The sequence below is a fragment of the Carcharodon carcharias genome, chromosome 25 (genome assembly GCF_017639515.1).
Source record: "Carcharodon carcharias isolate sCarCar2 chromosome 25, sCarCar2.pri, whole genome shotgun sequence".
Lineage (NCBI taxonomy): Eukaryota > Metazoa > Chordata > Chondrichthyes > Lamniformes > Lamnidae > Carcharodon > Carcharodon carcharias.
In genome coordinates this window covers 33,082,994-33,155,082 of record NC_054491.1, presented here as the reverse complement: position 1 = coordinate 33,155,082, position 72,089 = coordinate 33,082,994, and positions in this window count along the sequence as shown.

Genomic DNA, 72,089 nt, shown 5'->3' with positions numbered 1-72,089 from the left:
ACCATGCTAGTGCTGCAGCACAATAAAGGTCTCACAGGCATGAACAGTATCCTGCAAGCAATGCAGAATGCTTCCATTGTAAAAGGCCTGGACAATTTAGAAAGATGTGCAGACCAAAAACATCTAGATACACAGAGAATAATGAGAGGATCTTCACACACAAGGCCAAAGGCCATTAATGAAATTGAGGAATCTCAACATGAAAAGGAACAACAATGTTTCCTAGGCGAGATTAAAGATCTAAGATACACTTTCTTGGATGTCGGTTTTTGTGTTAATGGACATATCACCAATTTCAAATCGAATACAGGAGCAAGTGTAACAGTCTTATCCAACAAAAACTGTGGCTGATAACACAATGCCCGAAACCATCTACAACCCAGTTATATGGCCCAGGAGGGATCAAGCTGCAGGTCAAAGGTACGTTGCAAGCAATATGCCAATACAAGGACAAAGAGATATAGGAAACATTGTATGTACTTCACAATCAGGAATTCTCTCAAGTCAGAAAGTCAGTGTCGACATCAATCTCATTCAAAAGGTTGAGGACATCAACCAGCATGGATCTAGCTTTGACTTCAATGAAAAGTTTCCAAAACTATTCACTGGGCTGGGGTGACTGAAGACTGAATGTAGCATAATGCTGATGAAAGATGCTAAACCTTTTCACACCGAGCAAGATACCACATCTGTTCATGAAACAGGTCCAACTTCAACAGGACCAGGATGGGAGTCACCTCTCCTGTCACTAAGCTGATAGAATGGTGCTCCAGAATGGTTCCAGTTCTGAAGCCAAACAGGTCCCTTTGTATCTGTGTGAACCTGACTCAATTTCATTAATTAACAAGGCTGTGGCGAGGGAAATCCACCCGATGTCCACTGGACAACAGCTTGACCAATCTCTCCAAGAATACAGTATTCTTGAAACTCGATGCCAACAGTGGCTTTGGACAGGTACCACTAGATGAAAAATTTAAATTATTAACAATCTTTATTACCCCCTTTGGCAGATTTTGCTTTAATCATTTGCCGTTTAGCATTACCTTGGCACCCAAGATTTTTCTGTGAATGTCTACCATTTTGCAAGGCCTTAACGGCATAATATGCCACATGGATGACATCTTTTCCACTGAGCAACTGCCGAAGAGCACAGCCTGAGACTTAAAGCTGCCTTGAACTGTTTGCAGGAAGAAGGACTGACACTTAACCAGACTATTACGTGATTCGGATGTTATTTGACACAGAAATGAGGTATTGAATTATAGAGAAAGAGGCTCTCACAGTCAAGTGGGCTTGTGAGAAATTCTTTGACTATATCATTGGACTAAAAGTGGTTACTGAGATGAACCACAAACCATTAGTCTCATTATTGGATGAAAAGGAACTCAGCAGAATACCCCCGAGAATCCAGAGACTCTGCTTGCGACTATTACGCTTTACTTACAAGACAGCGTATGTCAAGGGCAAGCTACAAATGACTGCGGACAAATTGTTAAAGGCCACAGTCAATAAGCTGGTAACACAGGATATTAATCTAGTTAACGGAGTCGAGTCCCATTCCCAGTTCATGGCAACACAATTGCCAGCGAGCTCAAAAAAGCGGCAACAAATACACCAAGAGCTAATGCAGGACTGCATCAGCATTTGTCAATACTGCATTCAAAGTTGGACACAGCAGAATTCCGGTGGAATGGTAATGAAAATATACTCCAAACAACGGAGACACTTTACCATAATTGATGATCTGCTGGTGTACAATGAGCAGTTGGTAAGTCCCATCTCGCTCCAGAGATTCTGGAAAGAATCCACCAGGGTCACATGGGCATCTCAAAATGCAGAGCACGAGCCCAGTCTGCTGTGTGATGGCCCAGAATATCGAGATCGCTAGAAGAAATGATTTCTCAGTGCCAGATGTGTGTGGTGCACAAACAAGACCAAAGGGAAACCCTTATGCCTTTTCCCTACCAGACCATGGAAACGTTTGGAAGTGGATCTATTTATGTACAACAGAAAATCCTTCCTTATCATTGTCGGCTACTTCTCCAGGTGGAGCGAGACTGTCATTTGATCATTGAAAGAAGTCTTTGCAATAGATGGCATTCTGTGCCAGGTGGTGTCTGACAATGGCCCACATTTCGCCATCAACTACTTCACCCATTTTGCCGAGAATCACAGATTCCTTACCAGTTCCCCGAAGCATCTCCAATCCAATGGCAGAAAGGGGCATCTGCACTATTAAAGCCCTCTTAAAGAAGAATAAGGATTTTCCAATGGTGCTTTAACGATACAGGTCTACTCCATTGCAATTTGAATTGGTACTGTCTGAACCGCGGATGGGCAGAAATCTTTCAACACAGTTTCACACCCCACCCACGAAATTAATCCCAGGGTGAGCAGTCCGGAGTTATCAGAAAGTTCAGGGCAGAGAACAGTCCTACAGAAAGCAACTAGCTTCCAATTGCAATAGGAGGTACCATACCAGAAACCTGCCTAGGTTGAATAAAGGAGACAAGGTGTGGATCAGAGACCAAGGTGAGAGTTTTCTGTATGTCGGGCCGGCCAGTTAGGAGTGGGCATGGGTGGGCACAGAGCCGATCGTCGCCTGCACACTGCCATTTTATGTGGGTGGGCCAATTATGGCCCGCCTAGCGTGACGCACAGCCATTGGTGCTCAGCACCATCTATGCGGGTGAGGAGAGGAGGGAAAGTTGCATGCGCATGAAAGAGCGCAGAAATCTCCCTGAGGCACAGAGCTGTCTCAGGGAGATTAAGTACATGATAAAAGTTCAGAAATAATAAAGTTAAAAATTATTTAGACATGTCCCATCATGTGACAGTGTCAGATGAGCTGGGACATGTTTATGAATTGTGCAAAAAATATTTATTTATTTAATAAAACCTTCAGGAAACCTCATCCCTCCCGTGGATGAGGGTTCCTGTAAAAGGCCGCTTGTGCTCTTCACCTGCTCGCCAGCCTTAAGGTTGGACGGGCAGCATTGATAACTACTTTAATTGGGTTTTCAATGGCCTTAATAGGCCATTGACATTTCGGCAGGTGCGCAGCCGTCTCCAGCCTGCGCCCGCCGAATGTAATATCTAAATGATGCGCACTGATGTCAGGACGCATGCTCAACATCATCGCACATAATTTTACGCGTCGTCATGCCAGGCCCGCCCCTTTATTATATCGGAACTTATATCATCAAAATTCTGGCCCAAGGCACTTAAGGAGTCATTGTCCAAAGGGATGACAATCAACAACGATCCTATTTAATACATACCCCAGAAAGCACAATAAGAAAGAACGGGAGAAATCCTCATCCCTCAAAGAGAAACTTCCATTGTACATTTGGAAGAACCAGATGTGGAGAGTCAAAATGAAAAACCAGATACTGCAACTCTTACCGAAGACCAACTGAGTCAAGCCATAGAAGCCCAAAGGGAGACAACTGATTTTCCAAGTCTGACAAGAACAGGATTTGGAACAGTTGTAAAACCTCCAGACTGCTTGAATCTATGAAGTCAATGACTCGGGGGGAGATGGGGTAGCATGTAAATATAAATGTAAAAAGTATTCAGACAAAGATTTGGGGGGAAATGTAATATTAGGATGTTCAGGGTTAAAAGTGTTAATATGTGGGTTTGGGGAAACAGCACTGTCCACATTATGATGTAAGAGAGAGACACATAACTAAGATTCGAGAAGGAAAAAGCTCATGGCTTATAGTGAGTTATACCTGTAGTTTTGTATTTGTATAAAATTATGTTCATCCAATAAACCAATTACTGTTCAGACATATCTATGTCTCGTTCTTTAACCAGTCACAATCAACATATAACAAAGTCTCAGATTTAGGATCTTACCACGCACTAAGTGGTAGCATGATACAGAACATAGAGCAAAAAATATTCACCTCAGTAATCTATACATCCTCTGATATAGGTCATTTGCTTTCTACATCACGTCACCTCCACATCTGGTAGTCAATATGTGTTAGAAATATGCATTTGTAAATTGAGTATAGTGAACAGTGTAAAAAGCAATTCATTTGTCTATTTTATACTAAGCGACACCTGAAAATTACTATATACTTGAGATATATGTAGTAGTAAGGTCTGGTACATACAGTGTTAGTGTGGGACTGAGTACAGTACTGCCCACACAGTGATATAAGAAGGCACATGACACAGATCTAGGGTCAGTTTAGAGATGGACAGAGATGTGTAAAGACCTAGGATGGAGTCAGCTCCATATCTTACCCTCTACTGTATTTACGTATATAGTTGTGAGTTGTTAATAAAGACTTGCTGTTAATATACTCAACACTATGAAGCCTACTTCATGGTTTCTGAAGCAAGATTCTTCATGGTGGCCTTGTCCAGGTCAAAAGCCCTTATCCTCACAAGAATGCAGAAAAACTAAGAAAAAGGACATCTTCATTAGACTCTGAACTGAAACAAACTCTCAACTGAAGCTACAGACACAGAGAAAATTCACTGGAAAGAAACATCTCCAGAGAGAGGAGAGCCTAGAAACAAAGAGGTAGAAGTTTTAGCCCAACTTAAGATTCCATTAAATTTCCCTTGGAAGTCCAGCTTCAGCAAGCAGAGCTCACAGCCGGCAAGGGTGTGCTAATTTTAAAATTCTAGGCCAGCCAGTCCTGAGAATCCCCTTTTCATTCATTCAGTCAGAAACGCCATTTGAAAGAAACCATTTGCTAATCCCAATCCCCAACTCCGAGTCTCAACACCTGAATCCAGAGTTTGGCAAAAAAAATAATTAATTTTGTCTATTTCAAGTACCTTGTGACCATCTAATTTCCTAAATAGCAAGTCTGTGGCTCTTTTTTATGTATCCATACTCGTAATGCTATACCGCTAATTAAATTAAGTTAGCACCCACGCAGCCATTGCGGACTATTCTTCTTCAGTTAGAAACAGGCCGCCGCCATTTTGGAAAGCCCGCCAAAACCAGCAGGTGTGGTAAGACCCATCATTCGGCAGTGAATGGCAACACCATCTTGGAAGCTGGTAATCCACACTTTTGAAAATCTTCAAAATGGATCACAATTCCACACTTCCAGCTCTACTGGGATTCACTCATGGTCCAAACCAGTCACAGAATTGGAGTCTTTGAAGGAAAAGATTTTTAAGATACAGCATTGCCACAGGTCTCAATCAAAAAATCGGAAGCAGAACAAATATATACACTTCTTTACTCAATTGGGGCAATTGCAGAAGACATAATTGCAGGACAAGCTATCGATGAGTCATCTGTCAAATTTGATGATGTCTTAAAATCCTTCAGTGTTTATTTTAATGTGCGACCCAGTAAAATATTGGAGAGAGCCATATTTAATAAGAGAATCAAACTGCCCGGGAAGCCTGTCGATTCCTTCATAAACAATCTCTACAGGTTGGCAGAGAGGGTGGTGAATATGACGATTTAAAGTCTGAGGTTATTCGAGACAGAAGCGCAGTGGGTGTTGCAGGTGATACACTCTCTGACCTCCTACAAGCTTAAGGTGGTCTTACCCTAGACAAGGTATTCTAGTTGGTTAGACTGTCTGAACTACATGAACAATGCGAGACCATCCAAAGGGCTGAGAACACTACCTGGGGAAGAAATCAACCCTCAGTCCACCATATCAGGTCACAGAAACACAAGAACCATCCAAGTCAAGGAAAGTAATACCTGAACCGCCCAGCAGAGCGACCTTACCAGCGCTGCAGTGCGAAGCACCCTCACAGGGAAGGTCAGTGTCCCAGGAGTACAGCTCAATGCTTCCACTGCATCTGACAGGGACACTTTGGTAAACTGTGCAAATCAAAACCCCAGCACAAGAGAGAGAGCCCAAAGGTAATCCACAAGGTCGAGACCGAAAATCCTGAAGAAGTACAGCCAAGACTCTGGGGTGAATCAGAGAATGGGGCTCTTCATTTTGGAATACTGACATCCTGGTAAATGGTCAACCAACAAATTTTAAATTAGACTCAGGTGCCAGCATCACAGTCCTGTCAGATGAAGAACCATGGCTCCAAGGCCTTTGGATTCGAACGACAGGCACCTCATTTTACAGAGCAGGGGGAGTCCGACTCCTGGTCATCAGCATGACCCTTGAACCATTGAGGCATGGCAACAAATAGATCTTGAGCTGATTTATGTTGCCCGGATCAGCCTTTCTCTCTTCTGACCAGGTATACCTGCTTAGCCCTCGATCTCCTCCAGACGGCAGAAGATGTCTAGACTTCCACTATTGTTAACCAGCCAGAACAGTGCAGTCCTGAGTCCTCAAACACTAACAAATATTCAGAGTCTGATTTCACCTGCAATTTCTCTTGTCTTTTTGTGGAACAGGTTTGCCTATCATCATTCCAGGTCTGGTAAAGTCCCCAGTGGTCTGACCAACCGACCACACACACAAGATTATCATACCATCTTAGGAAGGAGTGGTACCAGAGAAGGATCAACAGTCTGAGCAGCCTCTACCTCCAACTATGATGATGGTATATTTGGTGGACACGCCAACCACTGTGTATACACGGCAACTTCCAACTAGAATGCCAGAACCACAAGGGATGCTGGAACCTTGTAGCAGTCTTGTACCATCAACAACGAAAAACAGAAGCGAGCATGCCACTCAATCAATCTTCTTGTCACAGGATCGCCCTTCCTCAGCCTTAGAGAGCTTCCCGATGGCCCAAATGGAAAAAGAAGAAAAGACACCGCCAAGCAGATGAATGCCATTTTCGCCCACCCGCCAAGAAACAATCAAGGGTAACAACAGCCATGCACCGCCAAACCAGCCAGACCAACCAAGCGTGGTTTACATCAAGCAATGGAAGAGACGGATGAAAGCATACCCAAACACCAGTCCAACCTCCAACCCAACAACAAGAACAAGACCGCCTGAACCTCTAACTTCAAGGACTTGAAGGGGAAAATTGGGTAGTGAGAATATTGTTAATGTTAATACTGTAATAGCAATAATGTTGGAATAGCATTAAAGTTGTAACAATAAGGTAAATGCATAAGACTTATGGTAATGTAAGACTTGAAGTAAACTAAAGTAACTACATCCATGGGACAAAGACTTGGGGGAGGTGTAGTAGTCGGATCTGGTACATACAGGGTTAATTTGGGACTGGGCACAGTACCACCCACACAGTGATGTAAGAAGGCACATGACCCAGAGCCAGTGTCAGTCTAGACATGGGCAGAGAGGTGCAAAGACCTAGGATGGAGTCAGCTCCATACCTGTACCCTCTACTGTATCTATGTAGATAGTAATGAGTTGTTAATAAAGACTTGCTGTTAATATACTCAAGACTACAAAGCAAGATTCTTCAACGTACATTTCATATCACTAAGGCAGAGAAGATGGAGAAGAGAGGAATACTGAAAGTTATTTCCTTACAAATAGCAGCAACTTCACAGTGACAGCCCAGAGTTCAACACAGTAAAACTCTACAGGGCAGCAGCATTACAGCCCTGACTACAACACTGTTAGAGCACAGTGTAAAGTAGCATTACGCTTTACAGTAAAATAGCAGTTTGCAATTCTAATTAAAGCAGAACCCTTGCAGCTCAGAATAAAATAGCACCATTAAAACTCGCATTATAGCAGAACCATTACAGCCTGGAGTACAATAGACAAATTTCAGCCAAAACTGCAGCAGTTCAGGAAGAAAGCCCGTCACAATCTTCTCCAGGCAATTAGAGATGGGCAATACCTTACCATGCTGCCCACAAGAACAAACAAAAACAGAGTACAACAGGATCATTGCAGAGTAGAACATCACACCTTTACAAAATACTCAGTTTTCAGTATTTGTGCTTTTTAATAAAAAGAGATGGATAAAGGCATTTCACCTATATAATGGGAAATAATCCATATGGTAATGCCAATACTTTATTGGAACCTTGCCATTAAGGGATTAATTTCTTGTATTTGCTGAACGATTTCTGTTCACATGAGAGCTGTAAAAGAGCAGGATTCATTGCTGACTTCTTGAAGAAAGCTGCAGTATTTATTCTGTCAATCTCCATCTGCTGATTTAAGTACAATACCATGAGTACTCATCAGCATGCAATGTGTAAGTGTTATGGAGTGTCGTGCCTCTGCTTTGCTGACTGACTCTTCAAGAGCAAGACTGTTTTTCCAAAGGTTTTATCAGCATTGGGTTGAGCCATCTTTGTTATAATGGTAAGTTAGGCTTTACTATTTCCAATAAAGAGTATGACTGACAGGGAAAGGGTGACCAGTTCATTTGTGAGAAGTGCTTATCTTAACTTTTGTTTGACAGATCTGCTAAGATAGCTCATCAAGGAAGTTCACCTGGCAAGTTTTTCTGATTCGTCTACTTCACGCACTAGTTCAAAACTGCCAATACATGGAATTCACAGCACAAAAAACAGGCCACTCAGTTTAACAAGCCCTTGTCAGTGTTCATGTCCCTCCTGAGCCTCCTCTTACCTTACTTCAACTAATCCCATCACCACAGCCTTCTATTCCTTTGTCCCTCATGTACTTACCATTGTTGAAAAGAAACACTTGCATTTATATTGCGACCACCAGATGTCTCAAAGTGCTTTACAGTCAAGTGAGGTGTGAACCAAAATCATGAAGGGTCTGGGCAGAGCAGGTAGGAAGGAATTATTCCCATTATTTGAAGGATCAAGAACCAAAGGACACTGATTTAAAGTGATTGGCAAAAGAAGCAATGGTGGCATAAAGACATTTTTTTTTTAACACATCAACTAGTTAGGATCTGGACTGAACTGCCTGAGTGTGTGGAGATTCAATCATGGCTTTCAAAAGAGAATTGGATCATAATCTGCAAAGGAAAGATTTGAAGGCGACAGAAAAAAGCAGCGGAGTGATACTAGGTGCATTGCAGACAGCCAGCACAGACACAATGGACCAAATGGCCTGCTTTTGTGCTGTAGCCATTCTAAGATTTTAAGTACTTTTGAAGTGTTGTCAATGTCGTAATTTAGAAATGTTTTCCCAAATGGGTCAGTCATTAGCAGGACTGATCCATTTGATATTTTTATCTGCTACAAAGGTATCCTGATGTGACAATTATTAAACATCTTCCAACGCAACATGGGTGTGCAGCAAGAATCTTCCATATAGTCCAGAGACAATAAACAGACATAATGTTCAGCCAGGAACACTACACCAATTATCCTGCAGTTGATAGGAAGTACAGGCTTCCCTGTGGAATGTTGAGCAGGAGAAAAGAATCACTGGAGAAGACTGAACTATAATAAGTACATTATGAGAAATATTGACTCTACAAATAACTCTTAAGTGACCAACACATGGGGACAACTGGTGCATCTGAGTAATCATTCATCATAGATTCAATACAGACTGTTATATATATATTGTGCCTTTACATCTTGACAAGGCAACCCAAGACAATTGTGTCAAGGTGCACCATTGAAGGACCAGAGCACATTACTACACCTGGTGAAAAGTAAAATTAGATTAGAGGTGAGGCAAACCTCTTCACATCAAGCCCTACTCCAGCACATGAAAACATCATCTAGTCAGATACACCTGTGGAGGACTGACACTGGCATTGCCAGAGGAGCTCATCCTTCCAATGACATGCTTAAACAAGGACCCCAATCACCCATCTTGGTGGTTCAGGTAGATAGAGATCCCACGGTGTTACCCTAAGGAGAACAGGGAAATACCCTGTTAACATTGCTGCCTCAACAACTACCACCATAATACAGATTAAATGGTCATTCACCTCACTCTTGTTTGTGGGATTTGCTGTGCACAAAGTGACTGTTAAGCTTGCCTACATAACAATAGTTGTTGCACTTCTAAGTAACTAATGTGCAGTGTTTTGAGACTTCTTGGAGAGATGCAATAAAGGAACTAACTTGTAGAGAATGATCAATGTACAGAACAATCTTTTGAGCAACATGATGGGGTAAAACTTTTGGGTTGTTCAAATGGCCTGATGGGGATTTAATGTACTCAAGGAACAAGCTTCAACAGTATCCTGTCTATATCCTAACTCATATCAAATCCTGTTCACCCATCACCCTGTGCTCACTGATCTCCATTGGCTCCCGATTCAGCAATGCCTCCATTTTTAAGCTCTCATCCTTATTTTCAAATCCATCCATGGCCTTGCTCCTCCCTATCACTACAATATCCTCGATCCCCACAACTCTTTGAGATGTATGTGGTCCTCCAATTCTGGCCTCTTGCCCATCCCTGACCTTAACCAATCTCCCATTGGTGGCCGTGCCTTCAGCTGCTGAGGTTCTAAGCTCAGGAATTCCTTCCTTCAACCTCCCTGCCTTTCCACTTCCCTTTCTTCCCTTAAGACGCTTCTTAAAACCAATCTCTTTGTCCAAGCTTCCAAGAAAGTGCCCCAATACCCCCTCATGTGGCTTTGTGCTAAATTTTGTTTGATAATAATCCTGGGAAGTGGAATGAGATGTTTTACTCTCTTAAAGGTTCTATATCAATGCAAATTGTTGTCTTTGTTATTTACACTTCTTACTGTATTTTAGGTTTTCAGACAGAGATTATATAATTTTTGAAGTGTTTGTAGGCTAAGAGAATCCAGGGAAATCTGAATTTGTGATGTATTTGGCATATTGTCAAACTAGCGGAATTATTTTTGATCTCTCCAGTGTAGGTCCCATGTGCGCATCAGAGAAAGTATTGCCGTGACAACACCTTAGACTGATTAAAATTGTGGGATTGAGGGCGAGATCGATTGCTACACTTCACTGGTCAACTGATTATGAATACAGCCCCCTCCAGTCAGTCAGTCAAATCAGACTAGCTCTCACTGTGGGACTGGCACAATCAAGCTTAAATTTGATTTCAGAGTTGGCTGGGTTTTGGTGGATAGCATAGTTACAGTCTCTAATAGATTTCACTGGTGTGTGCATTTGTAGAAAGCCCGAACTAAGGGGATATTCCAACAGTAATGACTGTGCCAGCCTCTCATTTGCAGGATAGAATTTAGTCTCCTGAGACCCGCAGGGTGGCACCTCTCCAAGTAGAACCATACATCTGATAAGTTCCAAAGCTTTGCTGATTTGTGAAGCAGCTGTCACCAGGCTCCGTCATTCTCTCATTAACAGCCCGTGGCTTTTCTTTAAAATTGCACAACACATACTCACACTCATTCAACTCCTGGGACTCTCTCAACTGACTAAAATCTCTCAAGACAGAGGGAAGAAAGCCTACCGGCTTATCACAGGCTCAGCCGGGCTCTCAAATACTTTACAGCCAATGAATTATTTATGAAGTGCCGTCACTGCTGTTGTGTCGGCAAACACAGTGGCAGTGGCCAACAGTGCACAGCAAGCAGACAAAACAGCTAACCTGTTATTATTCTCGTGGTGTTGTTTGAGAGAGTAATGTTGATAGTTGCACATCGAGAACTCCCTGTTCTTCAAGTGGGGCCAGAAGATCCTTTACATCCACCTGAGCATGCAGGCTGCTTAATGTCTCATCTGACGGACAATATCAATAGTGCTGCATTCTCGAATGTGTTGTTCCAACTGAAGTGTTAAACTGAGATTCTACTTGTTTAGGTGGATGCTAAAGATCCCAAGGCACTATTTGAAATGGGTCCAAGGTTTACGATTCAACACCACCAAAACAGACTAGCTTGTAATCTATCACATTGCCAATTGTGGGACATTACTGTGTATAAATTGGCTGTCATATTTGTTGACAAACAACCACAGCTACAACACTTAAAAAAAGTGATCGGTTGTTTGTTAAGCAGTTAGGGATATCCAACGGGGATGAAAAGCTCTATAGGAACTAGGAGCAGGAGTTGGCCATTCAGCCCTTTGAGCCTGCTCCACCAATCAAAGAGACCATGGCTGACTTCAACACCATTTTCCTGCACTATCCCAGTAGCCCTTGATGTTTTTAACACGTGGAAACCTTTCAATCTCCAATCTTGAACATACTCAATGACTGAGCCTCCACTGCTTTCTGGGGTTGAGAATTCCAAAGATTCACCACCCTCCGCATGAAGAAATTTCTCCTCACCCTCAGTCCTAAATGACCTGTCCCTTATTCTGAGACTGTGTCTCCTGGCTCTGGACACCCCAGCCAGGGGAAACTTACTTCCTGCATCTACTCTGTCAAGCCCTGTAAAAATGGTGTACGTTTGAATGAGATCATCTCTCATTCTATATAAATGCAAGTTCTTTCCATCCTCTTTGCTGAATCAGGAATTATTTGACTGCCTGCTGAAAGTTTTAGTCATAATTTTCCAATCTGGGTAATTGTCTTCTATAAGCTAAAGGTAAATGCAATGAGTTAGTGTCCCAGCACTAATGTCACCCCAGTAATGTTGCAAGTGCTGAAACTGGAAGGCTGCAAAGGAAGGGCTTAACCTGGAGGCTGATGAGCTGGAGTGCCAATGCAAGCTTGAGGCAGAGGAAAAGAAGAAATAAAGGATGCAAAATTTTGCAGGCCAGCCTGAATTCCCAGTGTGCACTTACACAGAAGAAAGTTCCATACCAGAGTGAAGCTTGGCTAGAGGCAAAACCAGATTGATCCAACCCTCCAAAGTGATACACCTCAACCCTAGTTGGATGTTAATACCTCATAGGGCTCCACATCAGGAGTTGAATCTCACAATTCTCGTTCTTGCAAAACTATCTGACAAGATAAGAAGTTGTGTTTGGTAACACAAATGTCTGTGATGATGATGGTGAAAAATTAGACCTCCTTTGGACCACATCCTCTTAACAATGGCTGGAGAAGTCCACCAATGGGCTATGGTTTTTAATTGAGGTTTGTTCGCTAGGCGTGGAGGTTTCCTATTCAAAGAAACATGATAGTACTGGTTTCAATTTGGGGCCTGAATTGGGGGTGTGGGAAGACAAAGCTGGAGGTGAACCATGTGTAACCAATATGGCAGCAGTACACTTCCAGCTAGAAATGTGTACGCGCTTCCTGTCCACCAGACTGTCCAAGCAACACCTGAACTATGGCATTGGGTGGACCTAATCACTTGCTGCTGCTCATAATCTATTTCTTTTTATTATCTTTCTCAAGCAGCTAATGCCCCTTTAAAATTTTCAGAAACTTAAATAAACAATTTCACCTTCTGACCAGTCTCCTTAGGAATAAATGTTTTTTCTAATTTCTTCCTACAATAAACAATAATCTTCATAATTTTGAAAACTTCTATTAGCTCACCTCACAGACATCTCTTTTCAATCAAGTGCCTCTCCCACTGGATGTCAGCCGTGCTGGTTGCACTTCGCATGAAGATTGTGACTCCAGGACTTGAGTACAAAAAAAAAAAATCAAAGCTGATCCTCCAGTACAGGAGTGTCGCTCTGTTGAAGGTGCCACCTTTTGTTTGGGGATGTTAAATCGAGACCCTGTCTGCCATGTTAGGTGGGCATAAAAGATGTCATGGAAGTCTTTTAATAAAGAGCAGAAGAGTCATCCCAAGTGTCCTGACTAATATTTATCCCTCAATAAACATCATTAAAAAAGGTTATTTGATCATGACCACTGTTGTTTATAGGAGTTTGCTGCGTGCAAATTGGGTGCTAAATTTCCTACATTACAACAGAGATTACAATTCAAAAATATTTAATTGACTGTAAAATGCTTTGGGATGTCTGTGGTTGTGAATGATGCCACATAAATGCAAGTCTCTTTCTCACCAAGAATACTTCCAACTGCTTTGACCTTTTCTCAGAACTTAAGATGTTTGAGTCTGGAACAAGATGACAATGCTTAAACTTAAGATCATTTTCACTTCATACCAGCTCCAGACAGTCAGCCTACCCGGCTAATATGGCAGCACAGGCTAAATAACCATTGCAGACTCAAAGAGGAAGCCTCGATGACATCACTATCTTGGCAACAGCATGCACCTTGGTATGACTATTACCATGGCAACACAGGTGGCAACGCAAGGGCCAGGCCGGCCTAGGTGGCACCAGGCCAAAGGAATAGTTACACTAATTAGAAAAGTAGAATTTGCAAATCCAGTGTCTGTGAGAATTATTGTAGTGATACCGTGTTGAAAGATAGGGATTTAAACAGAAAATCAGAGTTATTATTTATTAATGAGGTTCCCCACAGGTAATGCCTACCGCAACATCTGCACCAATCCTATTAAGGGCAGGAAGTGGACTTAATTTACTGCCCGAGCAGTGCATCTTTGGGCCAAACAGATGGTTGGAATTCAAAATGGAGAGCCGCTTCACATCAAAGACAAGCTCACTGCTAAAACTCCCAAATGCAGCAGAAAATGAAATTTGTTAAACTTACAACGCTGCCTGTAATCTATTTGATGTTTTGTATTTGAAAAGAGCTCAAAGAATAAAGAACAGTTGTAACAGAGTTTGGTAAACAATAGACCGTGTGATCCACAAAGTTAATTGTGATTCCTTTCAAATGGGGTAATGCTTCACAGCTATCCAAGGGGATATTTTGATATGTTCCTACAGAGGGAATGTACACAGGTGCTAAGGGTTTCGGGTGTCTTTGCTGTCATCATCACTGGGTGGGAAATCTTTGCAGCCACAACCTGGGAGATGCAGTATCCCTGGAACTTCCGAGCAGCACCACGGGTTCAAGTCATGCTCCAGTGACTTGAGCACCAAATCTAGGCCGACATTCCAGTGTAGCACTGAGGGAGTGATGCACTTTTGGAGATGTCATTTTTCAGAGATGCTATCCTGTCTGCCCCCATGGATGGATATAAAAGATCCCATGCCACTGGTTCGAAGGGGAGCTGCTATGCCTGATGCTTACTTTGCAGGACACCATTCAGTCCCCAGGCATGGCCTGGAGGTTCCAGTACCCTTTTATTTTTATTCTCAGCCCTACTCGCAATCTGACCTCCCTGTCCTCAGTCTCTGATGCTGTTCTAACGAAGTTCAATGTATGTTTGAGGATCAGCACCTCAGCTTTTGATCAGGGACTTTATGGCATTCTGAACTCAACACTAAGTTCAATCATTTCAGAGGATAGCCTCTGCTCCCATCATTTTCAGACAATAGGTTTTGTAATGATTCTGCAACCCCAGTGCACCTCCTCTAGATCCAGCTTTCACTTGTTCTGTGACCATTTCCTTTTGCCTTGCATCATCATCCCTTTTATTATTTAATCGCTCCTGCCTTCCACCCTGTCACAGACCTTCTTCCCGTTCATTCTTTCCCTTTTTCTCTGCCTTTGCATTTGCTTAAAACCTGCTACATCTCATTTTCCCACCTTGATGAAAGACCATCAACCTCAAATGTTAACTCCGTTTCTCTCTCCACAGATCTTGCCAGACCTGCTGAATACTTCTAGTGTTTTCTATTTTTATCATTCAGAAACAGTTTATCTGACCACTATCGCTTTGCTGTTTGAGGGGTCTCCCTGTGAGCATACAGGCTGCCATGCTTCCAGCATTACAGCAATAACTCCACCTCAAAAACCATTTAATTGGCTGCCCTGAGGTCATGAAAGGCACTATATAAATGCAAGACTTGCTTTCTTTTCCATACATTTGAACAAAAACCTTAAGGGGCTGATTTTCTTGTTGCAGTACAATGTATCTCCTGGGCAAATAGAAGAAACTTGGGCAGAGGACATTGACGTGATGGTGTTGGCTACAGAATGTGCCCATTAAGGAAGCTATGGTAGTCTTTATTAACTACTTGTAACTATCTACATATAAACAGGAAAGGGTACAGACAAGGAGCTATCTCCATGTTTAGCTCTTAACACGCCTCTGCTCAACACCACACTGACCCTAGGTCTGGGTCATGTGCCTTCTTACATCACTTTATGGTGGTACTGTACTCAGTCCCACATTAACCCTGTTTCGATCAGACCCTCATACTATAACTCCCCCAAGTCTTTATCCCATGGATATAGTGTTACATTAGTTTACCTCAAGTATTACATTGTTATAAGTCTTATGTATTTCAATCTTATTTTAACCTTAATGCTATTCCAAAATTATTGCCATTACAGCATTAGCATTATTACAATATTGTCATTATCCCATCTTCCCCCTTCACACCCTTGAAGTTAGAGGTTCAGGCAGTCTGGAGCTTTATAACCCTTCCACATCTCATTCGCCATTTTGTCAGAAGAGTGGCAGGCTCTGTTTGTTCTGGTTCTTGTTGCTGACTTTGAGTTTGGACTGGCATTTGGTTATCCTTTCATTCTTTTCTTCCATTGCTTTATGTTGAACCACACTGGTCAGTTTGGCTGTTGCATTGATCAATGGCTGCTGTTGCTCGTGATTGTTTCCTGCGGGGTGGATGGACATGGTGTTTGTCTCTTTAGTGTTGCTTTTTCTTCCCTTTTCTCTATGTGGGCCATCTTGAAGCCCTCTGAGGCTGAGAAAGAGTGTTCCTGTGGCAAGAAGATGGTTTAGTGGTTTGCTCACCTCTGCATTTTGTTGTCAATGGTGAGAGACTGGTTCCAGAGTCCAGCATCTCTTGTGGTTGTGGCATGCTGGCTGGAAGTTGAAGTGTGTGCACAGTGGTTGCTGTGTCCACCAGTTGTACCATCGTCGTAGTTGTAGGTGGAGGCTTCTCACACTGCTGATCATTCTCTGGTACCACTTCCACTGGAGGCATCATGGTAATCCTGTGCGGGCTGGGTTGGCCTGACCATTGGAGACTTTCCAGGACCTGGAATGATACTGGACAAACCTACACTGCAAGGAGAGAAGAGAGATTGAAGGTAAAATCAAGTCTGAATACTCTTTAGTGTTTGAGTACTCAAGACCGTGCAGTTCAGTCTAACTAACAACAGTGCTAGTCCTGACATCCTCCGCTGTCTAGAGGAGATCCAGGTGGCGCAGGCTTCCTTATTTGGGGAAGAGAGAAAGGCTGGCTACAGGTAACATACATCAGCTCAAAGGTTTATTTGCTGCCTCATGTTGTGACTCTCCACTGATCAGTTTTCCCTCGGCAGAGTGTAATTCCTCTGTGCTATCCTTCAAGCTCACATTCTGTAACTGCACTTCCACCAATTGTTTTAGAAAAACCTTATGCTCTTTAGTGAGAATTTCCACCTTCATTGACAATCTATGTTCTTGGTTTTCATCTCTTTGTATGCCTCTTTGGGAATGTAATGTTTTTCTACGGCTCTTTCCAAAGGTGCAACTGTTTCCTTCAGCACTGCAGTCCCTTTCTCGTACCTCTCGGCTTCCTCCCGGAATATTGAACATTCCTGAGTCTTCTCTCAAAACTGATTCATCAGTTCTTTCAGGGTGGCATTAAACTCATTTTGTTTCACCTCAATGTTCCCGAGGGACAAACTTGGACCTGAGGGATCTTTGTAGCGTGTGAAGGTCCTTGAACAGGTTTTCTTGAACAACAGGTTGTTATATTTCATCAAAACTGGTTGAGGACTCATCAATGCATTCCATTAGGATTATGTCATCAGGAAGCTCATCAAACGAAAATAAAAAGGTATTAATCTGGACTTTTTCTGATTTCTTACCAAGACCTGATGTTCTCCAGTAGTTTAAAATTCCATTCTTCAGGACACCCAATTTTTTGTTTGGTTTAGCTCTGGGATGAGCCTAAACTGATCTGGTAAGTTGCATTTTTGATCCATGGCCATTTAATAATTTTTCTGCTGTCACAGCTTTAAATTGTTGTTGGCCTTTTAGGAATGGCTGTATAGTAACATTTTTCTCTCTGCTTTTCTGCTGTTATAGCCTTAAATGTCATTGCCCTTTTAAGAATGGCTGTGCAGTAACCTTTTTTACTTCAAAATGGCCCTCCAGCTACCTTTTTTCAACTTATCAACTGTTTAAGTCCACAAAAAAAACTTTAAACTTATAGTGGTTGCCAGTAATTTGCTGCACTGAGCTTTGGAGATCGATTTCAAAGTGATTTTTGGTTCCTTCTGGTTCTCCCCCACCACACCACCTGCCCCCCCCCCCCCCCCCCCCCCACCCCACCCCCTCCCCACCAATAGAGATTGTTTCAGCTCTGCGGATTTCAAGATGGCATCACTGCTCTCTTTGAAGGCAAAAGGGAGTTCCTGCACTTCCTAATTTTGGTGGGCTCCACAAAATGGTAGCGGTGCGCTCCTGGCTGAGAAGCTTTTAACAATGCCTGCGTGGGCTGCTCTCTGCTGAGATCTCCAAATCTCAGGAAGTTCCCAACAGTTGAGCATATTAATTATTTTTTTTCAACATGGAGGCCATGTGTTGAAGCCCAGAGTTGGGATTCAGGGTTAGCAATGGGTTTTGTTCAAATGGTGCTTCTGATTGAATTGGTGAAAAGGGACTTCTCAGGACTGGCTGCAGGCTAGAAGTTGGAACGATTTAGCTCACCCTGGCAGACTAACCTGTGTGCTAAAGCTGGGCTTCCAAGGGAGTCTTCGGCTGCAGTAAAACTTCTGCCTTTAGTTTCCAGGCTTTTCTGTCTGGAGCTTTTTCCTGTGAATTTTTTCAGCATTTCTAGCTTCCGTTGGGAGTTTCTTTCAGTTCAGAATTCGTTGAAAATTTTCCTTTCCTTAAATTTTTCTGCATCTTATGAGGTTGAGGGTTTTTGATCCCAAGCTGCCACCATGTTGTAATGGTGTTGGTTATAGAACGTGAATACGAAGGAAGTCTTCCATATGTTAACAGCAAGTCTTTATTAACTACTTGTAACTATATACGTATAAACAGTGATAGGTGCAGGCAAGGTTCAATCTACATGGGCAAAGTTTTTAGCTCAAGGCACGCACCCGAGCCATTTGAGCGTAAAATGACACACATTGATGTCGGGTGAGCGTGCCGTCATTAACACGAAGTCGCATGATATTTCGGTTGGTACGTGCCCGCCAACAATTAAAAGGCCTATTAACAGATTTACCTGGAAAAACTCAGCAGGTCTGGCAGCATCGGCGGAGAAGAAAAGAGTTGACGTTTCGAGTCCTCATGACCCTTCAACAGAACTTGAGTTCGAGTCCAAGAAAGAGTTGAAATATAAGCTGGTTTAAGGTGTGTGTGTGTGGGGGGCAGAGAGATGGAGAGAGAGAGAGGTGGGGGGTGGGGTGTGGTTGTAGGGACAAACAAGCAGTGATAGAAGCAGATCATCAAAAGATGTCAACGACAATAGTACAATAGAACACATAGGTGTTAAAGTTAAAGTTGGTGATATTATCCAAACGAATGTGCTAATTAAGAATGGATGGTAGGGCACTCAATGTATAGCTCTAGTGGGGGTTTTTTTTTAATAATGGAAATAGGTGGGAAAAGGAAAATCTTTATAATTTATTGGAAAAAAAAAGGAAGGGGGAAACAGAAAGGGGTGGGGATGGGGGAGGGAGCTCACGACCTAAAGTTGTTGAATTCAATATTCAGTCCGGACGGCTGTAAAGTCCCTAGTCGGAAGATGAGGTGTTGTTCCTCCAGTTTGCGTTGGGCTTCACTGGAACAATGCAGCAAGCCAAGGACAGACATGTGGGCAAGAGAGCAGGGTGGAGTGTTAAAATGGCAAGCGACAGGGAGGTTTGGGTCATTCTTGCGGACAGACCGCAGGTGTTCTGCAAAGCGGTCGCCCAGTTTACGTTTGGTCTCTCCAATGTAGAGGAGACCACATTGGGAGCAACGAATGCAGTAGACTAAGTTGGCGAGCAGGCGAAAATGCCAAGCGGCCTTTGTACTTTTTAGGAAAACTCATCCATGGGCGGGATGAGGTTTCCTAAAGCAAATAAAATTAAAATAAACATTTAAAAACTTAATTAATAACATGTCCATGCTCATGTGGCAAAGTCACATGAGCAGGGACATGTTTTATAATATTTTTAATTTCTTTATTTTATTTAAAGTCTTCATCTCCTTGAGGCATCTCTGTGCCTCAGGGAGATTTTCAAGCGCTCACTCGCAGGCATGCGTCAAGTTCACACTCGACCCACCCACCCTGCTCCCCTGCCTGCACAGGCAGCACTGAGCGCTGTTGCTCACATTTCACGCTGGACGGGCCTTAATTGGCCCGTCAGTGTGAAATCGCCTTCCGGCCTCGATTGTGGGCGGTGGTCAGCTACCTGACCGCCCCCGCCCACCCCCGCTAAGACTGCCTGACAAGGGTAAAATTCTGCCCCATGTCTAGATCTTAACCCGTCTCTGCTCAACACCACACTGACCCTAGGTCTGGGTCATGTGTCTTCTTACATCACTGCGTGGGTGGTACTGTCTTCAGTTCCACATTAACCCTGTACGTTCCAGATACTTAGACCAAAGGTATCATCGTACCGCATTGTCCGAGAGGGTGCCCACCAAACCTTCCGCCAGCTTAAATGAAGGGATGGAAAATCGAGCGGGCTCTCTTATGAGCACACAATTCCACCCCACACCTTTTTAAAACAAGATTTATGGGTGCAGCCAATGCCTCGTCCACTTTATGCAGCAACTCCAAGTAGCAACCCCGAGATCAGTGACAATCCATGGTCACTTTTATTGGTACCAGTTCTTTTTCACCCGGATGTGGTTAAAAGGCTACAGAGGGACGTAACATCATAGAATAGTAGAACTTTGCAGCACAATAGGAAACCATTCAGCCCGTCAAGCCCACACTAATTCTTTGAGTGCGCTATCCAATTTAGTCCCACACTCGACTGTTTTCCCCATAACACTGTATGGTGGTCTTCTTCAAGTATATGTTCAAATGCCTTTGGTGATTTCCCATGGCATTTGAACTCATGAAGACTCAATGACCAGCTGAGTAACCAACATCTCCAAATCGGGGGTATACAAGTCAAAGAGAATAATGTAGAAAAAACTGAATTAATGACAACACCAACCAAAGTAAAGAAGGATTGAAACAATAAGCTTACATTTATATAGCACCTTTCATGGCCTCAGGTCGCCCCAAAACACTTCACAGTCAGCGAGGTCCTTGTTAAGCGCTGTAACGTCGGGAAATATGGCAGCCAATTTGTATCCAGCAAGGTCTCTTAAACACCATCCAAGTGCCCAAACACTCCTTTCAAGTGAAGCAGCATTTCACTTGCATTTCCCCCAACTTAGTCTACTGCATTCGTTGCTCCCAATGTAGTCTCCTCCACATTGGAGAGACCAAACGTAAACTGGGCGACCGCTTTGCAGAACACCTGCTGTCTGTCCGCAAGAATGACCCAAAGCTCCCTGTCGCTTGCCATTTTAACACTCCACCCTGCTCTCTTGCCCACATGTCTGTCCTTGGCTTGCTGCATTGTTCCAGTGAAGCCCAACGCAAACTGGAGGAACAACACCTCATCTTCCAACTAGGCACTTTACAGCCTTCCTGACTGAATATTGAATTCAACAACTTTAGGTCCTGAACTCCCTCCTCCATCCCCACCCCCTTTCTGTTTCTTGCTCCTTCCTTTTTTTTCCCAATAAATTATATAGATATTTCTTTTCCCACCTATTTCCATTATTTTTAAATATTTTTAAATCTTTTATGCTCCCCCCACCCCCACTAGAGCTATACCTTTAGTGCCCTACCATCCATTCTTAATTAGCACATTCGTTTAGATATATATCACCAACTTCAACACCTGTGTGTTCTTTTGTTCTGTTGTCTGTGACATCTTTTGATGATCTGCTTCTATCACTGCTTGCTTGTCCCTACAACCACACCCCCCCTCCACTTCTCTCCACCCCCCCACCCCACACACACACACATACATCTTAAACCAGCTTATATTTCACCCCTTCCTTGGATTCACCTAGTTCTGTTGAAGGGTCATGAGGACTCGAAACGTCAACTCTTTTCTTCTCCGCCAATGCTGCCAGACCTGCTGAGTTTTTCCAGATAATACTGTTTATGTTTTGGATTTCCAGCATCCGCAGTTTTTTGTTTTTGTTTTTAACCCTTAAACAGTTCATTGGCTAAGCTATGAGGATGAATATTATGTAAAGGAAATATTTTTTCCCTAATATTACTGTGGGATACTTTAAAGCAAACTTGAGGGGGCTACTTTGTTTGTGTGTGTGTGACTAATTTGATTAAACTGAAGACGGTCTGACTACAAGGTTTGAATCAACAAAGAGATTAAATGTAAAACAGGCATTTTGAAATGGAAATGTACGAGCTAAGTAAGATAGATAAATAGGTTAGAGCTAACATTTGCGTTTGTAGATAAAGTGTCCTTCAAATTTCAAAGAGACAAGATAAAATGTTTTACATCTGGCAAAATAGGTAAGACAAAGTTCTTAGGTTTGTTTTTCCCAAAAGTGCTGGCCATAATGACAGCATGAAAGATTTTTATATTCTGGGGAAAGTAACTTCCAAAGAAAGGGTGAAACAATGGGATTTACAGGTCAAAAGGGAGAAACATATTTAAAGAAAGATGGAAAGCTTTATGAAGGGTGGCCATATGAGATCTTGAAGAACGTACTGTGAAGTAGCAGCTTCTGGCCACTCCAGAGGAATTTTTTCTTGTTCCAGAAAGCAAGATTTTGTTAAAAGCTTTGGATCTCAATTATTGAGGGCGAGAGCTGTGTAATACCTCCCTAATAGCAACAGTAGGTGCTTGTGGTAATATTGCTCGATTTTTTACAGATTAAGAAACTATTTGAACAGTTGCCTGAAAAGAGGTGTGTAGTTGAGAGTCTAGTTAAGTAGAAATCTTTTGGCAACTGTTATAAGACTAAGTTTAGCTGTAATATTGTGCATTTAATTTTTTCTTTTTTTGTTAATAAATGTTTTAATTTAATCTTTAACATCTCCAAAGGTGGCAGTGGGTTCTTTACTTCTGACTTCAGTGTACATACCTCCTCGTAATAAATACAAATTGCAAAATCGTGGTGATAGATTGGCCAGGTTTCCCTTTGGGATTTGGTCAGTCTAGCAAATACCACCTGCCGCATCATAAGAATTACCACCCCCTCTCCCTACCCCCTCCCACCCCACCCCATGAGTCTGCTGTACACAATTACCTTTTAAAAAATTCTTTCATGGGATTTGGGGGTTGCTAGCAAGGCCAGCATTTGTTGCCCATCCCTAATTTCTCTTGAACTTAGTGGCTTGCTCAGCCATTTCAGCAGGCCGTTAAAAGTCAACCGATGGAATTCAGAATGGATAATGCTGATGTAAGACCATCATCGTGACCCTGATATTTATGGAGAGGCAGAGAGGTGAGGGGGAGGGGAAATGAGGGGGGGTGGTGGGGGTGGGGGGGGCGGTGGGGTGTACGGAGCTACTTTGGGGTCAGGAAACTCAGAAAAACACGTTTTCCTTGGGTCCTGATTAACTTAATGGCAGGACCCGACTACCATTTTTGAGAGCTATGTCTCAGCCCCAGCCAACCAGATTGAGAGGCTGTCTGGCTGTTGGATAGGTAGGCCCGTGGCACCAAACCCCTGCCAAGGGGTTATCCAGAAAGGAGAGAGGGTCAGGGGACAGCTATTAGGGTGTCAGGAGAAGTCTGGAGATGAAAGGAAAATATTATTTTTTATTCATTCATGAATTATGGGCATCACTGACAAGGCCAGAATTTGTTGCCCATCCCTAAATGCCCTGTCAACAAGTAAGAGTCAACCACATTGCAGTGGGTCTGGAGTCAAATGTAGGCCAGACTAATTAAGAATGGCTAATTGCCCTCCCTAAAGGACATCAGTGATCCAGATGGGTTTTTACAACAAACAACCAATGATAGTTTCATGGTCACTATTACCAAGACTACCAATTCCAACATTTTTAAAATTAATTAATTGAATCTAATTTCCACCAGCTGCCATGGTGGGAGTTGAACCAATGTCTCCTGAGCTTTAGCCTGGGCTGCTACATTATTAGTCCAGTGAAATAACTGCATCCCAATGTCTCCCATAGCTACACAGGGATGAGGACAGCAGAAGAGCATCTGATCATTGGTTGGGGCTGGGTGGTGGGTCTGATCACTGGGGATGTTTACTGGTTTGCTTGGGGGTCCGGGGGAAGCATTCTTGTTTCTCTTGGCCCACAAGCAGTGCTGAAAAGTGCTCACCTGTTCCATGAGGCAGCCCGCGCCTCCCTTTAGCTGCTGGATTTCTTGAGGCCTGGGAAATAGGGCCGGCCAGCATTTAAGAATAATAACAGAGAAAAATCACACAACCCAGTTAAAATTTTAAATGATGGATTCGCCTCCTGGGAGCAGGTTAGTTGCCTGCACCCGCTGCCTCATACCCCCATTCATCCAGCTTCTTTTAAAACCAGAAGTGGGTAATTTTGATGCTGTTTGGGTTCAGATTTGAGAATTTTTTTTTTCATTTTAATTCCTGTTTGACTCAAGTCCACACATATCTTTGGGTTAAAGTCCTCGCTCAGCCCTAGCTCCCTGATGCATCTAAGTCCTAAATTCCAAAACTCTCCCCAGTTAGACCTTTTGAGGTTAGCCCAACTAAAGATCTGAAAATTTACACACACACACACACACACACACACACACACACACACACACACACACACACACACACCTCATGCACACACACAGATGCAGAGAGAAATATGCAGACAACCATGGAGACATATACACACAGACACACACACACAGGCACGCACATACATACCCACACAAACACACACACACAAACACACACACACACACACACACACACACACACACACACACACAGAGATACAGAGAGAAATGTGCATACAGCCGTGGAGACAGATACAGACACATGCACACATACACACACATGCAGACACACATAGTCACACACAGACACACAGAAATATGCAGGCAGCCACGGAGATAGACACACATGCACACACAGACAGGCACACTTACTCAGACACACACATACATACACAAACAGACACACACACAGTCACAAACGCAGACACAAACGCAGACACAGGGAGATATGTGTAGATAACCATGGAAACAGACACACAGACATGCACACACACAACACAGAGAAATATGCAGACAACCACAGAGACAGACAGACACACACACACAAAAACAAAAACAGACAGAAATATGCATCAACGGAGACAGATACAGAGACACAGACAGAGAAAGAAGTATGCATACAACCAAGGAGCAAAAACTGGTGGTTGCTGAGGACAGGCACACTGTAGCTGTGTGTGTGGTGTGGTGCCATTGCTACTGGCGGGCCCCTCCTCTTCTCTCATAACCTTGCTGGGTTAAATGCCAGCAGAGGCAGGAAGAGGCTCTCAAAATGACATGGTGGTGGGAAGACATCAGGCAGGCAATTTGATGCCTTCCTGCTTCCCAGCCTATCCCCAAAGGGCTGGTAAAATTCAGCTCGCACACACACAAACACAGTCACACAGACACACACATGCAGTCACAGAAACACAGTGATGCACACACACACAGTCAGACACACGCCTATTCCCACAGAAATGCACGTATTGACACACTCAGACACAAATACGCTAACTGAGACACACACAGACACACCCACACCCACAGAAATACACCCACTGACACAACAGACACACACACACAAACAGACATACTGAGACATAGGGCAGAATTTCACAAGGGTGTGTACTGCTCACCACCACCCTTGCCAATTCCTCCCCTCCCTGCCATTGCAAGAATCAACCAGCAGCCAACAGGTGCCAAAAAAAGCCCAACCTACAGCACAAATGCACTGCCAGTGGGCTAAAACAGGCAGTGAGTGGGGCTTTCTACCCTCAGTGGGAGGAAATGCCACCCTTGACAGCCGCCAGCCAATCTGATTGGTCGGCCACTCCAGCAGTCCCAGCAGTGCCAGAGATGAGTAGTGGGCACTGCTGGAACTGCAAGCAGGCCCATGAATTAAGAGAAGATGGGCGCTACAGTTAGGCAAGTCTGCCGTTTTTGGGCGGAGGGGGAGCGGGCAGCCCAGGGAGGAGGGGGTGGGGTTTGGAGTCACTCAGACGAGGAGACTCAAATTGAGGGGGGTGACATCTTAAGGGGGGGTGGTACCCCTGATGGGCAAAGGACAGTCCCTTGCACACCCCACCTCTCCCCCATTCCTTTGTGCTTTTACAAAAAGCTTTTCAAAAGCGGGGTCCTCACTCCTGCCCACGCCAACCGTTTTCTGGCATGAGCAGCGTGAAACCAGGTCAACTGCCCGTTAGTTATTTATTTTAAAATGGTGGGCAGGCTGCCGGTTTCAGAGCATGCCTGCCCACCATATTATGAGGACCAGGTTGGGAGTGGACAGGAAAGCAGTGGGCTCGCCACCCCTTGTATTTTATGTGTCACCCCACTGAAAATGCACCTGGCGGTAAAACCCAGCCAACACACACACACACTCATTACTCACACACACACACACACACAAACACACTCATTACTCACACAGACAGGCACGTGCACACACACACACACACACACACACACACACACACACACACACACAGTCATTACTCACACAGACAGGCATGTGCACACACACACACACTCATTACTCACACAGACAGGCACGTGTGCACACACACACACACACACACACACACACACACACACACACACACACACACTCTCATTACTCACATAGACAGGCACGTATGCGCGCACACACACACACACACACAATCATTACTCACACAGACAGGCACATGTGCACAGACACAAACACAAATAAAAACACACAGGGACACAGATATACACATGAACTCTCACAACACATATTATTAAGCACATCCACATAGGATTATAGTAAGCTTGTTTATAGAAAAGTTGTCTTAAAAGGCCATTCTTAGCGATAAATGCTTTGTGTTGGTAATTTGAAATCCTGCTAATGTCTGATTCCATGTCCTGAATGGAATGAGATGGATTAGTGTGATTACTGTTTAATAAATGTGTGTGTAGGAATTACACAGAAGGAACTGAGTGTGTGGGAGCTTTCACCATATTATGATTGGAACAAATTATGGAGATGTTTGCTGTCAAGCATAAAATCTAAATATTCATCTGTAAAATAGTATGTATTGAGGGATAATTATATTTAACGTATTCAGAATTGTCAACAATATTGAGAGTGAATGAAGAGGAAAATCACAATGATGTCCAATTAATTTGTTTCTCCCTCCACTCCCCTTGATATTGCCTTGCTCAGCTCCTGTGGGTTTTGATCTGATAGTTACCAGCTACCCTCTGGTATTTCACGCAAAGCACTAAATCCTCACACATGAGCACAGACAATAAATACGGCAAGATATTTGATCGTCGGGGGCATCGCTTCAGCTGATCATGCCAGCCAATAGAAGTCCCCTTTTCCATAAAGAAATGTAGGGGTGGAATGGGGTGGGGGTGGTGGTGGGGATGGGGCCGGGGGAAGGGGAAGCTTCACTCCCACATGGACAAGTTGCTATCGGAATCACTGGAATGAGCAGTTTTAAGCTATGTGATTCCAGTTACATTTATTTAATTCGTGGCAATCTGATAATAGTTGTCGAGGAGAAAATGTCTGTAGTGGTGAGTCTTTTAAGCAGCCAACTAGCCATTTGACTGGTGTAACTGTTGCAAGGTTTGGAAAGTGTTCAGTCTTTGGTGAAAATGGCTAACCAGCAACTGGAAAAACCTGGATCCTGTGAGTTTAATGATGGGATATCGCATACATTCCTTTTGTGGTGGCATATAGAAACTCCCACACATAGAAAGGCGACACCAAGGGCAGCTCCTTTCGTGTCAGGACCCCTGACGTTGGGGTCAAACAGGTATCACAATCACTGTGGGGGAAACAGTCGGCAGTGGTTTTTCCAGAATTGGCCACTAGTGCCAGAGGGGTGGCTCATTGTCCAGTTAAGGATGGCGATCAGGCTCACAAAGCCAGAAGGCCTATATGAGGCCTCCCAGCACTGAAGAAGCAGCAGATTGCAGTTCAGGTAAATGAGAAAGAGGGTATCATGGGGAATGGTGATGTTGCGGTATTATCACTGGGCCAGTAATCCAGTGACATAGGGTAATGCTCTGGGGGCCCTGGGTTCAAATCCCACCACAGCAGATGGTGAAATTTGAATTCAATAAAAATCTGGAATTAGAAGTCTGATGATTACCATTAAAACAGTTGTCATTAAAAACCCACCTGGTTCACTAATGTCCTTTAGGGGAAGAATTCTGCTGTCCTTACCTTGTCTGGCTTCCATTTTGAGACGCACACTCTCCAGCTTTTTAAACTTTTAAATTTAAAAGAGTCTTCAGCAGCCAAGTCACCATGGTGGAAGGGGATTGCCTCTAAAGAGTGGCCTGGAGTGCCTGCTCCACTTAGTCCACCTATGGGAGGCCACCTGCAGGCAGATGGCCTAGTCCCCGATGCCTCAGGTTAGGCAGGGTATCCCAGAGGTCAACTCAACCTCTGACAATTAGCCTTAATGGGCCTTTAAAGACTCTTAATTGGATGCTGCTGCTTGCGAGTGGGTAGCTCTGCCACAAACGCAATCCCACTTGGGTTTCCAAACCTCCAGGATTGGCCTGGATTTTCCAGGAATTGAAAATCAATCTCCAGGACACTGCTGTGTGCAACCCTGAAGAAAAACCATCAGGACTTTAAAAATTGTTGTTATTTTGTCATTTTCTTTGAACATTTCCCTTTGCCAGATATAAAAATATTGAGAAAAGGGAAAAAGGCTTTTTGACTGCCAGTCAAGTATCATCCAATTGGGTAATGAGCCTTTTTACTTTCTAATTGACGTAGGAAGGCAGTACTACACAAGGGTGGATGTGTTGGCTGACTAATGGGTGGGGAGTTGGGAGCAAATCATGTGATGAAAGCTCCAGGAATACATTTAATTGGCAATTTTCCATCCCGCCTCTGGGAAAATGGCTGGGGAGCGGGATGGTGCTGGTTAAACAGCACGCCAGCTGACAGTGCGCATTTCTGCCCCCACCCAGCCACCTCCACAAGAACCCCGTTGAGGCCTCACATCTGTCCTCAAGTTCATTCTTGAGATGTGGATAGCACTGGCAAGGTTGGCAGTCATCCCTCAGCTCACCACCACCTTCTTGAGAGCAATGAGGGACGGGCAGTAAATGCTGGCTGAGTCAGCATCCCATGAAAGGATAAAAAATATTTCTGCCAACCAGAGGCTTGATTCAGCCGAGTAGTTTGTTCAGCTACTTTCAGCAGAGTTAAGAATCAACCTCTCTGGTGTGGGATTGGAGTCACTGATTGAGAGCAAAGACGGACTTGTACCATATAACACTATTCACAACCTCCTAGGGGGAGATGGTGGCATCATCATGATGTCACTGGGCTAACAATCCAGAGGCCCAGACTAATGCTCTGGGGACACGGGTTCAAATCCCACTCTCAGCAGCTGGTGGAATTTAAATTCAATTAATAAAACCTGGAATCATAAGCTAGCCTCAGTAATGGTGACCATGAAACTACCATTAATGGTTTATAAACACATCTGGCTCATTAATGTTGCTTAGGAAAGGAAATCCACCATACCTGGCCTACATGTGACTTCAGACCCACAGCAAATGGTAATTCTTACCTGCCCTCTGAAAAATCCGAGCAAGTCATTTAGTTCAAGGGCATTTAGGGATGAGCAACAAATGCTACTTTGCCAGTGATGCCCACATCCCATCAAAGGATAAGAAGATATCTCAAAGCACTTCACAGCTGATGAAGTACTTTTTGATGAGTATTCACCGTTGTAATGTAGGAAGCCCAGTCGCCAATTTTCACATAGCAGGCCTACACAAACAGCAATGTGATAATGACCAAATAATCTGTTTTTAGTTTTGCAGATCTAATTCTTATTAAGTATTCATACATGATGTAATTTCAGGCTATAATCTTTGATTAATTTTCACACACACACAGTGCATTCGCACATATTAGTGCATGTAATACACCACCAAGTGCATACTGTATACACCCATGTCAAAGTGCAAAGCCAACCCCATGATTTTTGGCCTAAAAATATCATTTTTATAAATATTATAATAAATATAATTTTTCATGCAGTGAAAGCAAAATATTATGGATTTTGGAAATCTAAAATAAAAACAGAAAGTGCTAGAATAACTCGGCAGGTCTGGCAGCATCTGTGAAAAAAGAAACATAATTAACGTTTAGAATTATATTGGACTCGAAACATCGGGGAGGATTTTCCCTCATCGGGCAGGCTCAGAGGGAGCAGTTGGGAAGCCGCCCGCGATCAGGGCTGGACTGCGATTTCACCCCGGCCAATTAAGGCCCATCCAGTGTGAAACGCGAGTGGCAGCGCTCAGCTCAGCGCTGCCTGGGTGGGGCGGGGGAGAGGGGTGAGCACAAACTTCGTGCACATGCACAGAAAAAGCTCCCTGAGGCACAGAACTGCCTCAGGGAATTGAACAGTTTGAAACATTATAAGTGCTATAAAACATGTCCCCTCATGTGACTCTGTCACACATGAGCAGGGACATGTTATAAACGAACGGTTAACATTTTTATTTTATCTTTATTTGCTTTAGGAAACCTCAACCCGCCCGTGGATGAGGTGTCCTAAGAAATGCAAAGGCTGCTTGGCCTTTTCGCCTGCCCGCCAACCGTAAGGCAGTGAAACATTTCTTCCAATTAGAACTTTAATGGCCTTAATAGGCCTTTTGTCGGCGGGCACACTGCCGACTCAGGCCCACTCCTGCCGACCGAAATATCACGCGAGTGCGCGAGGACATCGGGACGCTTGCGCGACATTTTACGCTCAGTTGGGTCGGGCGCACACCCGCTCGCCGAGCTAAAAATTTTGGCCATTAACCCTGCTTCTCTCTTCACTGATCCTGCCAGGCCTGCTGAGTACTTATCATTTTTCAAAGACCTTGTATAAAATTTGACCATAGTTTCTCAAGGGGCAAAGCCCAAAACGTTTCAGAACCAAGTAGAATCCTGGGCATGTTAATAATACAATTTAATTGTGAATGTATAAATAGTATTGAAATGGGCTACAAGTAAATGCTTAAAACATTTCCACTTTTAAGTTTTGTTTTTATTTAATTAACATGGATGAAATGAGTACAGTTTGTAATGTTGTAAAATAAATAAATGTTAGATAATTAATATGAATTCTTTAGTGTTGTTGGTTTTTATTTTATTCCATTGGATTACACGTGAGCCCAAATCAAGCACTCATGTCAACCTCTAGAAAACATTACCCATGTAAAAGTCTATCCTATGTTTTTTGGCCTTAAAAAAAGTCTCAAAAATTCTACTTTTAGTATATATGGTAAGTGTGCTCATCACAAGGATCAGAACAGGTGAAAGAGCTCAATTGGTTAATGTTGTGTATTGCACTGAGTAAGACGAACACATGCTCAACTGCTGGCAGTTATTATTGAACTGACTTTATTTACACCTCCCCAACAGAGAGGGCAGCAGAGAGGGCAATATAACAAAATGCTCACATCTTACAATATTGTACAGCCAATATAGCTCACCCTTCAATACAACTCTATGAATCAAATATCTGACTACCTCTCCACCGACTCAAACCTCTTCTACCCCGCCCAGAAGACCTTTCCAAGTCTTACTTAAGCTTTCTGTGAAGAAGTATTTCCTGATATCACTCTGGACTTCCTTCTCACCAGTTTGTAGCAATGCCTCGTGTCCTACAGTCGAGATTTAACTTAAAAGATTGCTTCAGATGAACCATTTCACCCCTATACCTGATTTGCCTCCTTTCAAAGCTGAAGGGTCATTCAATCCTTTCCATCACTCAGTCCTCTGACTCTGAAATGTGTCCATACCATTTCATCTGCTCTCTTCACAGAACAAGGAGAATCCAGTGAGCACTGGATGCAGCCAAATTGCACAGTGTACTTGAGCACGGACTATCGCCATCCCCCCTGAAGCCTAGGTTCAGCACACATGAAGACTTTGATTTAGACTTGAATGTAGGAGGGTTGATCAGTAAGTTCACGGATGACTCAAAAATTGGTGGGGTGGTAAATAGTGAGGAGGATAGCTTTAGATTACAGGAGGTAAAGACGGGCTGGTCAGATGGGCTGATCAGTGGCAAATGGAACTTAATCCGGATAAGTGTGAGGTGATGCACTTGGGCAGGACAAACAAGGCACAGGAATACAAGATGAATGGTAGCACCCTGGGGAGTACCAAGGGTCAGAGGGACCTTGGTGTACATGTCCACCAGTTCCTTAAGGTAGCGGGACAAGTAGATAAGGTGGTTAAGAAGGCATACGGGATACTTGTCTTTATTAGCCGAGACATAGAATATAGGAGCAGGGAGGTTATGCTGTATAAAACGCTGGTTAGGCCACAGCTGGAGTATTGTGTGCAGTTCTAGAATCCACATTATAGGAAGGATGTGATTACACTAGAGAGCGCGCAGAGGAGATTTACCAGGATGTTGCCTGGGCTGGAGAGTTTTAGTTTTGAGGAGAGATTGGATAGACTGGGGTTATTTTCTTTGGAGTAGTGGAGATTGAGGGGGGACATGATTGAGGCATATGAAGTTATGAGGGGCATAGATAGGATAGATAGGAAGGAATTTTTCCCCTTGGTGGAGGGATCAATAACCAGGGGCATAGATTTAAGGTAAGAGGCAGGAGGTTTAGAGGGGATCTGAGGAAGAATTTTTTCACCCCAAGGGTGGTGGGAATCTGAAACTCTCTGCGTGAAAGGGTGATTGAGGCAGAAACCCTCATAACATTTAAGAAGTATTTGGATGTGCACTTGCGATGCCATGGCATACAAGGCTATGGGCCTGGTGCTGGAAAATGGGGTTAGAATAGTTAGGTGCTTGTTTGGCTGGTGCAGACTCGATGGGCCGAAGGGCCTTTTTCTGTGCTGTGGACCTTTATGACTCTATGACTATAAGGAAGTGGCCTGTAACGCTAATGTGAATGTACTGGGTGAGTCCTCAAGCTCTGTTACAAGAGCAAAGCGTGATGGTGCTTCATGTAGGACCAACAGGTACAGAGCAGAATCCTGAGCATTTCTAAGTTAGAAAGAAGGAGAAAAAGCTTGCTTTTATAAAGCACAAGTTGTATAATGTCAAAGTTCCAGTAGCTTTGCTTTCAAACAAAGGTAGCATCATATTAGATGTTCCTTCCACATGGCAGTGGGGGTTGATCTGCCTAATGGTACAGTCAAACACCCAGATATACTCTGTCAGCTCCCATGTAGGTCATTCTCAAAGAACAATGACTGCCTGTACTGCAATCAGGCATTGAGCATGTGCTAACGCCAGTCACATCTGCCTAACACAGCCTCTAGACTCTGTCACGAACCATTCCCCAAGACACATGATGTAAGACAGATGTCCAAATAGTTTTCCTTCATGTTTGAAAACACCTACGCATTTAATTGAAAGACTTCCTCTGGCCCACACATGACATCCAGGGCCAAGCCATGGATGGATTTGTAGCAAAGACAGTAACTGTTTGCAGAGAGGGAGTGCTTCAGCTTATGGTGACCAATCATTGCATATCCTGGGGTGATGAGTTGGCCTCACAATGGGACCTCTCTTTGCTAAAGCACTTGCTTTGTGGACCTATATTGAACTGCTGGTGATGAGCAAACTTAGAAAATGACATTGACATTGGGTGGCTAGAATATCAAGCAGCCCTGCAGCAATCCTTCCACCATGCTGGAGGCAGATGTCTATCACACAGTGGATAAGGAAACTGAATCCTGCTATGATAGTTAAAAGATGCCTTTTTTCCTGGCCCGAGACCATATTCTTTGGCAGATGATCTCACAGGAGATTACACGACTACTGCAAAAGGTGGAGCTGTAGGTTGTGAGGTGTCAAGATGTCACAGACATGTAACTTTATATACTCCGCACTAGAAGCTGCGGCCACTGAATTTACAGGAGACAGCTAAAGAGATTAAGATATCCCTTAGGTTTTAAATATCTGCAGAGTTTAAAAGAAAAAAGTAAGTCTGAAGTCATGGAGAGTGGAGTACAGGCTTTCCTCCTTGTTGCTCTTGGGATTTGTACTGTCCCCAGAGGGCTAAGAGGAAAAGGCGGGTGGAGACCTATTGCATCAGATCGCTACCTCACAATGTTGCCATGGGAGTTCCAAGGGTCCCTCCATGGGTCTATAACTGCAGTAGACACAGGGCCAGCAGGCGAATGGGAATAGGGTAGCAACAGGTGTTGCTAGCTCTGCCATCTTACTTTCTTCCTCAACACCTCATCGCATGCCCAAACAAAGGAGCGCCCAAAGAAACTTGACAGTGGGCTTTCTGCTAGGACATTCCATGGCAGCCATGTGCAAAGAGCCAATGCCAAAACCATAAAGGTTTTTTTTTTTAATGCGTGTTTTCAGTGCATTTTTCACACCCTCCCATCTCCACCCCGGCTGGTATTTGCACTTCTAGATTTTTGCTAGCAGTCCAGCGGCCCTAATGGCAGTGACCAGGATCATTGTTGCAGCCTCTCAGGCCTGCAATCATATTCACGTTTATGCCATCCAAGGTCTTGCCAGGATGTGGACCTGGTCTGGGCCAGGCAAATCATGGGCACCTCCCATCAATGAGCAGCATTTCTCGGCTGCTTAGTCTCTGTCAGGTATTCATTTAAGGTCCAGACAGAGACAAAATAAGGAGTTTTGATTTCAATAAAATTGATGGACAGTCTATGAGTGCGGGGGGTGGGGGTGGGGGGGCATCGATTTGGACAAAGCTTTAAGCTATCATTGAATGCAAGATCCTTTCAAATATTTGCTCATTAATTCTCCCAGGAGAGTATGAATGATGATGGAAAATCCAATTTCACTGATGGGCAAATATTAAGGGAAACAGTCACTTCCGAAGATGATTGTTTTTGTGTTTGCCGGAGAGTCCTCGTCATTTAGCAAAATCCATAACCCTGCAAGAAACAATTTCATTATCGCTGGTGCTTTCCACCCACAATGTAATCACAGAGCTGACAAATATAAAGTCATGTCATTTTCACACTAAATGTTATATGTGATGATAGTTAATTGGCACTGGGACAGCCCTGATACACCATATTCAGTAAGTACAAATATGATGGCTTGATCATTCGAATATCAATATCAAGTCATCGCCACAAAGGCTGTAGCCATCAACATCATGTTTAACCCACTATAAGTATGATACAGAAGTAAAATGCTGCAGATGCTAGAAATCTGAAATAAAAACAGAAAATCCTGGAAATACTCAGGAGGTCAGACAACGCTTGTGGAGAGAGAAAGAGAGTTAACATTTCAGGTCAATGACCTTTTATTAAAACTCATAAATAAATGTTTTGGGAAAGGAAGACCATGCCCTATCCACCTTGCTGTGTACCTTGGCTCAGTGATAGCACTCTCATCTCTGTGACTGATGGTCGAGATTCAACCCATATCCTGAGACGTGAGTGGAGAATCCCTGTCAGTCCAGTCCTGAGGGAGTCCTGCACTGTCAGAGATGCTGTCCTGGAAGGCATGTTAAACACGGGACATGCCTATTCTCCCAGGTGGATGTAAAAGATCGCATGGCACTATTTTGAAGAAGAGCAGAAGAATTAACCCAGCCTCCTAGCCAACAATAATCACTCAACCAATATTACTAAGAAAATAGAATATCCGATCACATATTCATTGCTGATTGTGGCACCTTTCTGTGAGAAACTTGGCTGCAATGTTCCATTCTGCTGAATTGCAACAGTGACGATACTTCAAAAGTGTTTAATTTACTGTGCAGCACGTTGGGATGTCCTGAGATCATGAAAAGCACCATAGGATGCAAGATCGATCTTTCTATACCCTTCCAAATCATCCATCCTAGAACTAATGTTAATGTCTTGTCAATAACATTGCTAACATTAAGAGAAACAAGTGATGGATATTAAATGTTTTTAAGTACATATAAATAGGGGATATCTGAGACACTGGGCAGAATGGGAGGAGAGCTGAGAGACTGAATGAGTCAATAAATTTTCTCAATAAAGCAAAGCCGAGACTTGGTATCAGTTTCACCAACTGGCTTAGATACTATTAACAACTAAGAACTTGGATTCCCCTCCTTCTGAAAGGAATTGAACTGGTTCCTTCTTTAGATACAACTGGAGTTATCCTTTTAACCAATCTGGAGCAACTGATAAAAAGCAGCTAGTCTTTTGCTTTTCTTCTATTCTGCCCCGGCTCTCTGAAATAAAACTCCAGTCCTTCCCCCCACCCTCGGATTTTGTACTGCACCTACATACCTTCACCCCTACTTAGAGAGGCAATGTTTCTAGCTCCAATCTATTGAACTATAAAATGTTGGGTTTCTAGTGCCTTTGAGACAGGACAGGCCACACTGTGCCATGACAGTTGGGAATATAATGAGTTTATCTATAGTTCATGATCAGTATACAAATGGCTTTTGAATTACTCCCAGGCATAATTTTGCCTTTCTCCACTGGGTCTGTGCTCAACAGCATTTAAGAGTGGAATAAGAAACAGAAATAGATTTTAATGACCAGCCTTTAACTGCTGCCCACACAGGAACTAACAAGCTGATTCAGAAAAATACCAACTAGGAAATGACTGTCAGTGCTCCCCAGTCAGTAGTTTGTCCAAAGAATTATTTTATTTTTGCTTCAACACCTTTGCAAAGGGGCAAGAAAAACGTTCTTTATCCAGCTATAAGTATGGGGCCAGTTTATGGCCAGCGAAAGCTGCACACACTTGGATGAGGTGCTGGAAGACTGCCAATGTTAGTGGTGAGGAGGGAGGTGAGGGGGAGGGCATGTGTTCAACAGCAGTCAGGAAATGCCTACAGAAATCAAAGGCAGGAAAATAAAGCAAATGTAAAGAAATAGATGTAAACTCTTATTCTCAATGATGCTACCCAATCTCATAATATATTGTTAAAGATTATAGCCTCAGAATGCCGGTGGGTGATATCAACAAACACTTAAAACTGAACGATTTGTACTTACATCATGCCTTTCACAACCTCAGGACCTCCCTAAGCTCTTTACAGCTAATGAAGTAATCACTATTGCAATATGGGAAGTGTGGTAGCACACAGCAAGCTCCCACAACCACAATGTGATAATGTCCAGATAATTGGTTTTAGTGGTGTTAGCTGAAGGATAAATATTGGCCTGCCTCAGTGTCTGTTGAAAAGGGAAACCAGCACTTCCATTCTTGGTTAATAATATATGACCTCCTTTTTGGAAATAGTGCACGAGGGAACAGGATCGGGCACAGTTATCATACCCCTTCGGAATGGAATGCTCTCCTGACACTCAATGTTAAGTTGGACACATGGACACTTAGTCAATTTACTTTCAGGAGTCAGAACCTTCAAGAAAGAAACATAAAATTTAGACATCCTACTTCTCTTCTTTGGCTTTGCAGCATTGCCAATGATTCACATCTATTGCTCATCCATTGAGAAAGTCTTTGGGATTGGGGTACAGTCCAAATCGAGCAAAGCGTTGTTAATTATAGTGGAGGAATCGTATGTCGTCATTTGCTAATGTGAGGGCTACTGTTGTACATTCTTCCCTGCGATGGCACTTTGCTGTGGCAATGAAGATGTAGTTCTTCCAATTTCTATGTTTCAGTGTGGAGACTTTGGCACCAAGTCATGCACAGACTGTTCTTGGAGTCAAACAGACGTGATGCCTCGCTTGCATAAGTCCTTGGATCTTAGTTTTGGCTGCCCAATGGGTCTACTGGCCCAATCAATCTCTCCATTCAGTGTCTCTTTAGGTAGGTGACCATCATGCATTCTAACGAGGTGACCTAGCCACCGTAGTCAAGGTAGTTTGAGTATTGCCACGTTACTTTCTCAATGAGAAAGATGTAGTACTTCTGTGTTGTGGACTCTATGTTCCTATTGGACCCCAAGGATCTTTCACAAGTAGTGCATATGAATGAATTCAATCTGCATTCCTGCTTCTAATACGTAGTCTAAGTTTCAGCACCATACAACAGTCTCATAATAATCGGGCATTACAGATTCCTAGTTGTGTGGCAATTGAGAGTTTGGAGTTTTTCCAGGCACTTGCCTGAAGCTTTCTAATTGTCATGACAGTACCATTTTTTTTCATGGGACATGGGCAACATTGGCTAGGTCAGCATTTGTTGCCCATCCCTAATTGCCCTTGAACTGAGTGGCTTGTTTGGCAATTTCAGAAGGTAATTAACAGTCAACCACATTGCTGTGGATCTGAAGTCACATGTAGGCCAAGCCAAAAGGACATTACTGAACCAGATGGGTTTTTACAACAATCAATGATGGTTTCATGGTTGTCAATACTGAGACTAGCTTTCAATTCCAGATTTATTTGTTGAACTTAAATTCCCCCCGCTGCTGTGGTGGGATTTGAACCCATGTCCCCAGAGAATTCACCTGGGTCTCTGGATTACTAGTCCAGTGACATTACCACAATGCCACCATCTCCATCCCCCCATTGCCCCTGTCTCACCAATATGAGCTGATGTCACCTCACTAAGCTTCATTTCACTTGAGACTGTTGAGCTGAGGTAGCAGAATTTGTTGACATTTTTCAGTTCACTGTCAGCGCAGTGCTGCTTTAGGCTGACCACCTTGAGTCATTGGCACTGCCTCTCATAGGCTGATCGTGACCCTGGGTTCCTCTGCTGCAGCTGAGAAGGCCTACAGCTTAAAGTTCCACAGAAACAGCATCATCAGCAAACAGGAGTTCACGTAGCAGAAGATGTTTCACTTTGCTATAAATAGATGGTGGGGAGGTAGAAAGTTCGAGAATCTGCAAGTGTCGAATTTTGAAATGAACTGTGATCTTATAATGACTCATCCAAAGGAATTATTTCTTTCCTGGTCATTAGAGGTTTCCACGGTTCAAATTAGACTGGAACTCTCAAACAGCTAGGAACTGCCCCTGATACTGAGCAAACAAACTTCCTTTTTCTGATCTCAATGCAGTGAGTGACAGGGCAGGAGGTGGTGGTCACTGGTCACTGCAAGACCCCAGCGTTGCACATGGTAACTCATCGAGAGACTCCACTCCCCTCCTGTGCAGCATCCCCGTCTCTCCAGTCTTTTCCTGTGTTTCTGACCAAGAAAGCTTGCAGGCTTCCTGCTCTCAAACAATGTTTGCAGTGTCACTCTCACATCTGGCTGCCTCTTGGGTTATTTCATTGTGCCTTCTCTTCCCCTCCCCCAAATGTGAAGCCTCTTTCACCTTCACATACTGGACACGCAGGATAAAAAATCTGTTGTTTTTTTTTCTGCGGGCGGTGGGGAGAGAAGGGGTATTCTGGACCCACACTTTAGACTCCTCTGCCTGATCCTCCCTTCAGTCACCTCCCTTAATTGGTTTTCCACAATGGAATGCTCCCTCAGTACTGCTTTCAAGCTCTGCAGCCAACGGGTACAATTCCTAACTTTGAATTTCCTCTCGATAGCCCATGGATGCTGAGGCCATCATGTGCACCACATTCCTGTTCAAGATCAGCAGAGCATCCATGTCGGTATAGCTCAGCACAACACCAAGTGCTGCAGTTACCAACTGAACAAATAAAAAGCTTAAAAACCATGACATTTTAATGATCTATGAACACGGACCCCCAAGTCTCTTTGGACCTCCGTTATTTATAGATTTTTAACCATTTCCTGAATTTGCCAGCCTCTGATTACCTTCTGACTGTGTGAAGTGCCTTGGTACGTTATTATATTAATATGGTACATTTAACATAAGTTTTTTTTGTTACCTTAATTAGAGAGAGGGTCATAGAGAGAGAGAGAGAGAATCTGTATCGCTAGCACCTTTCACAAACTCTGAACATTTCTAAGCACTGTAATATGGCAGCCGATTTCCCCAGAGCAAAGTCTCCCTAACATGAATGGGAGCCTTGGTCCGATAAGCTGCTTCAATGATGTTGAATGAAGGATAAATGTTGTTCAGGAAACTAGGACAACTGCTCTGTCTTCTTTGAATAGTGCCATGGGATCTTTTACGTCCACCTGAGAGGGCAGTTGTTACCTCAGCTTAACATTTCATCTAACAAGGTGGCACTGCCAATAGTGTAAGATTCCCTCAGTACTTCCCTGGAGCGTCGGCCCAGATGATGTGCTCTGTTCCTGTTGTGGGGCTTCATATGACCTTCTGATTCAGAGAGTGTTGCAGACTGACTCAAGGTGAACACAGAGGGGCAAAGCAGATTCAGTTCTATAGCAGGCCTCTCCAAATAGCACGTATTGGCTACTGAGTTCATACTAACTTTAAATACAGGCACATTGGGGTGCAGCTGCTTTAATTTTTAAGATCTTCAGTTGTTCAGTTGGTAACTGCAGCACTTAGTGTTGTGCTGAGCTATACCGACATGGATGCTCTGCTGATCTTGAACAGGACTGTGGTGCACATGATGGCCTCAGTATCCATGAGCTGAGGAGGGGAAATTCAAAATTAGAAATCGAAGCTGTTGGCTCCTGAGCTCCAATGCAGTGCTGAAGGAACATTCCATTGCTGGAGCTGCTGCCTGTTGGCTGAGGTGTTAAACTGAGGCTCCACCTGCCTGTTCTATTGATTCAGATTCTTATCCAAGTAACGCAGAGGGCTTTCCTGGTATTTGAAATCTAGAATTGGCTTCCCAAAAAGGCTATGGCTGCTGATCAATTAAAATTTTCAAGATTGAGACCGTAAAGGTATTGTTATGTCAATATGTCCAGGGATATGGTTCAAAGGAGGATTAATGGAGTTAAAGCTCAGATCAGCCATGGTCTAACTGAACAGTGTGGACCAAGCACGCATGGCTGAATGGCAGATTCCTATTCCTATGTCTGAGAGATTTCTCTCAATCAAACACTCAGTAACAGATTAGTCTCTGGAATTTTTGTGGGACATGACTGGTGTAGGAAGACTGACAAGTTTGCCTATAAAATAAAAAAATAACAGTGAATGTCATCCGAGGATTCGCACATTGTGCGATGTGCATTGAGGTGTTTTATCAATGTGATAGGGTGTTTCTCTAAATTCAGTGGTCAGGGACACAGCTAGAAATGGCAGACCCAGTCTCAGCTGCAGTGGGGTAAAAAAGATGACACAGATTCCCAAGGTCAATATCCAACCAAGAAATGGTCACAAATCTCTGTTTTGAAATGACCACATGGGGATATTGCTTTCTTGTTGCCATGGAGCTGCAGAACCCATCCCAATACACATTCCACAGCTCTAGAAGCTTCAACCAATAAAATACTTAAATGCAACACAAGATAACTACATAAGAATCACCTGTAACTATGATAAGGGCTCCGAGAGACTGCCACTTTCCACAATTAAGTTCTGTTATATAGTATAAGCACTTAACAAGGAATGGCCTTTAGCTCCCACAGATTAATGTAAGTATTCATCCATCTTCAGCTGTGGTAACTGCTATTTAAGAAGGATGACAGAGGGAAACCAGGGAATTAACATCTGTTGTCAGGAAATTATAAGAGTCTATAATTAAGGGTAACTGAACACCTTGAACATTTTCACATCACAGAGAGTCAGCATGGGTTTGTAATGGGTAGGTTGGGCCTCATGAACCTAAGTGAATTTTGAAGAGGTGACTGAAGTTGGAGACAGGGATGTTATTTATATGGACTTCCCAAAGGCAGATTATAAAGTCCCTCATAAGAAATTGTTAGTTAAAGTTGTAACTTATGAAATTGAAGGCCATTTGATGACCTAGTTCAGAGATTAATTGAGCGGCAGAAGACAGAGAGTAGGGATAATGGACAGGTATTCTAACTGGCAGGACGCGGCTAGTGGTGTCCCACAAGGATCTGCTGTGGGGCCTCAACTATTCACCATATTTACTAATGAGTTGAGATGAAATGATGAGATAGAAAGCCACATATCCAAGTTCACTAATGACACAAAGATAGACAGCACTGTAAGTAGTGTAGATGGAGACATAAAATTATGAAGGACTATGAATAGATTACATGAATGGGCAAAACTGTGGCAAATGGATTTTAATCTAGGAAAATGTGAGGACCTAGATGGGATAGAACAGAGTACTTTCTAAACGGTAAAAAGCTAGAAACAGCGGAGGTTCAAAGAGACTTGGGGTTTCGTGTACATAGATCATTAAAATGTCATGAACAGGTACAGAAAATAATCAAAGAGGCTAATGGAATGGTAATCTTTATATCTAGAGTAGTGCAAGCAGTTCTATAGGCAACACACCTTTGGAAGTTTATATCAGCCTTGGAGGGAGTCAACAAAGATTTACCAGAATGATACCTGGATACTAAGGGTTAAATTAAAAGGAGAAATTACACAAACTCGGGCTGTATTCTTTGGATTTTAGAAGGTTATGGGGTGAGTTGATTGAAGTTTTCAAGAATTAAGAGAGATTGACAGGGTAAATAGAGTGAAACTATTACTCCTGGTTAGGGAGACTAGGAACAAGGGACATGGTTGAAAATATAGGACCAAATCTTTCAGGAGTGAAATTAGGAAATACCTCCAAACAGAGGGTAATAAAAGTTTGTAACCTCTTCCACAAATGACAATTGATGGTAGACCAATTGTTAAATTTTACTTCTGAGATCTGAGATATGAGATTTTTGTTAACCGAAGGTGTTTTTTATTCCAAGGAATACTTCTGGAGTTTGTGTAATTTCTCCTCTTAATTTAACCCTTGGTATCCAGGCATCATTCTGGTAAATCTTTGTTGACTCCCTCCAAGTCTGGTATAACCTTCCGAAGGTGTGTTCCCAAAGAACTGCTTGCACTACTCTAGATATAAAGGCAGAGGCGGGTCCATAGAGTTAGGTCACAGGTCAGTCATGATCTAATTGAATGGTGGAACAGGCGCGAGGGACTAAATGGCCTCCTCCTGTTACTTTGTAACAATTATTTTTCTTCTTTCATGTTTAGAAATAGTAAAAAGATCATAAAATTCAACGCTAAAAACAAAAAACTGCGGATGCTGGAAATCCAAAACAAAAACAGAACTGCCAGTTCTGTGGAAGGGTCATGAGGACTCGAAACGTCAACTCTTTTCTTCTCCACCGATGCTGCCAGACCTGCTGAGTTTTTCCAGGTAATTCTGTTTTTGTTTATATAATTGAACGCACCTGACACATTTTGATCTCAACCCTGTATACCCATTTTCTTGCCAAATGCTACAATCCTTTATCTCTTCTGAAACACATGCAATTGCCTCTCCCACCATTCACTCCAATCTGTTTCACCATTGACCAATTGCACAAGTCTATTATCTTTGAGTGAGGAAGTTCCAGCCTCTATCCTTAACGTTGAACTTGTGCCCCTTTTGAAGTTACCCCCCGTCATCACCACCCCCATCTCCCCTCACCATAGTGAACAATTCCGCTCAATCTAAGTGACTAAAAACTTTGTTTATGCATGCCTTTACTATCCTGTTTCCTGGTGTCACAATATACTTTTATAATATGATTTTAAATACACTTTTATGTTAACCATTGACATATTGAAACTGAAACTTTTAATTTGGAAACCTTGTACGTAAACAGTTACCTGTAAGGCCGCTGTTACAGGAAGTCTCAAGCAAGTAGGTAACTCTATGGATCAAAGCGCTGAAGGCTTTTTCCCAACTCTGTGGTCAATTAATGGATGAAATAATTACATTGGTCGACTCACCAGAGGAGATATCTTAAGTACAAAACAAAAACAAAAACAAAAATACCTGGAAAAACTCAGCAGGTCTGGCAGCATCTGCGGAGAGGAACACAGTTAACGTTTCGAGTTCGAATGACCCTTCAACAGAACTAAGTAAAAATAGAAGAGAGGTGAAATATAAGAGGTGAGCTATCAATTAACTTATTGCAAGCTTGAAATCTTCAAATAAATTCACTTAAAACACCCACCAGAAGAAATACCTTGACCTCTCTTCCTAAATTAAGTTCCTGATATATTTACTGGTTGTCCACCTCTGAGCTCTGACAATGGTCCATGTCATTTGATTTTCATGGGAAAATGAGTGGAATCATAGAAAGCAATCCTCAAAACATCTGTTAAAACGTCCTGGGATCTCTTGTAAAAAAAGAATGTGACTTTGCTCAACCACTGTAAACTAGTGTCCTGCAGATAATCTAAGCAATAGTGATCTTCGTGTTAATGTTTTTAGAGCAGTAAGTGGTTTTGACGGGGGAGGGGCAGATAGTAAAGCTGAAATATCCTGCATTTTTTTTTTGGTAGAGGGGATGAGAGTACCACCACCTTCTGTAAACTAATGTGCAATGTTTCACTGTGGAATTCATGCACTAATTTTTAATCTTCCACACTGCTCATAGGGTCTGATTGAGGGGATTTGTGGAAGCTTCTCCCTTATGTTATTCCTTTGCCCTGCACCTATTAATGCAGATTGAATTCTTGTAAGCATTTGACTTGTGATGATGATTTCACTAACTAAAGTTGGGCTTTCTCTGCCAGGTCTATGCAAAGGACAAACGCCAGTTGCTTCAAAAAATGATTGTTCAAATTAAATTTGTCAATTAATGCTTATTTGCACATATTTAAGGATTGGGGGTCACAGTCAGGTTGCCAGCCATGATTAATTGTATTCCTGGAGGTTTCATCACATGACTTGCCTCCATGCTCCAGTCATTAGTCGGCCAGCACATCCATCCTTGTGATGTACTGCCTTCCTACATCAACTGGAAAGCAAAAAGATTCATTACCCAATTGGATGATGCTTGACTGCCAGCCAAACAGACTAATTTTTCCCCATTTCCAATATTTTTATATCTGGTAAAGAGAAATGTTCAAAGAAAAGGACAAAAAACCTCCAATTTTTTCAAAATGTCCCGGTGACTTTGCTCCAGGACTGCACACAGCAGTGTCCTGGAGATTGATCTTCAAATCCTGGAGATTCCAGGCCAATCCTGGAGGGTTGGCAGCCCAAGATCATGGGCTTTACTTACAAATTTGCGATATTTTGGTGAGCATGTGCGAGTATGTGCAGTGAGCGTGTGATTGTGCACATGCTACCCCAGTTCACAAGTGGCATTTAAAAACATTTGTGGGCAGCAAAGGGCATGATCACCAAGCAGTCTCTGCACATCACACATTGCAACAGACATGTCCAAGACGAGTCTCTCTCATTTTAACAGCAATGTATAAAAAAACACAGCAACTTCTTCCTCAGCCTCTGGCTGAAAATAAACAAAGCCCCACATGTTTGAACAGCTTTGTTGTCTGTGTCTCTCTATTATAGTAGTGGGAAGGCTCCGTTCTGTAGTGACTATTACATGGCCAACGCTGTCATTCTTTCCTGCTCGGAGCTCCTGTCAGCTGCAGTCGAATGTGGTTATTGTCGCTGATGGTTTCCCCACATATTCGCCTTGGTGTGGTTGGGCTGCTGATGAACCTTTGTCTCAAGTTCTAACTGTGTTTATGTTCAGAGGGGAAGTGAAGAATATTGATTCATTTCCTTTGGAGAAAAGGAAGAGGATACCTCAGGGTGACCAAACAGAACATTACATTGGAAATTGACAGGCCATTCACTACAGTTAAAGAGTCAAATACCAGAGCTCAGGAGTTAGAGCTTGGAAGCCAGGAACGAGAAGGTCAGTTCCTTACATAAAGGCTAATCGAGTTATGGAGCAGGTTAGCAGAAAAGTTCATGGAGGTAGACTGTGGAAAAGGGCAGAGGAGAAAATTGACATGTTTCTGAAGAGAAAAGATATTAAAGGATGAGGAGAAGGTGAGTAGATGGATTGATCAATGAAAAAGAAAAGAAGCTTCTTGGTCCTAATGACTGCTTCCTGCTATTACAATGTCTTATGGTCTGGGACTGGGCTCTACAAAATCTGCCTGTGAGAACTCACTCATTAATAATATTTATACCGGTTACAGGGTTACAGCAGGGGAATGGGACTGATCAGATTGCTGTAAAGAGAGCCAGAATAGTCTCAATGGGCCAATTGGCCTTGTTCTCTCCTGCGATGGCCCAAAGGGCAGTATTTAATGGAGGCAATTGGTGGTCACGCCTCGGTTGGAGACCTGGCAAGAGCCTCGCATCACCTCCTTTGGGGAAGGTTCACCAAATTAAGTGCCAATCAAGTGGGCCTTCCCCAGATCAATGACGCCAAAGGGTGCAAGTCCCATCAGCCCCCCCCCCCCCCACCAAGAACTGCCAGCCAAGCAGAGACCGGCAGCTGTGCATTGCTCAGCAGTGCTAATAGGTGCGGTGGTGGCTGCTGCTGTAACGCACTCAAAGGTCCAGGATCACTGAGTGACCCGGGCTACAGGTGTGTGGTGGCAGGACACGGGTCGCTTGGTGAGGTTGTGGGAGGGTAGTGGGGATGTCAATAAGGACAGCGAAGGGATTCTCCTTGCCGCCCCCCCCACCCCCCCCACCCCCACCACCTTCAGTTGTCTAGTCCCTCGATCAGGCACTGTGTGCCTTTGAACAAGGGACCCCCCCCCGGGAGTCTGCAAGCAAAACCAACAGGAATTGCTTCTCAGGTCCCTCGCGCACTACTGGGTGATGACCAGCAGCAGTGGGATGAGGCCCTGAAGTGGGCATTAATTGCCCACTTAAGGTCCTCAATTGATGATGGGGCAGTTAGGCCGTCCATGAGATTTCCCGCCTGGACTTAAATCGGGGCAGAGGCAGGAGGGCAGAGGGGTCTTCACTTGCCATCCACCTACCCAATTAAATTCACCCCTCCCCCAGCCATCAAACATCTCAGGGAAGGGCATTAAATTTTACCCCATGATTCTGTTTAAACACATTTGAAATTAAATCTATTTAACTAAGAGATCAAGATTAGGGCTGTGTTTGTCTAAACCATCGTTGGAAAATTATTGGCAGAGTTTTTTTCCCACACCCCTAAAAATGTTGTGTTGAGGTCTCTTGGTGTTCAACAGTGACCCCAAGTCACAAAAATTGGTGAGCTTGAAATTCTGACAATTCACTTGTACTTCTGTTGAGACCTTGTGGAACTGGACTGATTTTTCCATATTCATTTTGTGCATGACCATTACATTTATGCTGCATTTCTTACAACCAAAACAAAGTGGATTAAATGAGTCCTGCTGCATCATCACATGTGCCATAGAGGTCAGACTACCTTCACCCTTTCTCTACGCTGGGGAGATTAAACGCAGACTGGATGACCGCTTTGCGGAACACCTTCGCTCAGTCCACAAGCATGACCCAGACCTCCCTGTCGCTTGTCATTTCAAGACTCCATCCTGCTCTCATGCCCACATGTCAATCCTTGGCCTGCTGCAATGTTCCAGTAAAGCCCAATGCAAACTGGAGGAACAGCACCTCATCTTCTGGACTTAACATTGAGTTCAACCATGAACTCTCTCTTCCATCTTGAGCCCTTTTAAAACCCATTTTTTTATTTTTATTTTTTATTTAGTCATTCCTTTTTTTAATCTCTTTTTTATCCCCCCCCACCTGACCCGCAGGGCCATCTGTCATTTGTTTCAATGTTGTTCTTTCACAGAGTGCTATTAACACCTTCTGCTATCTTACTTTTGTGCCACTCTCAGCACCTTCTTTACTCTTCACCACTACCATCCACACTCCCTTTCTCGTGTCCATGACATCTTTGTCAATCTCTCCTGAGCTCCCACCTATCCCTGACCTTCTATTTTGCTCCACCTGCTACACTCCCTCTTAAACAGTATAAACTCCATCACATTTCTACTTCTCTTTAGCTCTGAAGAAGAGTCATATGGACTTGAAACATTAACTCTGTTTCTTTCTCCAGAGATGCTGCCAGAACCACTGAGTTTTCCAGCATTTTCTGCTTTTATTAACCGTACTCCAATATGAATTTGTTCCCCTGTAATCCCTAATACAGCCTCTGATATTGTTCAACTATTAGTGTAACTTGGCTGATCCTCATCATAACCATAGGAAGAAACTCAAGTGATATTAGAAGTCCATCAGTGGAAAAGTCTGTGCTTAAACATCAATGACTCTATGTCGTGTTAAAGTGCATAACAAGAGAGATACCCTGGATTTTCCATTCACCTGCTGTATGGATACTGATGGTACTGCCCCCGCCCAAGTATTCTCACCCTCCGATACTGGCCCCGCCCATGTATTCTCACCCTCCGATACTGCCCCCGCCCATGTATTCTCACCCCCTGATACTGGCCCCGCCCATGTATTCTCACCCCCTGATACTGGCCCCGCCCATGTATTCTCACCCTCCGATACTGGCCCCGCCCATGTATTCTCACCCTCCGTTACTGGCCCCGCCCATGTATTCTCACCCTCCGATACTGGCCCCGCCCAAGTATTCTCACCCTCCGATACTGGCCCCGCCCATGTATTCTCACCCTTTGATACTGGCCCCGCCCATGTATTCTCACCCCCTGATACTGGCCCCGCCCATGTATTCTCACCGCCTGATACTGGCCCCGCCCATGTATTCTCACCCTCATTCTGGCCCCGCCCATGTATTCTCACCCCCTGATCCTGGCCCCGCCCATGTATTCTCACTATGCAAGTGTGAGGAGACACATTTGACCACAATGTTGGGGCAGAAAAACAGAGTTTGACCTGATATGTTAGAAATCCTACCAAATATGAATGAGTTGTTCAGAATGTCCTTCATGCTGAACCTATTTGTTTTACTTGATCGCATGTGGTTTCTCCACTTCCCTCGTTTCCCAGGTCCCTGCATGGTTCTGAGGCTGAAGAGGTACCCAAGTAACTCGCTCCAAGGTGACCAAACGTTGTGCCAGACATTAAAAGCACATGAACAGACCAGGATACCTCATCCTCACAGACTCCCCTCTCTCTCGCCAGTCAGCAAGCAGCCCTGATAACATAACATGTTAATGACCCATCAATATATCAAGGTTGGTACTGCCTCTTTCATTTTGTGTATAAACCAAGGGATTTTTCACAGTCAAACGAAATGGAATAAGCTCAGCAGGAAACTTGCAATGCTGTTGTTTGGAGAGTGTGGAAAGCAGCAGAGTGGGCTCTGGAAAGGGTTAATCAGAATCCAGCCACATATACCCTTTCAAGAGGATAGTAATTAAAAAGACCGGATACAGGAACTACCGACAAGTAGTTTGGGTTTCCGCATTTTATGGAGTTAATGTAAAATGCACATGTATTAGGGATGCACTTAAACCCAAATAACTGTATTTATTTTCTTGAGGTAATTACAAAGCCTGCTGCTGTTTCCTGCTCTCTACCCTCCTTCCTCTAGCTGTTGTGTGAAATCCACAGGAAGAGGCAGTCAGGCTTATGTCCCTCATGCTTCACCTACCAGCGTGTGAAACCTTAAATGTGAGATGAGACACAGTTGAAATTGTACTTTTCGGTTTTCGGACATGCGTAATGTCCAAAACAGGGTTGTGATACATTGCTTGTGTGTCAATATTGTCGCAGGAGCAGAATGTTATTTTTAGCCAGTCAGTCCTATTATATATCAGGCCTCGTAGTGGCTGCAATTACATAGAGGAGCTGGCAACACTGTGGACAGCTATTCTCACTCCCCCTTTCTCAGGGCCTTGAGACTGCTTTCCCTCAGTGTACCTTCCCTGCCACAGTCAGTGAATTAAAGCTTCCTATTCCATAAGCACTGCTTTATGATTCCCCTCAGCACCTCTCCTATTCTCCCCAGCCTTGGTCCTATCTGCACCAGGTTTTGTTCATTCAATGAAAGGTTAGAGTGCCTCTTTCCAATTATTGAATTGATTTCAAACTAACCATCTAATTTACATTGGTGTCCAGGTTCCCAGCTAATATTATTCATTGTGCCTTAACTCAAAACAACACAAAATACCAGAGCCTAATTCTGCTCCAGCCCTAAATAGTATGCCCATGGGTCACACCATATGATTCTATATGCGTGGCATGTCCAATACTTAAATTATTCCATTCAACAGCTCCATTGCACACTCTTATTAACTTGAATCCCTGTCATTTGGTTGAGACATCATTAGGTTTAAACACAAAATGAAGATGATAGAGCCAATATTGATACAGGTCAATGAAACATAGATTAGCACAGCCATAGTATCAAGGATAATCACTGAATTGAAGTCAGGTGTCTCGACACGAGGAAGCAGAGGAATATATATTGCCCCTGTTAGGAACAGAAGACCTTTCAGCATTCCAGTCTGTTCCACCATTCAATGAGATCTTGGTTGCTCTGTATCCTATCTCCATTGCTCCATATCCATTAAAACCCTTGGCTAGCAAAAATCAATCGATCACAGGCTAGAAATTATTAACTGAACAAGCACCTACTGCTGTTTGTGGGGGACAGTTCCCACTTTTTGTGCAAAAATGTGAACTTGTCCACTTTGACAGGAAGAATGGAAAATTTAAATGGAGAGAGACTGCAGAACTCAGTGGTACAGAGGGCTCTGGGTGTCCTGGTACATGAGTCACAAAATGTTAGTATGCAGGTACAGCAAGTAATTAGGAAGGCAAATTAAACATTGGTGTTTATTGCCAGGGGAATGGAAAATAAAAGTAGGGAAGCTTTACTGCAGCTGTACAGGGCCTTGGTGAGACCACACCTGGGAATGTTGTGTGCAGTTTTGGTCTCCTTATTTGAAAAAGGATATAATTGTACTAGAAACAGTTCAGAGAAGGTTTATTTGATTTATTTCTGGGATGAAGGGCTTATCCTGTGAAGAAATGTTGAACAGGTTGGGCCAATACCCACTGGAGTTTAGAAGAATGAGAGATGATCTTATTGAAACATATAACATCCTGAGCAGACTTTATAGGATAGCTATCAGGAGGATGCTTCCACTCATTGGGGAGACGAGAACTAGGAGACAGTTTAGGAATAAGAGGTCTCCCTTTTAAGACAGATGAGAAGCATTGTTTTCTCTCATAGGGTCATTAGTCTGTGGAATTCTCTTCCCCAGAGAGCAGTGGAGCTGGGTCACTGAATTTATTCAATACTAAATCAGATTATTGATAGACAAGGGGGTCAAGGGTCATGGGGGGCAGTTAGGAAAGTGGAGTTGAGACCACAACCAGATCAGCCATGATCTTATTGAATGGCGGAGCAGGCTCGAAGGGCCAAATGGCCTACTCCTGCTCCTTCGCCCTGTGCTCCCAGCTTGACTCTGATATTAAGGTTATACCCCTTTATTCCCACCAATAGAAAATGTTTCTCTCTATCTACCCTATCAAATCCTTTCAAAATCCTGAAACCCTCAATCAAATCACTTCTCAATGCCAGGATATATAAGCCCAGTTTATATATTCGCTCCTCAATTTTTTTTCTTATTCATGTGGGCTTCGCTGGCTGGGCCAACTTTTATTATCCATCCATAATTGCCCTTGAGAGGATGGTGGTGAGCTGACTTCTTGAACCGCTGCAGTCCATGTGGCACACCCTCAGTGCTATTAGAAAGGGAGTTCCAGGATTTTGACCCAGCGACAGTGAATGAACTGCAATATATTTCCAAGTCAGGATGGTCAATGGATTAGAGGGGAACTTCCAGATGGCGGTGTTCCCATGTGTCTGCTACCCTTGTCCTTCTAGGAGGTAGTGGTCGTGGGTTTGGAAGGTGCTGTCTAAGGATATGTGTTTCTGCAGTGCATCTTGTAGACGGTACACATTGCTGCCACTGTACGTCAGTGGTGGAGGGAATGAATGTTTTAGGATGTGGTGCCAATAAAGTGGACTGCTTTGTCCTGGACGGCGTCCAGCTTCTTGAGTGTTGTTAGAGCTGCACTTGTCCAGGCAAGTGGGGATTATTCCATCACACTCCTGACTTGTGCCTTGTAGATGGTGGACAGGCTTTGGAGTCAGGAGGTGAGTTATTTGCTGCAGGATTCCTAGCCTCTAATCTGCTCTTGTAGCCACAGTATTTAAATGGCTAGTCCAGTTCAGTTTCTGGTCAATGGTAACCCCCAGGATGTTGATAGTGGGGGATTCAGTGATGGCAATGCCATTGAATGTCAAGGAACGATGGTTAGATTCTGTCTTGTTGGAGATGGTCATTGCCTGGCAATTGTGTGGCACAAATGTTACTTGCCACTTGTCAGCCCAAGCCTGGATATTGTCCAGGTCTTGCTGCATTTGGAGATAGACTGCTTCAGTATCTGAGGAGTTGCAAATGGTGATGAACATTGTGCAATCATCAGCGAACAACTTCAGTACTATTGCTGGACTATTGTCAGTAGCCTTTGCAGTATCCAGTGCTTTCAAATCGAATGAATCAAGTTGGCTGAAGAGTGGCATCTGAGATGCTGGGGACCTCTGGAGGAGGCCGAGATGGATCATCCACTCAGCACTTCTGGCTGAAGGTTGTAGCAAATGCTTCAGCCTTAACTTTTGCACTGATGTGCTAGGCTCCTCCATCATTGAGGATGGGGGTATTTGTGGAGCCTCCTCCTCCAGTGAGTTGTTTAATTGTCCACCACCATTTACGATTGGGTGTGGCCGGACTGCAGAACGTAGATTTGATCTGTTGTGGAATTGCTTAACTGTGTCTATCTCTTGCTGCTTATGCTGTTTGGCATGCAAAGAATCCTGTGTTGTAGCTTCACCAGGTTGACACCTCATTTTTAGGTATGCCTGGAGCTGCTCCTGGCATGCTCTCCTGCACTCTTCATCGAACCAGGATTGATCCCCTGGCTTGATGGTAATGGTAGAGTGGGGGATATGCTGGGTCATGAGGTTACAGATTGTGTTCGAGTACAATTCTGCTGCTGCTGATGGCTTTACGGTTGCCCAGTCTTGAGTTGCTAGATCTGTTTGAAATCTATCCAATTTAGCATGGCGGCAGTGCCACACAACATGATGGAGGGTATTCTTGATGTGAAAACGGGAATTCGTCTCCACAAGGACTGTGCGGTGGTCACTCCTACTGATACCGTCATGGATAGATGCATCTGCGACAGACAGGTTTGTGAGGATGAGGTCAAGTGTGTTTTCCCCTTTTGTTGGTTCTCTCACCACCTGCCGCAGACCCAGTCTAGCAGCTATGTCCTTTAGGACTGGGCCAGCTCGGTGAGTACAGGCGCTACTGAGCCACCCTTGGTGATGGACATTGAAGCCCCCACCCGGAATACATTCTGCACCCTTGCCATCCTCAGTGCTTCCTCCAAGTGGTGCTCAACATGGAGGAGCACTGATTCATCAGCTGAGGGAGGGCAGTTACGTGGTAATCAGCAGGAGATTTCCTTGCCCATGTTTGGCCTGGTGACATGAGATTTCATAGGGTCTGGAGTTGATGTTGAGGACTCCCAGGGCAACTCCCTCCCTCAGTGTACAGCACTGTGCTGCCACCTCTGCTGGGTCTGTCCTACCTGTGGGACAAGATGTACCCAGGAATGGTGATGGTGCGGTCTGGGACCTTATCTGTAAGGTATGATTCCGTGAGGATGACTATGTCAAGCTGTTGCTTGACTAGTCTGTGAGACAGCTCTCCCAGTTTTGGCACAAGCCCCCAGGTGTTAGTAAGGAGGACTTTACAGGGTCGATAGGGCTGAGTTTGCCGTTGGCATTTCCAGTGCCTAGTTCGATGCCGGGTGGTCCATCTGGTTTCAGTCCTTTGAGACTTTTTAGCAGTTTGATACAACTGAGTGGCTTGCTAGGTCATTTCAGAGGGCATTTAAGAGTCAACCACTGGATATAGAATAACAGATACCTTCCTAAATGGAGGTTAGGATGAAATATACTGCTTTAACATGCTACAAAGGACCGGTGCTCAGATCTATTTCTCTGCCCTTACACTGGGACAGTGGTTAACACAATTTCACAGAATTACATCTCGTGTTTTCCATATTTATAGGGCCCGTTTTATCAACCCAGAGCCCAACCAACTGAATAATCCCAAATACAGCCCCCACCCCTGTTCTCCACCACCCACCCCACCCCGCAACAGACTTTTTCCCTAGGTTAGCTCCTCGGTCTCATTTCATGGTGTAATCACTCACACAGGGTCTGTCGTCTAGCTCGGCGTTTTGGAAAATTAAACAACGACGCATGTGAGAACGAGATGCTAAACAAGCTGATGAGATTGATTGGCTCACAATAGATGTTCCTGCGAGCACAGAATCAGTGAGTGATGGAGCAACACAAAGCTCAGTTAAAGATTGTGATTGATGGCTGTTTGTACGACTTCAAACGATATTGCTGGTCTTTTTCTACCTTGTGCCCTTTAAAGTCCTTAATTACCACAAAGAATGAACTCTATGTTTACGAGGACTCCCCGGGAAGCGGTGAAGTGGTATTGTTGCTGGACTAGTAATGCCTGGGGACCTGGGTTTAAATCCCATCACAGCAGATGGTGAAATCTGAATTCAATAAAAATCTGGAATTAAAAGTCTAATGATGACCATGAACTCAAACCCATCTGGTTCATTAACGTTCTTTAGAGAAGGAAGTCTGCGTTGTTACCTGGTCTGGCCTACATGTGACTCCAGAAGGACTTGATGGGCTGGGGCACAGACCTCTCTGCAACCTCTTTTGATAACATTGGTAGAAGCAGGTTTACGTTATATTGAGACCAGTGCTGGCAAACATTGGAAGTATAGAGTGACGGTTACTGAACATTTGACTAAACAAATTTTTCACTTGCCTAAACTCTTGCTTGAAGAAATAGAAAGATTAAAGTCAACCTTTGATTTAAACAGGAGGCTGGTCAGAAGGGTTGGGGTAAAGCACATTAGCTATCTTAAAAAGCAGAGACAGAAACCATGAAACGAGGGGAGAAATACATAGAAAAATTAAGGATCAAGGCAGAAAGATTTAGGGCAATCGGGGCTACTATTTTACAGTGACTGAATAAGTCTAATTTCCTTTTTGAGGCCAGGCATTGAAGAATTGTTTGTTATTTTATTGTTCTATTGTTTATAATTAGGCCCATTGGTTTCCAAGAACTTAGGAGCATAAGAAATAGGAGCAGTAGGCCATTCGGCCCTTCGAGCCTGCTTGAATTCAATATGATCAGCGCTGATCTTCTACATCAACTTCACCTTCCCGCACTATCCCCGTACCCCTTGGAGTTTCTTAACTTCTGAGCTAATTGGCCTCTGCCTTTAACATGCTTAACAGCTGAGCACTCTGGGATAGAGAATCCCAAAGCTTCACCAATTCTTTGAGTGAAGAAATTTCTCCTCATTTCAGTACTAAATGGCCAATCCCTTATCCTGAGACAATGACCCCTAGTCCTAGGCTCTCCAGGCAGGGGAAACATCCTCTGCAACTCTACTCTGTAAAATCCCTAAATAATTTTATATGTTTCAATGAGATCATTTCTCAAACTTCTAAATTCTAGGGAATATAGGCCTGGTCTACTCAACCTCTCCTCATAAGACAATCTCCTCATTCCAGGATTTTGTCTAGTGAACATTCATTGTACTCACTTTAAGACAAGTATATCCTCCTTAGGTAAGGAGCCAGAGTACACCAGGTTTGGTGTCACCAAGACCCTAATTAACTGTAGTAAGATTCCTTTACTATGATACTACAAGCCCTAATGGTTGATTAAGTCAAATTGTATTTTTTTAACAGGAGATTTTCCTGCATTTTCTGGGGATCACATTACACCATTCCATGAAAAGCAGAAGTCAGTGGAGCTGGAGGTAGAGGGGTTACCAGACAAGTGTCTACATGCTAGCTCATGTTTATTTGTCAGCCTCATTAAAGGCATTTTCCAGCTATGCTTGAAATGCTCCCTCTGCTGGATGCACGTAACATGACAAAATATATTCTTAGACACCAAGTGGCCATTGGATTTTACCATCAATTTTCTGCAAATTCCCTACATTAAAAAACAGTGACTACACTTTAAAGCCGAGGTCTAAGAAAAGATGCAGTATGAGATTTTTTACTTTCCTAATCCTTTTAATGATTTATCAAAACTTTTTAAAAGTCTTTGGGTTCTATTTTTATATCAATCATGCAATTGAGAGGGTAAGGGCTTGCTGATGTCACATAATGTCAACGTGCAAGCCATCATCGCCATCATCGTAAAACTTGCCTCAAAACACTAAATAAAAATTCATGCAAAAAAAACCGAAAGCAGTTCCAACTAATTCCCTTCACCGGCTCTCTTGCTAAAGGTTCTGCCCGTTATTGGATTGAGTTATTGGATGAGACATTGCCCTGATTGACATCATGCCCTGGGTTCAACCAAGCAGTGAGACACAACCATGGTTTGCAGTGCCTGCCTCAGTTTAAAGAGGGGAACTGTCAGCTAGGATTGCTAATCCCAAGGCTCTCCAGAAATCCCTGAAAATTTATGGATGTCAAGTAAGGAGGAGATTCGATCTTTGTGGTGACGTCCCTCATGACCAGATAGTCTGATGATGCCCACTGTCGAGGCTTATGCAGGAAGAATAGCCACATACCTGCATCGATCCCTGGAAGGCTGTGGACACCTAAAGGTCCACAGCTCAGCAGAGCACACCATCCTCAGAACAGAAAGCACGAAAGTGGTTCAAAAATGAAAAATAGTTCCTGTCAAAAGAATACGGTTCAAAAGGTTCAATTCAGGGCAGCTATGGCTTAATTGGCAACACTCACTATTCTGATTCAGATGGTTCTTGGTTCAAGACCCGCACCTGAGACTTGATCGCAACAAAATCAGGGCTGACACTCCCATGCAGTAGTGAGGGAGTGCTGCAATGGTGGAGTTACTGCCTTTCAGACATGAGACATTAAGTTCAGGCTCTGTCTGCCCCTGCAGGTGGATGCAAACACCCCATGGAACTCTTTTGAAGAAGAGCAGGGGAGCTATCCCCGGTGTTGTGGCCAACAGTTATCCCTCAAACCATATCACAAAAACATGATCTAATCATTACTCCACTGCTATGTGCGGGAGCTTGCTGTGCACAAATTGGCTGCTGCATTTCCTACAACAGTGACTGCACTTCAAAAGTACTTCATTGGTTGTAAGGTGCTTTGGGATACCTGATGGTCATAAAAGATGCTGCATAAATGCAAGACTTTATTTTCAAATGGACCTCACAATTCTGGGTCCACCTGCATGGTGGGCACCATGCTTGTGATTTCTGACAGTGAAGCAAAGATACTACACACTCTCATTACACTCGCAATTAGGTTTGGCATCAGGAAGCTGCAGCAAACATAGTTCTGGGTTCCAAGGGGTTAACTGAGGTAGTGCGAGGTGTTACAGTCTGGGCTTAGCTCTGTCTTTTCTCAAAGGTTTGTCTGTTCTCCATTGGACTGTAGTAGCTAAAAGCATGGGCGGATGTTAACTCAGAGAAACGGTATTTCTGCAGCGGAGAGTTTAATGATTTAACAGGAACAGATTGTATAACATATGGAAACAGAGACGGGCAGATACTGCATCTTTGGTGCTTCGGTTTATTGGTTAGAAATCCCCAGCGCACAGAAAGCAGCGCAACTGAAGGAACTTTCAGTTAAGAATGCCTCTCAGTGTGGTGTCACCCGAAACCTCCATTAATAGTGCAGCTGGAAAGCTGTGTTTGACGAATGAGCTGATGGGCTGTGAAAGACTGACTCAAAAGACAGGGGAGGAAAAAGTGTGAGTAACATGATGTGAATAGTCTCACCTGGGGATTGGACCTGAATTCAGTCCACACTGACCAGATGGGAGGTCCCTCTGAGCACGGACAGGGGGAAGGTGGGGTGAGGGGGTGGGGGGGGTCAAAGCTGGGCCATCTAGTCTGTATTTACACTGAGCAGATTCTTCATCTGAAAGGCTCACGGGCAAACTACACATCCTGACATGGAGCGTCTCCCAAGGCTGCAGTAGCACTTAAAGACCTGAAGGCCTTTAATCAGTCATCACCCACTCAGTGTGGAGGTGGTTCACACTGTCCTGGGTCTCCAAGATTGATGCAGGAAGCATGAAGTCATATTGTAAGCCAACACCTTCGAGCCACAGGAGTTGATCTCCATGATGTTCAGTTGATGGCTGGAGGCTCATCACATCCATTAGTCTGTTCACCAGGTGCTGTGACTGGGACTTGCTCCGTATTCGGTTCCTGCTTCTTTGCACAGCAAGATGGACTCACGTGTACAATGTCCGAGCTGCAGCCATCACCCCTCCCCCCTCGGGTGCCCTCTCGCATTAAAACAATAAGATTATGCAACCTCGGCATAATCTTCGAATCTGGGCTGAGCTTCATATCCCAAATCCTCTCCCAGGCTGATTGTATCACCCACCGTAACGTTGTCCATCTCCTGCCACTGAAACCCTTACCCATTCTCTTGATGCCGCTTGCCCATACCAGATCCTGGCTTGCCCATCACCACCCTCCCCCACTGCCACCCCCACAGCCCCCCCGGCCTCGTTGACCCCCACTGGCTCCCCATCCCCTGCAGCAGCAGCAGCATCCACTTTAAAACCATTGCCCTGAGGTTGAAATCTCTTCATGATCTTGTAACCTCTGACCTCCGCAAACTGTACGTAGCCCCCCGACACTTACTAAACAGCAAACTCTGGTGAGTCACAGCACAGAATTGCCCACCACCTTCTAGAATAGGTGTGGCTGTCGCTTAAGTTCATTTTGGTCAAAACCTTATACTTCAGCCTTCCCCATAACAAACTGGCAGGAAGACATTGGACGGTGGTTTCCATGGTTATGAATTATAGAACCACTCGAGGCCCCCAGCTGATGTGGTTATGCTGCCACCGAGTGGCTAAAAATGTTAAGACCTATCATTGATCTTGGTGTAAGGGGATTATGGGATCTAAGAGGCCAGAAGCATGCAGCATTACAAATCCTCATTGCAGTTCAGATTGTTGCCTTCCCTGTCTCCACCCACTAACCCAATCACACTGAGTTAGCCCAGGACCTGATCTCTGCCAGACCAACAATGAGGCAGTACAGTTGTTCCTGACTCATCCGGCGGAGCTGGGCCTTATTGCCTTTTGTCCTGGGAGAGAATCATTTTGACCCCCCGGCCTTCCACTCTTGCCCTACAGGAGGAATGGGGAAATTTGAATCATTGGCCACATTATCAGGCAGCCTATACTTCAAATTGTCCCTCCTGATCGGAGAACAGCTAAGAATGGCTTTCCCTGGTAATGGGGAACCTTGCCTCTCTCTCGAAGACCAAGACCTCTCATCCCCTTCTCATGCTGAGGGGGCCTGGAATTAACATGTCCTCATTTGTACGAGGGGTCTGACCTCACTTCCTCCTGCACTGAGGAGGTTTGATCTCACTTCCTCCTGGACTGGGGAGGTTTGATCTCACTTCCTCCTGGACTGGGGAGTCTGACCTAACTTCCTCCTGTGCTATGAGATCTGACCTCACTTCATCCCATACTGGGGGGTAATTTTACTTGCTGATTGGCTATAATTAGTTATCAGATTTAGAATGGCATGGGAGCAGTCTGATTTGATATGAATACATTGAGCATATAGCCCTGCTACCTCTGCCAGAACATCATTCAATGCTAAGATTAATGATTCCTTTAATGTTGCCCTCAACTGCTGACAGTTCAGGGACCTCTCAGTTCTGGTTAAGTCAAGGGGGTTTCTTTCAATAACAATCAATATGCTTAAGCTAAGCTGAGATAAACATCTTCCCTTGTTTGCTGATAAAGCAGAGCTGGATATTGGCCAGGTCTTAATACATATAAACTGGAGTCATACTGCTTCCACTAACACCTTTAATACTTGGGCAAGAATATTGATGTGACCTTCCATTATGAATTGGGAGGGCAGATCACACACACTGGATTATAAGGTCATTATTCCTCCCTAAGCCTTCTTTTAGTATCTCAACCCTCGTCTCCTGTTCACTTTGCATCACACCCGTTTCAGCTATTGTTCACCCTGCGTGTAAAGAATTACATCCTGATTCATTTTCTATGTTTTGCCTCTCAACCCTGGACCTGCACCTAGTCCCCTGGGCCTGACAATTCTCAAAATATTGGGGATGAATTCCCTCAGAACTGCTCTAGCTCCCATGCCGTAACCTCACCGTAAGTCTGACAGAAACTGTTTTTTTTTATTCTTTAATTACGTTTTTTAAAAAGTTCCTGAGAGGGCACCTCCTTGTTGAAGCACCCTCTCACCCCCTCACCCTTTACTGCAGCCTTCTGCGCCTCTGAAGCTGCAAGGCCTCTGATTGGTCCTCCAGTTTTGAGAGCCCGTCCACCTCCTGTAATTGGACAGGGATCCCGTTTCCATGCCAATTCTGGGGACACATTGGTCAAAATTCCCACCAGTGACTGTTTACCCCTGGGTTTGGGACTCAGAAACTGTCCCAATTCCTGTTTCCCACTTGGATGGGGAACATTCAGCCCCATGATTCAGTGGCCAATTTTATGCAGTCTGCTGGTGCAAAGATTAAGTCTTCATCACTTTAGACATTTTGAAAATAATTAAATATGTAATTACCATGTATGCACTGTTCATTTAACTGTGTTTAACAGTGTTTTACAGTGAGTCACATACGAATTAGGGGCCACTTGAGCCTGCTCCACCATTCAATAAGATCAGGCTGATCTGATTTCAATCTCATATCCCTGACTACCCCTCGATAACCTTTCACCCCCTTGCTTATTGAGAATCTATTTACCTCTGCCTTAAAGGTATTCAAGGGCTCTGCCTCAACCATCTTTTGAGGAAGAGAATTCCAAAGTCTCACCACCCTCAGAGAAAATTTTCCTCATCTCTGTCCTAAATGGGTGACCTCTTATTTTGAAACAGTGACCCCTAGTTCTAGATTCCCCCACATGAGGAAACACCTCTCCACATTCGCCCTGTCAAGACCCCTTAGGATCTAACATGTTTCACTCAAGTCACCTCTTACTCTACTAAACTCCAGCAGATACAAGCCTAGTCTGTCCAACCTTTTCTCATAGGACAATCCACACATTCCAGGTATTATTCGTCTGGTAAACATTTTCTGAACTGCTTCTAATGCAATTACATCTTTCCTTAAATAAGACGACTGATACTGGACCCAGTACTCCAATGTGGTCTCACCAATGCCCTGTATAACTGAAGTATAACCTCCCTTCTCTTGTATTCAATTCCCCTCACATTAAGCAACAACATTCTGTTAGCTTTGCTGTATCTGCATACTAACGTTTTGCAATTCATGCATTGGGACACCCAGATCCTTCTGTACCTCAAGAGTTCTGCAATCTCTCATTGTTTAGATAATGTGCCTCTTTTTTGTTCATCCTTCCAAAATGGACAACCTCACATTTTCCCACATTATACTTCATTTGCCAGATCTTTGTCCATTCGCCTAACCTATCTATATACTTTTGTAGCCTCATTTTATCTTCACAACTTACATTCCTACCTATCTTTGTGTCATCAGCAAATTTAGCAACAATGCCATTGGTACCTTCATTCAAATCATTGTAAATTGTAAAGAGTTGAGGCGCCAGGACTGATCCCTGTGGCACACCACTCATCACATCCTGTCAACTAGAAAATGAGCCATGTATCCTTACTCTCTGTTTACTGCTGGCCAGCCAATCTTCCATCCATGCTACTATGTTACCCCCTACACCAGGAACCTTTATTTTCTGCAATTACCTTTGATGTGGCACCTTATCAAATGCCTTCTGAAAATCTAAGTATAGTACATCCACTGGTTCCGCTTTATCCACAACACATGTTACTTCTTCAAAGAACTTCAATAAATTGATTTCCCTTTCACAAAGCCATGTTGGCTCTGCCTGATTACCCTGAATTCATCTAAGTGCCCTGCTGTAATAATAGCATCTTTAATCTTTAATCTTTAATAATCTTTAATAATAGCATCTAACATTTTCCCTATGACAGATGTTAAGCTAACTGGCCTGTAGTTTCCTGCTTTCTGTCCCCTTCCCATTTTGAATAAAGGAGTTACATTCACTATTTTCCAATCTAAAGGATCCTTCCTCAAATCTACTGAATTTTGGAAAATTAAAACCAAAGCATCAACTATCTCACTAGCCATTTCTTTTAAGAACCTGGGGTGAAACCCATCAGAACCCAGAGACATATCAACCCACAGCTCCAACAATTTGCTAAGTACCACTTCCCTGGTGATTGTAGTTTTCTTGAGTTCCTCCCTCCCTTCCAGTTCCTGATTTACAGCTATTTCTGGGATGTTACTTGTATCCTCAATAGTGAAGACTGATGTAAAATACCTATTCAATTAACCTGCCATCTCCTTATTTTCCATTATTAATTCCCCAGACCTACTTTCTATTGGACCAATGCTCACTTTGTTAACTTTTCTTTTTTTAAATATCTATAGACTCTTACTACTTGTCTTTATATTTCTAGCTGGCTTTCTCTCGTACTTTAATTTTTTCCCTCCTTATTAATCTTTTAGTCATTCTTTGTTTTTTTTTAATATTCAGTCCAATTTTCTGACTTGCCACCCATCTTTGCACAACTATATGCTTCTTCTTTAAGTTTGATACTATCTTTAACTTGTTTAGCTAACTGTGGGTGGTAGATCCTCCCCTGGGAATTTTTCTTTGTTGGAATGTATCTATTCTGTGTATTCTGAAGTATCCTCTTAAATATCTGCCACTACATCACTATTGACCTATTTCTTTACCTAAATTGCCAGTACACTTTTCACTAGGTCTGCTATCATGCCCTCATACTTGCCCTTATTTAAGTTTAAAATACTAGTCTTAGACCCAATCATCTCTCCCTCAAACTGAATGTAAAATTCAATCATATTATGATCACTGCTACCTAGAATCACCTTCACTATGAGGTCATTAATTAATCCTATCTTGTTGCACAATACCAGGTCTAGTAGTCTGGTTGGCTCCAAAACATTTTGGTTGAATGTTTATTCGCTTCATCTTCCAAAGTCAACGAGATCTGATGGTGACATGTGACATGTTCAGTTAGGATCGAGGGTTCACTTCAATTCCTGGATCTCACTACATTTCGCTGGGCTCTGGGCAGTTAACACACTCTGATTTGTAAAATGTAAAATCCGCTCACACAGTGATGCTGAGCCCAAGGAGAGTATCTAACATTAAAAACTGCAAGAAGCAACACGTACAGAGTGGTAGCAAGCCTGCAGAAGTGTTAACGTGCATTGGGTTTGCACAACATCCTGGGAAACTGGGACAAGCCTGTATAAAACCACAGGATCTGCCACTCCTCAGTCCCTTGGAGTGGCAAGCAGGATCTCAAACAGGGGGTTTTGAGCGCTCAAGGCAAGTCGATTGTCAGGTTCATGTGGAGTCTGTTCAGTAAGTTTTTTTGATATTCTGCATTGGAATTAAGAGTGCATTTTCCCAAGATTCTCTGGGGAGCCTCAGTAACACATTAATGAAACAGCATCATCAGCGACTGTGTCCAAGGCAAAATGGAATCATTGATCGAGAGGACGTTTCAAAAGGGGGATTGAATGTTGAGGATTGGGTATAAGCGGGGCAAAAGCAGAATAATGTGTCATAGTACGTGTCCTGTGTGGTGTGGTGCGGGTTCGATTCCTGTTCTGTGTACATTCTGCTGATATTAGAGTTACCGCAACTGGTTTCAATCTTCACTGGCCAGTGAGCGGAAAACATTCAGAATATCTGCCCCTCCTCGGTGTCAGTGAGCGCCGCTCGATAACATTGGTTACAAAAGGAGTGAATTTAAAATTCTCATCCTTGTGAGCCAAAATGGGGGGAGTAGGCCATTTGGCCCATCGAGCCTGCTCTGTCATTCAATAAGATCATGGCTGATCTGATTGTGCCCTTAACTGCACTTTCCTGTCTGTCCCCCATAACCCTCGATACTCTTGTCAATCAAAAAAGATCAGTAGTAGCTCCACCGTGTCTAGAATGTCAAAATACACCAACACTGCCCACGGTGCTAGGGGCTTGGAAACACTGACATGGTGAATCATCTCTGGGCTTCTCCTTCGACAGTAGTTTGGTACAAACCCAGTTATGGCAGTGAATGGGAAAGGCCTCGAGGGAATTCAACGAGAAGTTTACATGACCCCTTTAATGCAGCAAAGTGGACCAATGGAGCCCAGGGTTATGGGAGACAGGCAGGAAAGTGAAATTAAGGCCACGAGGTTCACAAGGATGAGAATTTTAAATTCACTCCTTTTGTAACCAATGTTATCGAGCGGCGCTCACTGATAGCGAGCAGGAGCAGATATTCTGAATGTTTTCCGCTCGCTAGCCAGTGAAGTTCGAAACCAGTTGTGGTAACTCTAATATCAGCAGAATGTACACAGACCAGGAATCGAACCTGCCCAACACCACACAGGGCACAGAATGTGACACAGTATTCTGCTTTTGCCCCACTTACACCCAATCCTCAACATTCAATCCCCCTTTTGAAACGTCATCTCGATCAATGATTCCATTTTGCCTTGGACACAGTCGCTGATGATGTTGTTTTACCAGGTTTTACTGCAGTGTTACAGAGGTTCCCCAGAGAATCTTGGGTAAATGCAGTCTTCAAATTCAAATTCAGAATCTCAAGAAAACTTATTGATCTGCAATATTAGAAGATTCCTTATGCACAATATATTGCAAAATAGTAAATATGTTTGTGAAAGAACAGCTTTTGGTTTGGATTGCACAGGTTCCTCCATTGTTTGGGCTGAGGTAGGTTTCCTGTGTCTGAGCTCCACCTGCTGGATTATTGCTGTATAACCACCAGCCAGTGGGGTAACCTTTTCTCACCATTTCCTCCGCACTGGGCAGCTCACTGCTGTACTTGTGCACCCAAAGCTTCACAGCTCCTTCCTGAAAAAAAAACAGCCTAATCCAAACAGTCCAGGGAGGAAAAGAGATTGTTGCCTGGGGAAGATGGCGAGAGGGAGGGTGGGGGCTAAGGGACTAAGGGACCAGCAGGACAATCGGATGCAGCAAGATGGAAAGGTGGAAGAACTGAAGAGTTTTGCAGAAGGACAGTAACTGGGTCATGAAGTGGAGCTTTTCAGGGTTATTTGGGATGTTCTCTGGCAGTGTAGGATAAATGCCTTTCTGAAACAGTGATAAACACTGTGGCTGCAAAGTTATTTTAGCACAGATACTAACCCGATTAATGACTAGATTAAAATATCACAGACGGGAATTTAACTGAAACAGTTAATAAGTAGAGAGCGTGAGGGAGGATGAGACAGTATGTGTCCTGGAAGTTGCTGCAGCCACGGGAGTGTGCATCTCACCCTGCCGCTCACTGTGCCCTCTGCTGGAAGATGACGTCAATAACATTCCAGCTTCACCTCTCCGAGTAGACATCAGGGTTTTCTGCTTCTCTGCTCCCTCTCATTTGCCATTTCCCACTCTTTACAGTGTGAGAAAATGGCAGGCTGACCAATGCAGAAGAGGGAAATCCTCAGCCAGTAGTTCCAAAAGGATTTTTCCTGCAACCAAGTGCAGCACTTGATTTATGACTGTTTTCTATTTTTTCCCTCTTTTTCATATATTCTTTTATAGGAACAGGAGGAGGCCATTCAGCCCCTCAAGCCTGCTCCATTATTCAATTAGATCATGGCTGGTCTGAACCCCGATTCCATTTATCCGTCTTGCTCCCTAATCCTAAGCAGCCGTACCTAACAAAAATCTATTGATCCCAGATTTAAAAGCCCAGTTGTATATTTAAAAGTGTAAGGGAGAATCGTGGTGTAGTGGTATTGTTACTAGACTCCAGATACCCAGTGTAATTCTCTGGTGATCTGGGTTTGAATCCCACCACGGCAATTTGATTTCAATTTTTAAAAAAAAATCTGGAATAAAAAGCCTAATGATGACCATGAAACAATTATCATAAAAGCCCATCTGATTCACTTTAGGGGAGGAAATATGCCATTGTTACCTGATCCACTTGTGACTTCAGACCCACAATAATGAAATGGCCTAACAAGCCATTCCTTTCTCAAGGACAATTAGGGATGGTGATAAATGCTGGCCTGGCCAATGATGCTCACATCCCATGAAGGAATTAGTTTGCAACTGCAGCTTCCTGGTTTCCCTCCTAAATAATTTTAAGATGATTCCCCTCATTCTTAATATCCCGTCCCCCATCCCGGAGAAAATAGTTCTTCCACAGCTCCCCCATCGAATCATTTTCACATTTTAAACACCTTGATCAGATTTGTCCTCGGCTTTCTAGACTGAAGGAATCTCCAGATTTTGTGCCCCCTCAGTGGTTTTAAGATACCCTCTAGCATCTCATCCGAGCAGTGTTCTTCCCACGTAAGCCTAGACTTTGAAGGTTCTTTTAAGTGTTTGACATCAGACACCAAAGGGGAGAATGGTTTTTAACACAATGAATTGGTGTAATCTGGAAGGTGCTGCCTGAAAGAGCAGATGGAAGAAGATTCAGCATTAACTGTCACAAGGGAATTGGATGAATACTTGATAAGGAAACAATTGCGGGATAAATGGGGAAAGAATAGGGGAGCAGAACTGATTGGAACTAATTGGACAGGTCTTTTCCAGAGTCAGTACAGTGTCATGACAGCAGATCAGAGCCCAAATTACTTACCAGCACATTGAACTTTTTTAAGGAACCCCATGCTTTTTTTAATGAAAGGACATACAAGCAAAAGCTGGTTGAGACTGTAAAGTAACCACTTTCTAGAAAATTCCTATGTGGGTTGTGCTGTGTATTTTTCCTGTTGGAGGAGAGAAAGAGAGGAGGACCCTGAGCCAGGTAGTCGCAGCACCTAGGGGAGAGTTTGAGAGGGGAGGCCTGGGGCAGGCAGTCAGCAGCACCTAGGGGAGAGTTTGAGAGGGGAGGCCTGGGGCAGGCAGTCAGCAGCACCTAGGGGAGAGTTTGAGAGGGGAGGCCTGGGGCAGGCAGTCAGCAGCACCTAGGGGAGAGTTTGAGAGGGGAGGCCTGGGGCAGGCAGTCAGCAGCACCTAGGGGAGAGTTTGAGAGGGGAGGCCTGGGGCAGGCAGTCAACAGCATCTAAAGGAGCTACAAAAACAGTGCAAGAAGTGGCGAGTGTTCGAAAGTAGATTCGACTGAGGGAATTTGGTGAGGAAGGAGGAGCTGCTCCTTTCCTTTTCTACCTTTCCTTAGAACGAAGAGCAGCAGCCTTGATAATTAGGACCTGGTAAGTAAATTAGAAAAGTGTAATATTTTTAAACAAGTAACTATATTTGGATTTAACTGAGAAATGCCAGGATTAAAGGAAATTTAGGGCCAATATAATGAAGTATTATAAATAATCCAAAGTAGAATGAAGTGAACGTAAGGAAGTAGAGTTAAGACATGGCAGGGCAGTTCAGTCAAGTGGAATGCGTGTCCTGTAATATGTGTGAAGTCATGGACACTACCGGAAGTGCTGTCAGCTGCAGAAACTTGAGCTCTGTGTTTCAGAGCTCGAGTGGTGGCTGGAGTCACTGAGATACTTCCCCGAGGCTGAGAGCTATGTGGATAGCACTTTCAGAGAAGTAGTCACGCTGCAGCTTAATGGCCTGGAGACAGAGGGGGAATGGGTGACCTCCAGGCAGTCCAAGGGAAGTAGGCAGATTGTGCAGGAGTCCCCTGGGGTCCCGCTCACAAATCAGTTTTCTAATTTGGAAGCTGGTGAGGGCGCTGGTTCCTCAGAGGAGTGCAGTCAGAGCCACGTCTGTGGCACCATGAGCGGCTGGGCTGTACAGGAAATGAGGAAGAAGAAAGGAAGAGCAATGGCGATAGAGGATTCATTAGTTAGGAGAACAGACAGGCATTTCTGTGGCCGTAGATGTGACTCCAGTATTCACTGGCATGTGGCACTGGGATTATGTTGCCTCCCTGGTGCCAGGGTCAAGGATGTTACAGGGCAGCTGCAGGACATTCTTCTGGGGTAGGGTGATCAGCCAGAGGTGGTGGTCCACACTGGTACCAATGACTTAGGTAGGAAGAGGGATGTGGTCCTGCAATCAGAATTTAGGGAGTTTGGTAAAAAAATTAGCGAGCAGGACCTCAAAAGAAGTAATCTCCAGATTACTCCCAGTGCCACATGTCAGTGCGTACAGAAATAGGAGTATAAGGTAGATGGTTGCGTGGCTGGAAATATGGTGCAGGAGGGAGGGCTTTAGATTCCTGGGACACTGGGACTGGCTCTGGGGAAGATGGAACCTGTACAAGCCGGACGGGTTGCAGCTGAACAGAGCTGGGACTGAGTTCCTTGCGGGGCATTTTGCTAATGCTATTGGGAGTGCTTTAAACTAACTCAGCGGGGTGTGGAAACCAAGAGAAAATATTATAGAGGAATACCAGGGTGCACAGGATACTGGAAGATGCAGATAACATTAGAATAGAGAATAGAAAGTTAATAGGTGGAGTCAGGGTGAGGCAGAAAGTAACAAAGTCTAAATCAGGGTTACTATACATGTTTGTGAATGCCTGAAGTATGGTAAGATTGGGGAGTTACAGGTGCGGATTACCATGAGGAAATATGATGTTGTGGTGATAACAGAGACCTGGTTCAAGGAAGGGGAGAACTGGGTGTTAAATATTCCCATGTACAAGGTGTTCAGAAGAGATAGGAAAGAAAAGAAAGGAGAAAGGGTGGCAGTATTGGTTAAGGAGAGCGTTGCAGCGCTGGAGAAAAAGGACGTCCCAGAGGGTTCAAGGACAGAATCAATTTGGCTATAACTAAGGAACAAAAAGGGTGCAATTACATTGCTCGGTCTGGTCTATTAAATGCCAATTAGTGGGAAGGACATCGAAGAACAAATCTGCAGGGAGACTGCAGAGAGATACGGGCATTATAGAGTAGTTATAATGGGGGACTTCCATTACCTGAATGTAGACTGGGACAAGGGCGGAGAGGGGAAATAGTTCCTAGATTTGTGTTCAAGAAAATTTTCTACAGCAGTGCATGCCCAACTCAACAAGTAAAGACCTGGGCCAGGGTTTTTCCCTTGTCGGGAGGGCTTGGTGGGGGGCGGGCGGGAAGCCAGACTGCGATTTTATGCTGGTGGACCAATTAAGGCCCACCCAGCGTGAAACAGGCCCGGCAGAGCCCAGCGCTGCCTGTGTTGGGGGAGGTGGGGAGGGGGAGGGAAGGAGGGCAGGAGCGCAACTTGGTGCAGAACTGCCTCAGGGAGATGAGGAGTTGTGAAAAATAAAAATAAAGATTTTTTAAAGTGTACAAAAACATGTCCCCTCATGTGCTCTTGTTACACGAGCAGGGACATGTTATTCATGAAAAGTTAAAACATCTTTTTTATTTTTAATTGCTGTTGGAGACCTCAGCCCGCCCGTCTTCTCTGGACTCAGGGGTAGTGCCAGAGGACTGGAGAATTGCAAACGTTACGCCCTTGTTCAAAAAAGATTGTAAGGATAAGCCCAGCAATTGCAGATCAGTCCGTTTAACTTCAATGGTGGGCAAGATTCCAGAAACAATTAGTGGTCACATGGAAAAATATGAGTTGGTAAGGAAGAGCCAGCATGGATTTCTAAAGGGGAAATCGTGTTTAACTAACTTGGGTTTTTTTGAAGAGGTAACAGAAAAGATCAATGAGGGTAATGCTGTTGGTGTTGTAAAGAACTTATTTTTTTTTAATTTTCTTGGACTGTGGTTTTAGGAATTGGGCTATGGCTTTAAAAACGACCATGGTTACAGTTGAAAGATATGTTCACTGGAGCAGGATAGGGAATATACAATGTTGATGTCTCCTGGAACAGTATGTGCCAGGTTGGACAAAATGGTGCTGGAAAAGCGTCTTGAACTAAGGGGAATAGCCTACAATAGCATTTTAATTGGCTCCTGATCAGGTGACCAAGGTTTTGTGTGATAGCAGTGATCAGAGAGATCCTAGCCTGCAAAGAGAACACACCTAAAACTTCGCTCACCTGTGTGTGTAAGATTCCTGTAAATCTACAAGCCTAGCTAGCTGGCTTTTTCTTCATATCTCTGTAACCAGATCTCTTTGAAAAACCCCCCTGCCTCAAGAGGAAATGGGGAAAATCACTAGTAGAGATGTAGAAAAGCAACTCTGTCAACCAGTGAACCACAGCCTGAAAGTGCTGGAAGACCACCTCGTGTCATCAACAAACTACAAGGAATTTGGAGGACATCAATCAAAATCAACCTATCTAATCCTGTACTCCAGATTGGTGCTATTGAAATGTTTTATCTCACTCTTAGAATCCACGTTTTATGTGTGTGTGTGTATGTATAGGGGTTTAAAAAGGGATAAAGTTTAAGTTATTGAGTTAGAAGTTAGTAGATCATATTTCTTTCTTTTGCCACTAATTAAAGGCAATTTGTTCAACAAACAGCTATTTATTTATTAAGTTTACAAACCTGGTGCTCGTATTCTGTTAACCTAAATTAATCAGTTAGGTAGAATAGGGGCAATCTGGTGGTTTGGTCAAATATTTCACATTTGTCACCGCTCAGGGAACAGTGGGGCTTGGTATTACAGTGCACTATCCCCAGTGAGTCATGACAAAGTTTGGGGGCATGAGTCAGGGATATTTTGGAACAAAAGACAATGGCAATTTGGGTGTAGGTTTAGTAAGTAATGAAAGCTAAAAAGAAAACACCAGGTTTGCACTATCAAAAATAAGATGGCACTGGAAACCGCTAAAACCTTCCTACAAGTGGAAGAGATTGCCCTGATAATTTTACAAGGGATCCCAAAAGCCAGGTTAATCAAATTGACAAGTAAATTAAGAGTAGGATTGCCTGCCAAAATTAGGCAGGCAGAGGTAATTGAAGAGATAGCACAGCATTTAAAACTGGAAGAAACAATTAAGAGACTGAGTTCTCCAATGGGTAATCCATTGGAATGGGTTCAAATTCAGTTGCAAATAAAAAAATTGAAACTAGAGGCAGCAGAAAGAGAAAGGGCATTCCAAAGGGAGCAAACAAAAAGGCAGGAGAGAGAGAAAGAAAATAAATGGAAATGCGAAAACTTGATCTCCAGAGGGAATTAGAAATGGCGAGGTTAGAAAAGGAAAAGAGGAAATGAGAGAGATGGGGAATTCCAGCTTAAAATGCTGGCAGTTAAAATAGAGACACCAGGAGGTGAGGCAAGACTTATGTCCAGATCACAATCCAGAGGGGAGACGTTTAGATTTGCACAAGCTCTTCCAAAATTTGAAGAAAGAGATGTTGAAGCATTCTTTATTTTGTTTAAGAAGATAGCTAAACAGATGAATTGGCCAAAGGAAAAATGGACATTGCCCATGTAAAGCAAATTGACAGAGCACAGGAAATTTATGCCTCACTGTCAGAGAGGGTTTCTAGGGATTATGATGTGGTGAAAAAGGACATGTTGAGTGCATGAGTTGGTCCCTAAACATACAGATAAAAGTTTTGAAATCTAAGGAAACAGCCTAGCCAAACTTACATTGAATTTGAAAGGATTAAGCAAAGTAGTTTTGACAGGTGGATCTGAGCATTAGGAGTTGAAACTACCTGTGAAGTTCTCAGAGAGACCATTCTCTTAGAAGAATTTAAAAACTCCCAACCTTCTGTAATAAAAACACATGTGGAAGACCAAACAGTTGCAACTGCTAGACAGGCAGCAGCAATGGCTGTTAATTATGAGCTGATCCATAAAACTAAACCTTTTTTTCCATCACCTCTAAGAATTTGAAAAGGATAGAAAGTGGGAGAGTGAAAGGACGGCAAGTAGCCAGGGTAAAGAATGGATAGCTGGGAATACCTTGAGATCTCCTCCCCAGATTGGGAAGGAAAGTACCGAGGGAGGAGGTGAAGCTCGAAGGCCTAAGTATTTCCACTGTAATAAAGTGGGACACACTCATTCAGAATGCTTGAAGTTGTGAGGGAAGCAAGGGACTTATTGGGGTTCATAAGAGTAAGTCCGAAAAGGGAACTCAAAAAGAGAATGCCATAGATCAAATTGTAGCTTTAACTATAAATAAAGGTCTGGAGGTAAACCTGTGAATACAGGTGAAGTGAATAAGGTAGATGAGAGATATAAAGGGCATATGTTTAAATGGAAGATAATCCCTTTATCATCAAATGATGCAGCTAAACCCATAACTATATTAAGGGACAGAGAAGCTACTCAAACTCTTTTGCTGGAGAAGGACCTAGTTTTCTCTCCAGAGAGGGAACGAAAGCTAAAGTATTGGTAAACGGGATAAGTGGGGAGTACAGCCCTGTTCCATTGTATAAAGTGCAATCAGAATGTAATTTGTTGTCTGGATCATTGGTTGTAGAAGTGGTTAAGAAATTACCTTGGGATGGAGTTGATTTACTCCTGGGGAATGATTTGGCAGGAGTGAAGGTTATAGCTTCGCCCATAATTATGGTCAGTCCGAGAGAGGCTTAGAACAGGTTCCCGGTATTTTTCCATTGCGTGTGGTGACCAGAGCAATGGCTAAACAAAGTCTGTTACCAGAGGTCAAAGTAATACCATGAGCAGATATTAGAGCAGCCAGAACTTTA